Source organism: Triplophysa dalaica, chromosome 15, assembly GCF_015846415.1.
Source record: "Triplophysa dalaica isolate WHDGS20190420 chromosome 15, ASM1584641v1, whole genome shotgun sequence".
In the NCBI taxonomy this organism is placed as follows: domain Eukaryota; kingdom Metazoa; phylum Chordata; class Actinopteri; order Cypriniformes; family Nemacheilidae; genus Triplophysa; species Triplophysa dalaica.
The window spans coordinates 8,666,383-8,738,471 of record NC_079556.1 but is presented as its reverse complement, the minus strand read 5'-3'; the positions used below and the strand labels follow the sequence as shown (position 1 = coordinate 8,738,471).

The 72,089-nt window shown below is 37.9% G+C and overlaps 4 protein-coding genes across 4 annotated transcripts in view; 2 read left to right on the top strand and 2 right to left on the bottom strand.

The window, feature by feature from the left end:
* Positions 1 to 21,206: 21,206 nt before the first annotated feature.
* ctsl.1 (cathepsin L.1) lies at positions 21,207 to 27,229 on the bottom strand. Its single transcript, XM_056767418.1, has 9 exons — positions 27,103 to 27,229; positions 26,833 to 26,933; positions 24,906 to 25,048; positions 23,145 to 23,342; positions 22,801 to 22,992; positions 22,173 to 22,338; positions 21,935 to 22,040; positions 21,521 to 21,622; positions 21,207 to 21,438 (listed from the first exon to the last, which is right to left on the bottom strand). Exons 2-8 carry the CDS (start codon positions 26,930 to 26,932, stop codon positions 21,523 to 21,525), a joined length of 1,005 nt encoding a protein of 334 aa, XP_056623396.1. The 5' UTR covers position 26,933; positions 27,103 to 27,229; the 3' UTR covers positions 21,207 to 21,438; positions 21,521 to 21,522.
* Positions 27,230 to 29,624: 2,395 nt separating this feature from the next.
* vgll2b (vestigial-like family member 2b) lies at positions 29,625 to 35,427 on the bottom strand. Its single transcript, XM_056768311.1, has 4 exons — positions 35,287 to 35,427; positions 34,650 to 34,977; positions 31,879 to 32,298; positions 29,625 to 31,015 (listed from the first exon to the last, which is right to left on the bottom strand). Exons 1-4 carry the CDS (start codon positions 35,371 to 35,373, stop codon positions 30,972 to 30,974), a joined length of 879 nt encoding a protein of 292 aa, XP_056624289.1. The 5' UTR covers positions 35,374 to 35,427; the 3' UTR covers positions 29,625 to 30,971.
* A 7,744-nt stretch (positions 35,428 to 43,171) lies between these two features.
* On the top strand, positions 43,172 to 54,182 carry ythdf2 (YTH N6-methyladenosine RNA binding protein F2). Its single transcript, XM_056767588.1, has 6 exons — positions 43,172 to 43,343; positions 43,506 to 43,530; positions 44,306 to 44,385; positions 45,366 to 46,979; positions 51,773 to 51,835; positions 52,090 to 54,182. The coding sequence occupies exons 1-6, from the start codon at positions 43,317 to 43,319 to the stop codon at positions 52,111 to 52,113; spliced, it is 1,833 nt and encodes a 610-aa protein (XP_056623566.1). The 5' UTR covers positions 43,172 to 43,316; the 3' UTR covers positions 52,114 to 54,182.
* Positions 54,183 to 67,495: 13,313 nt separating this feature from the next.
* msrab (methionine sulfoxide reductase Ab) overlaps positions 67,496 to 72,089 on the top strand; it is a 25,607-nt gene continuing 21,013 nt past the window's right edge. Inside the window, exon 1 of the mRNA XM_056768837.1 lies at positions 67,496 to 67,694. Coding sequence (XP_056624815.1) covers positions 67,511 to 67,694 — 184 coding nt within the window. The 5' untranslated portion in view covers positions 67,496 to 67,510. The remainder of the gene's footprint in view (positions 67,695 to 72,089) is intronic.

Here is a 72,089-nt window from a genome sequence, read left to right as displayed (position 1 = left end):
TTGTATTGTACATTAAAAACAACCTGAGAAATTCTCTTCTGTGGTGTTTTTTATGTGCTAAGCATGTTTTATGGAGGCTATCAAAATGTAATCCGACCACGCATTTGGTTTACTTTCACTTTCTCCTCAACTTTTCTTTCCTTGTCCATAAATCTACACCATTTTAAAACGTCTCTTAATTTAATTTGAGTAATTAATTAGTTTAGAACTTATTTGTGTTTTTTAATTATTCGCTTATGAAAGGTGATTAGAAAGTTGAATTGGGCTAAAGTGTATCCGTTAAAACCATCTGATTTAAATGATCTTGTGAATCATTATATAATATTGTTAAGGGCAAATATACATATAAAACCCAAAAGTAAATAAACTGCTGAAAATAAGCTCAATATTGATGCTTTGTATTTAATTTTTTTTATTAAATGTAAGAATTAAATAGGTCATGAGATACAGAAGCATATCAAGATCCATCGCTGAGTACTTTCAGGATCTGGGCGTAACAGTAAGCCATCCGGGAATTTTTCTCCAACTCTTTTATGAATACTGAATATTCGGACATACTACTCTGTTCAAGTATTGTTTGCTCCTAATTACATAGTAGGTAAGTAAGCATACTCGGACAACATTAGTATACACATGTCCAACTCTCGTGAGAAATAGTCCACCACCGGGGTATTTCTAGCCTACTCTTTTATACTGACGATTCGCCAAGAACAGCCATTGTTTCTTGTCAGCGACGTGTTGTTTAATATCTCACAGCTCTCGATCACATCTCACGTTCATTTCTTTCGTTCACTATTTGGAACGAAGATCTTGCCTTCGCTTCATGTCTTATGGATTATATACATTATGTACATATTTTATATATACCATCTATTGTATGCCAAACAAGTTGATTAATACTTAGATATTAAAAATGTTATACTATATGCCTTAAAGTGTCCTTAGCTATAATACAGCAACCTTGAAAGGAACTGAAATTTTACTCTTGGTTGGATTTATTAAGCTGTTTTTCTTCTGAAGATGTCTTGGCCTTTAAACACACACATTTAAAGTGCAACCTTACCGTGTTTCTGCATTCCTTCAGGACACAAATGTAACCACCCTTGTGTGTAAACGCTTCAAGTTTCTGGTAGTTGTTGTGGTTTAATCTCCGATCAACACCCTCACGGGGGACAGGGCCATGGGCCTGATAAGAGAGTCTACACACCACCTGCTACTGCTGCTTTTCTGTCCCGGAATCCTCCAGCCCAACACCACTCCCAGCTATTAGAGAAAAAGAAAGAGAAAGAGAAAGAGAGAGAGAGAGAAAAATAGCAGTATATAATAATAAATAGCAACTTGTAAATTTGTTGACTCTGAGTTTCGTGCTTAATATGTTTTTAGTAATACTGTATGAAATGGTACAGAGGCTTAATGATATTTGCTCCCACAAAATAGGTGAAAGCATACATGAACAGGTGTAAATTATGGTTAAACACATCTGTTATGCCTCCCTGCCTAAATGTTCTCACATCGGTGTAGTGTGTTAACATTGTAGCAAAAAATTATGGTTTTGTGTTGTTTTGAAATCAAACATTCCGGTGTGATTATCTTTTTCATGGCCCAATAAAAGCCTCGGCCTCCCAATTCATCCTGTTTCCATCTGTTAGAATGGCAGCTAATATCTACAGCTCTGTGCTGAAGTAAAACTGAAGCTGAATAAATACCAATAAAACTGGTTTAGCCCCCCGATACACACACACATTCGCATAAACTCTAAATGGGCACCCTCAAGGCAAAGTACAAAAACAACAGCCAAGCCTGTGTTGTAATTAAAGCTCATTATCATAACTGCACTATTAGGATGTTTATTGGAGGGGATTTTGGGAGTTTGTTCAGAGTTTCTCTCCACTATCCGCCAAGTTTCTATCGTAAGTCAGTGGTGGTCACCTAACACTCTTTACACTGCCTAAACATTTAATTCAATACCATTCTATGTCATTTAAAATTTGCATCACTTTCTTCTGCGAAACACAAACATTGGTTCCCATTTCTCAAAATATCGTTTGTGTTCCGTGAAAAGTAATAGCGGTTTGGAATGACATGGGTGAGTAAATGATCCAAGAATTTTAATTTTTGGGTCAACCATCACTTTTAGAGTCGAAGCGTGAAGAGTTTGTATTGATCTTATCTCTGTTCTTTGATAACAGATTTTTACATATTTAATATAGCTTACATATTATTATATACATAAAAAGACCATTACAAATTTCTAGATGTATTGTGGCCATGGTGGCGAATTTCAACAATATCACACAAATGTCATGCGACCGCAATCTAAAAGACTGACAGCATGACTAGACACATGAAAACCGTGATAAAAATCGAGGTTATCACTTTTTATAAATTTTTGCTAAATACTTGTACAAATACAGTGATAACTGTTGCTTAAAAGTGAATATAAACTTGCTTTCTTTGCAGTATTTCTGGTCTCCCGTTTTCATTTTCTGCAAATAATTGCAAATTTTAAATTTCAAAAGATTGTTTTGGGCTTATTCACTTTCCATGGTAGTTTTTATTCCTATGGAAAGTCAATGGAAGCAAATTTTGAAGTGAATTACTCCTTAAAGCAGATGACTCAGTTCTCTCTTCATTAATCTCAGTGTCTAGAATAAACGACTTTGTGAATTTTCTTTGAGAATAACCAAAATATAAAAAAACACAAGGAAGAAGCATGAGCCTTTGATTTTTAAATTCTGTATGTGTTGTTAACAACGTCATTCAGATCTATGGAGTGAATTGAATGTGTACAAGGATTCGGAGTAGGGGTCATATGTGACCTCACCTGTAGCAGAGCCTGGATGAATAAAATTAACCTGAATAGTTTAGACAGACAGTGTATATATGTCTGTTCTCTGGGGCAGTGGTTGTGTGAATGTGTGGGTCTATGTGCTAAAGTTTATAGCGTGCTCCCACTGCACACATGAACATCACAGGTCACACTCACTGTGACAACAACATGTCACAATTCAGCTCTCTCTATCTCTCCCCTGAATAGCACCTTTGATTTTTATTCAAATATTAACTTGCTCATGTTCATTTTCAGCAGACTGTTCAGTAGTTCATTTCAATTTCAGTTAGTTTGTCTTTTTGTTGCAGTATTATTCAACGCTTGTGCTAGGTATTCCACGATGGCCAATCGATCGGACCAGGGAAATCATATTTCCCCCTCTCCACTTTCTTTTAGCAAATTAAATTTGCTCCTAACTGTCCCACTGCAGTTAATTAGCTGCCTGTGGTAGCAAATAGCAAATTTACATTTTTATAGTTTTTCAAGTTAATTAGCTTGCTCGCTCAGCCAGAAATTTCCTGTTTATGTGTCTTCTGTTGTGTACCGTCTGTTTCAAAACTATTCTGACATGACGATGTCTCTTGGTGACAAACCTGCGACAAACCCTCAATATTACCTAATTTTCTCAAAGTGATAACCTAAGTGATATATTAACATAAAACAACGCTTCATTAGAACATCGTTTAAAATAAATCACATTACTCAAACCCATTTCTTCATCCTCGATTTCTTTTCGTTCTTTATTTCGCTGCCGCCTGTGATTGATTGGCCAGGTGACTTGTTGTATTGAAGTCAGGTGGTTCTGTTGATTCTTTGCATAAGGATAACGGGGAAGAATCCAGAAGAATCCAAGAATCAGGTTAAAACAGAAGCTGGTGGTTTGCATACATCCACTCTATGAATCTTTTTATTGTCTGATATATTTCTTCTTTATAAAGATGAGTGACTACAAGTTTTGAATAATATGAGGATGAATAAAAGACAGAATTTTTAATTTGGGTAAACAATCTCTTTTAACAAATCACAAAATGACATGAGAACTGTCCCATACAGTGAATGTAAATGGGGGCCAATGTTGTTTAGTTACCAACGTTCTTCAAAATTTTATTTTTTTGAGTTTTGCAGAAAATTGCACAGATGTGATTCTGCAGTTTTTTATTTATCCTTTGTTGTATTATTATTTTAGAATAACAAAATAATAGTTATCCATGCACTGGGTCAACCTTGCATTTCTGATTGAGAGCGGATGCACAGACAGTCACATGAGTTTGGGGAATTTCGCTACACAACATCATGTCTGTTGCCGCTGCAAAGCTCAATGCATCTGTCTGTCAAACACGTCTCTCGTGCTCTCTCGTGGGCCTCGCTTTGGAGGAAAAGTGGGGGGGTCTGTATGTCTGCCTCAGACCTGCTGTTCCCCTCATCTCCCCTCTCTTAATTAGCACTATTCACAAGCCAGCTGTTTATAATTAAATTTATACGCAATGGTGAATAGCCAGATAAAGGGAGCAGATAGATCGATGTGTTCTAAATGAAATACTAAGGAACGGACAAATATTTCTACATTATTATTAATTAAGGAAGATAGGGGAGCCTTAGGTGAGCCTTACCTTGTTGTTGTTAAGCTTGGTTATATATATTTTCTGGATTCTTGGTGTCTTTGCGTCTCTCTCTTTCTTTCTCATTCTCTCTTTATGTTTTTGTATCATTGTCAAATCTCTGGAGAGCAGCTGGGCAGATTGAACAAGCTTATTTCTTGTTTTTGTCGCTGGCTTTCATTTTAAAAGTAGTGAGAGAGAGAGTAAATTTTTCTTTGTAGTGTTTTCGTAAGGTCCCATTCCTCCTGTACAGGGTAGTGATTCCTGAGTGGGTAAACAGTTGGGACATTTGCCATTTTAAATGCAGTGCAAGAAAAACAACTGTGAAAGGATTTTATTACTACACAAGAGATAATACATCTAATACAATCTAATTAAACAAGACAATAAAATAAGCAAATCAGTAAGTAAAAGAGGCTATTGGATTGAGGCCTTTGCAGAATCAAATGGGTCTCAAAAATAAAGAAACAAGGTACACTATCATGTTTTATTATGCAACAGAATTTTCCCTTTACCCAAGAAAACATATCTTTCACAATAAAACAGTTTTAGTAGCTGCTCTGACTGCATTAGTAAATTGCTTTGTTGCTGTGTCACTGATGACCATGGTTACACATATGTTTTGTAATACGGTTTACCATATCGTGGATTTTGGCAGAAGTATTCAGACTTCATAGTTGCTTTAAACCTTGAGTCTGACAAATCTGGACCCAGACATTTAATAAAAAAAGATGGAAGGCAGATGAGAATGAGGCAATGAGGATGAGAATGAGGCAGAATGAGGCAAAAGCAGTTCAACTGAAAGGAATTACCCCAGAGGAGCATTTATATTTAAAAGCAGAATACATTGTAAAGACACAGACAATGGCAAAATAATACATTTGTTGCCTTCTCGGATGAATTACCTCATTGTTTTCTGAATACTTAGTTGGTTTTGTTAATCTAAATGTAACGCTTTACAGGTTCCACACTCTTAAAAATAAAGGTTCTTAAAAGTTCTTCTCAGGGATGACATAGAAGAACCATTTTGGTTCCACAAAGAACCATTCAGTCAAAGGTTCTTTAAAGAACAACCTCTTTCTGGCCTTTTTATAATATGAAGAATCTTTTTTTGCCACAAAGAGCCTTTTATGAACCATTTAGGCATAAGGTTCGTCTATGGCATCAAAGAACCTTTTAAAGCACCTTTAATTTTAAGAGTGTACTTATTAACATTAGTTAAATACACTAAATCACTTTGTCAACTACAATTTAAATTCAAATTGTAAGTCAAAGAAAGTCAAATTCTCACAAAAGAATGTGAGAGAAGAATTTGTTGATTCTTTTGCGCACAAAGTATTCTGGTTGCTTCACAAAGATTTGATGGAACCATTATGATCACATGGACCATTTTACTGATGTGTTTTCTGGACCTTGACAGTGATAATTTCTATGATGTCTATGATGAGGCCTGGAAGCTTTTGGATATCATCAAAAATATCTTAATTTGTGTTCCGAAGACGCTGGGGGTCTTGAAACGTGTAGAACGTCATGTGGGTGAGAAAAAAATTACAAAATCTATTTTGGGTGAACTATCCCTTTAATACACTAAAATGGTTCTTTAGTACTTCTTAAGATAATCTAAGTATACTTATCTGTGCTATTTATTTAATTACCATTTAAAGTACCCTTGAACCCATTTCATACAAGTGTACTAAAGTGGCAATTAAGTACATTTTTAGTACAGAGATAGAATGTTAAAAGCATATTTAGGTTCTTATTCAAGGTGTCTCAAAATCTCAAATACGAGTACACATGTTCTTAAGATTATCCAAAGAAGTATCTTAAGAATCATTTAAAAGGAGTGCGAGAAAATAGAGCTCTTTATATAAGTGAACTTTTTTAACATAATAACACAAACTAATATTAAATGAAATAAATGAGGGAAAAAAGTAGTGTTTAATGTTAATTTTCATTTTAACATATATTAATACACTTTTGAATAAACTTTTTTCTTTCATTAACTTTAGTTAAGAACTGTCATAGTAAACAATGAACAAATATGTTTGTATTAAATAACGTTAACAAATACTATAAAAAATTATTGGTCTTATAAAAACAACAACTATGTGCACAAGTTGCCACTAGTAGTCCACTTTGGTCACTTGCTGTGGAAAATGGAACTGGAAATGCTTTCCACTAGTTGTTCATCATCAGGCACGTATTTCGGAAGGCCTTTTGTCCGTATCTTTGAGAGGCTGCGACTGTGATTGGTTGACACGATACGAGGCTCTTCTGTGTCGCTGTCCATGGTGCTGCAATGACAGGGCCCAGGGGCTCATCCTCGCTGAGAAGGAAATTAATCAAGTCTGCGTTATTTTAACACCCGATTCACCAAAAGAATTATGCAAATCAGGCGATGGCGCTAATAACAAAACATTCAGCGATAAACGCAATTTGCATGCCGCAATTCTCCATCTTCCAGTGTAGCTCAGAAGTATCACCTATTGACTGTTGTGATCTGTCACGAATTACTGCGACATTCCATATTCCACCACTGCTAACCAGCCACCTCAATTCACACTTTAAAAAAGGAAAAGTGCATCAGGTTTTCAACACTGTTTCATATTTTACGATCTGCTTTTTCAGATTACTGCCAAAACATGTAAACGAATATTTCTCTCAAATAAAATTACGTTTACCACCTGCTTTCCATGGGTGTTTATGGCGTAGCCTTAATAGAGCCAGTTTTGTGAAACTGGCGCAATCTATACTAAGCCTAATTTACATAGAAATGAGGTGTGTTTGTGCAAAAATTAAGATGACTTAATTGACATGCTCACAGTGCAGCGCTATTTTAGCGCGTTTAGCTCTTGATTAATCTGCATTGAAGATGGTAAGTGTATCAGAGGCAGCCTAATCATATCGCATCTGCACCGATAGCAACACATTTAATGGGATGAATACAACAAATCCTCTATCAATTTTCTTGTTCTACTGACTAAATAATAAAGCGCTAAATAATGCACAGTGCACTGTTTATGCACAGTTGAAAGAAGACTGCCAACAATTAGTGTTCAGTGTATGAGTCTTGTCCTTCTGCACAATAAACTGATCACCTGTGTTTGTTCTGATAGCATAAACATTTTCAAAAATGTGCAAAATAACAGGAAAATAACTGAAAGAATTAGTCATTTAAAGAATATCATTACAAACAAATGCACAATATCAAATGAGTTTGTCATTCTCATAAACAGGCTACTTAATTTCCGACTCCATGAGCAATATGAGGCAGGCAGATGGAAAAGCACACATAACTTTAAACTTTACAAACAATGCTGAATTTTATGAACTGTTTGCGTGTTGGCAGAATCAAGATATGGCAGCATAGAAACGTATTTAAAGCCATTTTACCTGTTTTTTATAGGTCATGAATATATGTGTTCCTTCAAATTATAATAATATACCAGATTACTGTAATTACCAAAATACGTTTTTTATTTTTAATTATACTGTTTACAGCCATATTTATACCAGTAATAAAATAATATGTCATATGATTTATCACCATAATTGATCCTCATTAGGGTAACACATGACATTAAAATATGCTTGCAATGAAGGTCAGTGAGGTGAGATTGTGTAGAAACAGGCTCCTCCCCTCCTCACACTATAGGTATTGACCAACCAATAACATTTTCAGAGAATAGGAAATTAAACTTTAGTAAAAATCCCATTTAAAAGGCTAATGTGCAAGACTTGGCGGACTTATTCTAGACTGTTGGAGTGTCAATACCCAGATTACTATCAAACTAAGGAATGCAACCTTGATTAGAGTGGCGCATGGCTCTAACCACTAACCCATGTGGGTTAAAATAAACTATATTATCTCAGATTCCATGTCTGTTAAGTTTAGTTGTTCGGGTGCCAGACAGGAATATGCCTGTCAAAATAAATACACCTAGCATAAACACACCACCCGTTAAATACAATAAACAATATAAGTTCACAGTCTGAAAATTCTAATTTCTTTGACGGTTTAATAAACAAGGAAAACGGGGTCAATCACATCCCTCAAAAACAGCAGTCAAAGAAAACACAATAACCAATCAAACCAACCAAAAAATATATATATATACTTGTTAAGACCGACATGAGTTTGGCAAACGTAGGTCTGAATTTTTAAACCCCACTTCTCATTTGCATCACAGTTTGTAGCAACTGGGTTTCGCATTTCCATATTAATAAATATTCCATACTAGTCCATAAGAAAAAAAAACGGAAATAAGCAGTTGATCATAGGCAGAGAGAAGAGAAGAAAAAAACCACAAACAAAAACGAGATTCATTTCAGTAATAGTAAACTTCACTGTAAATGATTTTTGTTGTTTTGACAGTATTGTTACTGTCTTCTCTGAACTTTCTTGCTGTCAAAGCTGTGTACAGTTTGTTACTGTAGATTTTGTTTTTGTAACAGTATATTACTGTATATATATCAATTATTTTCTACTGTTTAAGCTGTACAGTGTTGAACTGTCATTTTCCACTGCATTCTGGGGGGAATGGTAGGCCTACTGTAAATAGAAATAGAGCAATCTAAATTGACTGCACAAAACATTTTTATTTGAAAGATTTTTTTGCATGCTTTATTTGGTTTTAGAGCTCAGGTAATTTTCCTTTAAAATGAATTGCCTGCCACCTGAGTAAAGTGTACGTCTAAGAGTTTGGTGCTGTCATGTTTGTGTGGGACAATAGTTTTGCATCACTGACCCAATTATAGCAAATCGTAAGGGCTTTCTGAAGGTTAGTCTGAGGACCGCCGTGGACTCCAAGATAATCCTTTACTCTGCCGCTTCCCAATCTGGACTGCTGTAAAGTTGATACGTGAAGCTTCACTAACCCGAAGATGACAGCGCGCATGGATACTTCATGCTGACAGGGCAGGGACACAAGTCTACTCCAATCGAAGTGGTGGTGGTTGTATATCTTCTCTTCTTAGCTCAGTCACGCAAATAATCCTAGTACCCGAAGTTAATAATTCTTGGCATAGCGCCTTCCATGTTCAGTCACTACTATCAATACTTATTCGTTAGCTCGCTCTGCTTGCCTGCTGTGTCACGTGGTTAGGTTGTGTCGCTTTCAAAAACAGATATTTCTAAACAAAATACAAGATATTTTCAGTTATTTAACTAAGTCTTTTATAAAATATTTGTCTAGCAAGTCACAAGTCTTACAATTTGTGACTAAAAGGCAGAGTGGGTGATTTTTTTAAAATAACTATATATCGTCTGTGAAAGGTGTAGGACCAAAAAACTTTGCCCCAATCAAATTTGTGCTGATTTGTATTGCCCTCCTTTCCCTATATTTTGCCTCCAGATCATGCCGTGACGTAATCGTGACCTCGGCCATAAAGGGGTCTAAAAGAACCTTTAAGTAAATGGAATTGGTCTTTGGGGAACCAAAAATGATTTTTCTACGGGATCTCGCTGAAGAATCCTTTCAAGCATTTCAAAGTTAAAGATCAATAAGACAAGTAGAAAATCTGATCACAGACAGAATGACAAAAACAAAAAACAATTAGTCCATTTGAGTAGAACATATTGATCTGCACAGGTGAACTAAACCGCTGACCACCCACCGTTGAGTGTCTGCAAAACTAGATTGGCCCCCCCAGGCTATTGAAGCGTTTATGAATTCATTGGACTTCAGCCCATCTCCCAGCACAAACAGAGGCAGACCCATGAGCTGAGCTTATGGGCCCATTAACTCCTTGCAGTTCCATGTTTATCGTTATACTGGCAGCACAGAATGGTCCCCGCCGACAATACAGCAGCATAAATCCACTTTCAAAATCCTCTGCGATGTTTTACAGCTCATTCTCATACACCAAATATCTCTCAAATGGGTGTGCGGGAATAAGAAGGACCCTAGCGTTTGTAACTGGCATGTCTGATAAAAACAGCTTAATAATGCCTAGGTAGAACCTGTATCGAATCAAAACTTACACAGAGGAACAAGGCATCCATATTCGCCGCATTTAAGACCGTGTGCGAGTAACTGACAGTGTGTGTCTCTACACATCTTGGTCGTGATTTAATCTCTATAAGAACATGCCCTCAATCTCATATCAAACATTGACGCTCCCTTCTTTTGCATTTAAATTACACACTACGACAGCTCGAAATCCTCATTTCCTGTCAGTTATCACAACACGCAAACACACACATCACTGCGATGACACAGGTTGAGCTCTTCTGGAAGGTTGAAGTGCTAATGGGGGTGAGTTATTTGAGCCTGATGTGTGTGTAAGCGTGTGTGTGTGGGAGTCAGGAGGATTTATACATCCTCGCGTCTGGATTTTCATTTGGGAGAGAATAATGACACATCAGATATGGAAGTTAATCACAGCTTTTTTGTTTAAATCACCCCTGAGAATTAGACATTGCTCTACCCCCACCCCTCCCTGTTCGCTCTCGCTTTATCTCTTTCTCCTTCATCCCCAACCTTCTCCATTGTCATCTCTCGCACTTTTTTTGTGCGTAAATGCCTCATAAATCAGGTTCATATAAAGCAAGCATCACATCGTGGGCAGCTGTTGTCCCCCAGAAACTCATTAAAGAAAGAAGCAAAACACTTTTCCCTAATGAAAGCGAAGTGATGTCTAGGTCTTAACACACATTATTCTATGGGGTATTCTTGAGACGTAGCAAGGGAAAGAAAAGAGAGGTATGGAGGAGAGGAGACAGATATTGTAAGTGGTTTTATGATGTAATGTATGATATTATTCTATAATTCACTGGGGTACAAAAGCGTCAAGCTGGAAGCTGGTGATAAACGCATCAGATAATTCAGAGAAGAAATAATGTCTCTTTAGAATACTTTACCTTAAAAGGTTTAATTTAGAAGATTATAGACAACTTCGGAAGATATAAACATTGTTGTTTCTACAGTATCCCTAAACAGATAAACTGCTCTTCAGAGCATACATATCTCCTTCGGCAAAGAAGCGAAACTGTGACTACATGTTTGTTCTGTGTCAGTTGCTGTAGTGCTTCAAATGGGAAGGGGGAGGGAAATGAGCCATTGGTTGCAATTTACAACCGGACCACTAGATGACACTATATCACCACATTGCTCCCTTAATTATATATGACTATAGAAGATAGAAGATTCAAATGAAACCAGACGTTCCTTCGGATCAGTGTTTATATTGTGCAAAGTGGCCTATAACACATAATATCAGTAAGATAGCAACTTGGGTTGTTGTGATTTTATTTTGCTTGCTTTGACCAGTCAGACATTATAACTTTTGTTTGGTAGAAGATTTTTTTTACAGCTGTTATATCTGTTCTTTAAGGAACTATACATGATTACATGATAAGTTTTATACAAGATGAGAGCTAATTCAGCAGTTACAGGAATACATTTTAGGCTCTAACTCAAATGTGTTTCACACTAAAGGCAAGAAATCAACATCCCAATAAAAGCTCACAAATTGTGTAATGTCTTTACATCTCAATTTGCCACAAGGTGTATGTATGTTAATACATGGGCATATTCTTTCGTGTTTGTGTATAAATAAACTAGTCTCACTAATCAAATTGAAATGGTGGTTGCAATTTTTTTTCAGGGTCACTTTATGTGAAATGTTGAATGTCATACAGGAAGAGAGAGAGACAGACACAGAGAGCGAAAGTGCCACAGTAAACGCTTCTCCCATAAATGTGTTTAGACTTAAACGACGGCCTGTTGTATATCTATTTTGACACTTGTCAAATTCACACCTCTATGGACATGTTTAAATGTGTGTGTTTATAAGAGGGCTGAGTGGACATTTCTGACAGCACAAGCTGAACCTCTGTCGACCTTGCTAGAGATAAAGTAGCGGGCCGGTCAGTGTGTGAGCTGAAACATTTAAGCAAGCTGACAGGTTAATCAAATTCAGAATCCCAGCTCTCTCTCTCTTTCCCTGTATCTCACTTCATTAACCTAGAACAATCACATTCTATTACGGCAACATTCACATTTCAAACTAAAGGACTCAATGTTTTATCTCTGTCAATATTGGGTCCTTATTAGTAATGCATAAAATATCAAAGACCGTGTTGGCTAATGCAAATTTTTTGATAAGCCATCAATTTGATTAGATTGATATTGAAAGAACAAAATACCAGAATTTATTTTTTACACTATTTTTACAGGTTTCTAAAACGCTGAACAGGAATGCAGCTTTACAGTACAATGTCCTGTTCCATAAATTTGAACATTTTCCCAAATATTAAAAACAGACAAATCATCCAGATTTTTAATATTGACCATCATATATTTTATGTCATTATGACTTTCTTACTTAGTATGTTTGTCTTGTTTTCCAGTACAAATGTCTAAAAATTCTTAAATAATGATACATTTCCTTGATAAACAAAACAACTCAATAAAATAAGTCTTTGTTTTTAGAACAAAAGTATGAAATTTCATTCCATTTTTACTTTAAAGAAGCAAAAAAATCTGTCAATGGGGTGAGAAAAATAATCTTGAATTAAGGTTTACCTTTCTTTTGTCACTAAATTCAAGATTATTTTTCTTACCCCATTGGCAGATGATATTTTTGCTTGTTTTAAGTACAAATTCACTGAAATTTCATACTTTTGTACTAAAACAAAAAAAAATCTTGGATCGTTTTGTACACCAACAAAATGCAAATCTATCTATCTCTCACTTTTCTATCCTAGCACAAACCTTCAAATGCTTAGGCCTACCATGGAAATGATCAGGCTACCTGTTGTGCCGCAAATCACTACCATTTATCTAGCGTCGACATAGGAGCATTGTAACACATAACCCCCCCCCCGCGCTTCTGTCTGTTGACACATCGGTTTATGATCTCATTACACAGTCCATTAATTAGCAGTGAATTAGGAAGAGTGTGAGCAGCCAACAGTGAACACCTGTCCACAGAAACACTCACGGGTCTTCTCCACTCTATATCATGGCCCTTTTACTCGGCTCATGTAACTGTGCTCCTTACATTTAAGTATCTCTCTTTCTGATGCCATGCACGATAGGGTATCATGATGCCCTGCTCAATAAAAGGAGAAACTTTTTGCCAAGGCACCCAAGAGGACACCTAATCACACCGGCAACACAGCAACCAATCACTTAACTTCCGTGTCATTCATCACCATGGCGGTTAATTGACAGGATCTGCTGTAACTGGAAGAGCTGTGTCAGCATAGATAAACGCGGCACGGGCAGACGGATGAAAGGGGTTGTGTTAGTTTAGAAGTGTAGCAATGTGAAATACACCAAAGGGCTATATAGCTGTAAATAGCTTGAGAGAAAACTTTGTAAAGGTAAATGCAATCTTACAGAGGCATGAGACATAAAAGATGTAACGCGGAGATGCCATGACCAATTAAAAAAACAAATAATAGACACTACTTGTCATAATTTTGCACTTTACGGTATGTAAAAATCATTTTTGGGAGGTCGGATTCGTTTGTCTTTCATAGATGTACAAATCATGTTGAAAAACAGTCTTCAAACTACCTTCTTTTTCTCTTTTTTAATATCTAGCTTGTAAAAGTTGTATTTTACATGTATATAATAATCTATATTTATCTGTGTTTTTATTCTGTGTAATGTTATTTGTTTGCGCCATGGGTCTGAGAGAACCGTAATTTCAAACCTTCATTTATATCCACTGTACATGTCAGATTTGACAATAAAGCAGACTTTGACGTTGACACATTAGTAGTAACCAGATATTCTACATTTCTAATCCCATCTGACCATTACTTGAAACACAGCTGTGTTTAGTTATTATTAAAAATAATGATAAATCAAATTCCGTTACGCGAACGACAAGTGAAGACACGATTCAGTAGAATTGATTTATTTGTGTTTTTTTCTTTCCAAAGGGGTCACCTCTAACCTCATAAAAGAACCATGAAACACAACTACATTACTATAAACCAGCAATCGAATTTGGCAGTGTGGTCAGATTTTAAATTATTGCATCTAAAGGTCATTGAATCCAAGATGTGACTGTGATAGATTACTCCCAATGCCAAGTCAATAAGTGGTCGATAGCCATACCTGCTGGAACAAACCCGGTGGGCTTGTCTAAAAGTGAGACAGGCGGAGGAGTTGCTGAGACATCAGTTGCAGAGCCGGGGCAAGACCCTTTATTAGCAGCCGAAGGCCAGCGGGTCAAGTCCTGCCTGAGGGAGTTCAATGACACATGGCTGAAAAAAACAAAAAAGGATTTGGCGAATCTCTTTGTCTGTTTGAAGCGCAAAGGTCTGAATAAGAACAGCGCTGGGGGAAAAGACAGAAGGAAAAAGAGACAGGTCAGAGCAGGTTCACGGAGGAGAGAGAACAGTGTACTCAGATTGGTGAATTAGAAGCGGTTTATCTGGCTGCTGTTTTCACAGGGTCAGACACATGGGGAATACCAATGACTTGATTTTGAAGCATTTACAAACAATAATGGAGCATGACAACAAACAGACACAACTGCTTATGGGAACAGTTCACCAAACAGTCTGAATTCTGTCATTCTTTGACCTCATGTCATTACAAATGTTTATGTGTACAGAACACTTGGAATGTGATGCACGAGATGTAAGAACCGCCTTTATGATACATTAAGTGCGCTTACATTTATGTATTTGGCAGATGTTTTTATCCAAAGTGACTCAAGGCATACATTTTGTTACTATGTGTGCTTTTCTTACAAACAAAATGTATATAAATATGATCCAATAAGTGACCATAAGTTTTCAGAAAGTGTTAAGACAAAAATAAAAAAGTCAGTAAAAGCAGATTTAGAAAGACATCAGATAGGTAAAGAATATCTGATTTTATTCCTGCGTATATACTTCCTGGATGTAGGACTATCAATGGATCTGCCCCCGCAAACTTTCACACCCTCCTACACTCCTACACCCCATCAAGATCCCTGCGTTCAGCAATCCAGCTTGTATTGCCTTCCCATAAGGGCAGTGAATCGCATTCCTCATCATTCTCATTCTCAACTCCTTCCTGGTGGAACATTCTTCCTAACTCGGTCCGGTCAACCACATCTCTCACAACATTTAAAAACGACATAAAACCCAACTCTTCTGTGATTACTTGACAGACAAATAAAAAAAAATAAAAAAACACTAACCCTCTCTTTCTCTCAACAGGTAGTGGTCTAGCTTTTGATGAAACCAGTAACTTTGTATCGGCACCTATCGTATTATTGCTCCTGTATGACATATGGCTTAATGCACCCTAAACTCCCTAGTTAAAAATAAATATACAAAAATGTATTTGAAATACATATTTCATGCTAAGTATACTGCAAATCCATTAACATCTTATGTATAATGTAAATACACTGCGATTGTATTTGTAGTATAGTACATTGGTATACTTAAAGTCTGCTAAATGGGAACAACTAATTTTTTACTTTACATACTTTAATTGTGCAGAACTAGTGCTGAAGTCCAACTAAAGATAAATGCAAATATGCTTCAGGTACACTTTAAATTTCTTGCATTGAAAGATTAACTTAACATCCGTATCAAAGGTTATATTAGAACACATTTTTATTCAAACACAGGCTTAATATGAAGAAATGTGCATTGTGTTTAAATAGTTCTCCAAATAACTTGTAATTATAATTTTATATCAGTAAGTCATTTCAGTGAATATGTTAATACATTTAAACTATACTTAGCATGAAATAAATACATTTTAAATTAATTGTCTTTTACTAGGGATTCTGATCAGCCCTTTTTATCTACTAATAAGTAGCCTAAAGCGCTTGCTTTCGAACGCTTCCTCTCTAGATGTCCTCTCTTTGTGTTCGCAGTAGCTAATTTCATTTAAGTGTTTAAATGAAATGCTGTTCTGATGAGGATGGCGTGGCGAGACATGCACCGAAAAGGGATCAAAGTATATTAAGGAATCTCTCGCATCTAGGGAGGTTAATATTTTATTTTCAGCCTAATTTGCGCCTAATCAAAAGCCATCGGAAAGCCAGACGACGGCACGCAGTGACTGTGAGCTTGGACTAGACGTGTATCTCTCAAGAATCCGATGAAGTTTCATTGACCGTCTGTCGCCTGTGCGCAGGCTTCAAATGTCTGGTAATGGCGACGTGTGTGCGTGCGTGCGTGTTTGTTGAGTGATGTGTCGCTGTCCTCGGCCTGAACTTCAAAGCCTTGTCTTCTGTCAATTTGTGTCTACATTGTAATGTGAAAATGACTTACCTGTCATAGTGAACGTTGTTTGTTTATTCTCTTAACCCTCATTCTCTTAACTTTATTTAACAGCAGACTTAGCATCCCCCGGGGGTGTCAGTGGTGCGTCCCCATTTGAAGGCTGCATACGTCATCGAGGTTTATGATTTAATGTTTTATTTCAGACTGGCAACTTTTAAATTTCAAGTAAGAATGAAACTACAGTGATTATCTCTTTTGGGGAATAAATGTTTTTTTTTACTGAAATAAGACATCAAATTGAAGACATCAAATAAACATACATATCTCCTAATGGTTAGAGAGTCGGACTCGGGACCAGAAAGTTGCCGGTTCGATTCTCAGGGCCGGCGGGTAACGAATGAGGTGCCCTTGAGCAAGACACTTTACCCCAACTTGCTCCCAGGGCGCTGCAGAGAAAGCTTCCCACTGTATGGGGGTATGGGTGTGTATGTGTGTTCACGACTTGCTGTGCGTTTGTTCACAATTCTCTGGATGGGTTAAAGGTCCCGTGCAACGATGTGTCATGCATTCTGACTTCCCAACAATGTTAAACGTACTGTCTTCTCATCATCTTCAACTTGTAAAAAAATGGTTTGGGCGTATAACGTAACATTTCTGTGCTTGATACACTCCCCCAGCGATCGTACAGGTTTCGGATGTTTTTTTCGAACATATAAAACGGTTTTGTAACAACTTTTCTTAGTTGTTGGACAATTCTCCCGGAAAATCACGCGGCACACCCATGCGACAGCAAGGAGACCAAGAGAAGGAACTTGCGCTGACGTCACTTTACTTGTAAGCAGGAGAGAAAGAGAGCATACGTTCACGAAGTACAGGAGTGTGTTTGTTCCATGCATTTGGGTGATGAATGTTATATAAACTGTGAGTATAGCGCTGGATTTGGAGATCGTTTGAAACTGATATGGGGAGCCGTCCCAGCCCTAAAAGATGCCGGACATGAACCGCATGCGGTGAGTGAAACTGATGTATGTGTTTTGTTGACAATGAGTGGAAACGTGCTTTTGGTTCAGTGCTCTTGCTTCTAAAAATAGTCTCATAAATCGGCCAAATCATGTTTAACTAAAATAATGTCGACATGCTTGTGTAATGCCTAGGTACGGTAACGGTAAGGTGTGAAATAATTAGGAATATTAGACTGGAATAAGAACAATGGGAAGAGGCAGATCATCAATATGATGACACAAGCTTTGTGTGTGAGTGGCGGATAGTAGTTTACTGATCAAAACCCAGTGACATGATGTGGTAATCTGGATTAAATCGCACAGAGACAGCATTAAACAACACTGAGTGGAAGTATGTGTGTGTGTGTGTGTGTGTGTGTGTGTGTGTGTGTGTGTGTGTGTGTGTGTGTGTGTGCGTGCGCGCCTGCGTGTGTTTATGGGGCATTAGTTTTGATTGGATTGAGTCTGGGGATTTCTGTATTTAAACTGAGATTACCAATGCGATCCAGTTTTTGAGAGCTCTCTATTCACAGAGATGAAGAGAGAGAGAGGCCAACATCAAAGATTATATGCCCTGGTCTCTTATATGTGAGCTGAGGCCACAGATGAAACTCTTACGTTTTTACACGCAGGAGACAGCAGAAGTGTGAATATGTGCATCTGAGTCCGAACGCTTGTGTCGAGATGTGTCTAAAGAGTGCCCTCTACTGTCTTTTAATGGGATCTTTCGCACAAAAATAAGGCTTCGGTCATCATTTACTCACCATGTATTGTTTTCCTTTTTTTTTCTTTGTAAGACTAAAGTACATTTGCTTCTCATCGATTAGATAAAACAACTTAGGAAATAAGAAGTCTTTGGGAAAAGTTGTGGTGGAAATCCAGTAATTTGCACAGAGTTCAGTATGCGGCATTGGCCGGGTGTGTGTGGTTATACTCATTGATTTAATGTCAGTCGCGTCTCTACTGAAGGCCCATTACAGCAGACACAGTCAAATGCATACAAACACACTCAATAAGATTGCTTTTATTTTACTGTATGCTCTGCAGTGTTTTTGTTATGGGCTGAAAAAATTGAATTCTACAAACTATTTAGTGAAAAGATTTACATGATTGGTGCTAAGAAATGAAATGCGTACAATGTGTAATATGCTGGTCAGTGTTAATTCAGGTCTAAATGAATAAATACAATATCATTTACTGTAAAATTCTCCGTTTTACAACATTAGCTAGCCAAGCACAGAAATCTTGTTTCACCTTTATTGAGATCCTTATTGTTCTTATATCAGATAAACGCTACTCTGGTTGAGAAAACACAATTTAAGCTTATCATTAAGATTTGACTTGTCATTTTCATATTAATAGTTTTGCATTATCTACACTATTTCAAAAAAGCAGCTATACAATAGTTGAACATCTTTATAAATATTATAAATAACACTCCAGACATATGCATGCACACATGATGGTGTCTTTTGCATAATGATAGAATTCGTCCCACAGTCAGAAAAATGCAGCGAAAGATAAAAATGATTAAATGCTACATAACAGCTGAAAAAAATATATAGATGACAGCAGATGTATTAATGGCAGATTAGGGATGAGACGGTGAGAGCGGTTGTGCTTCAAATTTGGTTATTTGTGTTTAATTCTTTTAGAATAGAGTGTGTGTGGGAATGCAGATATAAGTTCAAAGTGATTTATAATAGAATAAAAAGAAAAATAAACGGAAATTGTTTTGTGTGCTTGTATCCTTATGTGTCTTTTACCTGTCTCATACACCTTTTAAGACTTCTAATGTGACTTTTTGTCCGTCCTATCATTGGTCTTCGTTACTGTTTTATGGTGGCTTTATATGTCTTTTCAAGTGTCCTGTTTTCCGGTTCTTTAACTTCCTTCTTAACTGTTTTCCTATGTGTCTTTGTATCTTTATGTATCTTTTTATATCTCATTTTATGTCTTCTTATGTCCAGAACACTGAATTGGATATGTACTGTTAAAGGCCACATTCTCAAACAGAAAGTTTCATTTTTAAATATAGCTCAAGCTTTAAGGCATGAGGGCAGAGCTTCACACGTGTGCCCAGTAATTACCAATGTGAATTGTCAAGCACTATGGCAGTCTGTGGGCACAGCAGGCAAAGGCCCCCTTATGCCTAACAGCTGGAGGAAAGCTGTGTGTGAGAGTGTTTGTCTGTTTGGAGGAAGGTATAATTAGGATTGCAGGCTATAATCAAGAGTCGTGCTGAGTGCCCCAGTTTTTCCCAGGTTATCCAATCTGATTTATTTACAGGGTGAAAGAGAGAGAACAGACCCTCACCGTCTTTCACTCAGCCAGGGAAGTCTGTTATTTCTGAACAAAGCTGTTTGCATTCTCCTTCATCTAAAAGGTAGTTGCTTGTAAACTATTTGAAATCTGTCATTTTTGGCACACAAAATGTTGAGCCTATAACTTAACTATCACATACTGCGTACACCCCTAAGAGATGAGGCCTATATGAGAGGAGAAGCGTGGATTGCCATGGACTATGAATTACCTTAAAGACAATCAGTTTGATTCATGCTAATGTGCAAGCTGATTGGCTGACGAATCTCAAGACCATGAACATTAGTCTTTGTTATCAGAGTTGCACTAAACTAGGTCATTTTCAATTTCTTCACACTGCAACTTTTTTTACTTTACAAGTGAATGGAATACATATTTTTAAACATCATTTTCATCAAAACATCGGATTGAAAATGAGAAGAGAACGTCATTAACCAACAGCTGTGCGATGATGAACATAGTGATGAGATTCTCAGGGAGAAAAAGAAGGAGCAATGCGGCACAACAAAGGATGAATGGAGTAAATTCAAGCTGTATAAATAGTGCTATTTTTTTTTATTTGTTTTTCACATAGAATCTTTGGGTCTTTCATCATTCAAAGATTCATTTTTAGCATTATAATGTCCTGCAGTATTCATCATCAACATGCTTCCATTCCAGTTTGTTTGTTATTAAGGACCTAATAAGTGATGTAATTTTAATTTAAAGGAATAAAGTGAATGTAATTTTCACGGCTATATCAAATGCGCTATGATAGCATGCAAAAAAAACTACCAGAAAGTAAATATAACTCCTGCTTGCTTGCTTCAAGACTCTTTACTAAATTTCACAGATTACGGAGCCTGGCTTTTTGGGGTGGAAACCTTTTTTAGAGGGTGAATGACCCTGCACTGGTCAATCTGGAAAGACAGAATTCCACTTTTTGATCCATCCACTCCATTACCTTATGAGGATCGAGGATAAAATGATATGTGATCTGTCATAATTAATCCTATTTTTGTAACTATTTTTTCATAGCGTTTCATGTTTTTTCATATCAAATTAATGTTAAATTTAACCAGACGGTCAAACAAAAGTCAATGAAAACAGATAACAAAAGACACATGGAAATAAATTAAAATCATCCATGAAAAGCGATGTGTGTGTAAAAACGGGTTTTGTCGCCATCTGGTGGCCAAAAGTGATAACCATGTTAAGCATGAGAAGAGCGCGTTCAACAGTGTGAAGAAGTCAAAATGAATGACATAGCATGATACGTCCGCTTAGTTTTCAAAGATTTTATTCAAAGATTTACAATAACATAGTGTTCTCCGTGTTTAGGATTTTAAGTAAAAAATTACTATTAAAGTTAGCTTTTGTTTAACAACATTAACAACATTAACAACATGAATTACAACGGCAATTATGAGGTATTTTTAAAGAAACATTCACAAGAATTATTCATATCTTTTCCTCCCATATCTTTTTGGCACACAGTGTCCTTCCTTCCATGGGCTGCAGCACAACATAAAACACATACATCAGTTTATCTGCTATGTAAACTTGTACCATAAAATCATATTTGTTGTGAACTCACATTTAGACCAGAGGGTAGCTGGCTGCCGTAGCAATGCCACATTGGTTACTCTTGTTCCTGGACATCATGATGTAGCCTTTCTGACCCCATCCAAGACCCCAGCTAAAATCACAGCAGCATTATTGTTTACCTGTTGTCGATGTGCAATATGCTATTGCGTTACAATAAACATGGAGTCTTTTATATTTATTTTTATATGTAATTGTATTGTTTATTTATATTTGATTGAACATTCTAAGGCTTAAATTTGGCTGTTGAGCACTTATTTGTGTAATATGTTCATTCACACTTTTCTCATGTGTTTAGTAATAAGTAAAATGGGTGGTAGATTAGCATTAAATTGAACCTTTTTGAAAATATTTTCAATCTTTTATGATTTCATTATCATAAGCATTACTCTTTTGTTGTATTTACCTGTTCTTGACCAGCCAATAGGTCTCTCCATCCTGAGTTCCATAACCAACAGCGAGGACACCATGATCCAATTCAGAGCTGCTGCATTCGGGCTCATCGTAGACACCTAGAAACATTAAACACTCTTTTTGTAATATTAACTGTAGTATTAATACAATTTTAGTATAGTTTAAGTTATTAGCCAGTTCATTGGAACGTTCAGAACAGTTTCATTCTGCATAGTGAAGTTTAATCCCACCTGATTCATAGAGCTGAAAGCTGCTGTGTCCAGCATCTATGGCTACAGATATAGGGCCGATCGTGGCAACAGCCTCTTGTAGTGCACTTTCATCCCCAGTATTGACATCTACATATCCTGTGCACCTGGCACCCACTGTATTTGGGTTGAAGCGGCACTGACCATCCTGTGTGGGGAAAAGGTGATGGGACAAGAATTTTATAAATGTTTGATAAAAACATCAGGTAATGCTTCAGAATCTGCTAAAATGTAACATTTAAATCAGCACACTCATTAAGGATGTGAATTATTCATCTGGGGGAAAAAATTATATTCCCAAAAAATATTTTAATTTTAATTATCCATTTTAAAATAAAATTTATATTCCATTTATTTAATTATACCCCCAACGTTTGCAACCCTGTCACATTTACTGAATAAAACATGTTAATTTCCAGCAGTTAAATCACATTTTATCATCTTATGTTTCACACGACTTGTGAATTTGCAGTTAACTAAAATTATCATTTCAAAGGTAGCCGAAATGGGTAACAGGGTTGCTTTAGATGCATGGGCTGGCAGTAGTTTGGAACCAAAAATAGATCTACACTTATTTTTAAACTTAAAAGTACCATATAATAAGACTTGCCTGGCCTTCATAAGGGTAGGATTCCTCTGTATCCAGACCTTTATTGGCTTCAATATATTGGAATGCCTGATCCATTAGTCCCCCACCACAGCCAAAGTTTCCAAAACTACCAGAACAGTCCACCAGCTGCTGCTCACTCAAGGAAACCAGTTTTCCTGTCTTCCTGAATGTCTGACCTTCCAGAGAACCAGTCTAAGAGATAAAAGAAAAGAAACATACAGATTCTGAACTGGAAAATACTTAACAATAAATCAGATTGCCATTAACATTATATTACTTGCAAAGATCTGATCTAAAGTCTTTACAACCAGTAAAATATGTAATATATTTGTGTTTTGTCGTACAGCACTGAAAGCCCAGCATGATCCACACTGCTTCTGGTCTTTAATATCAGTCACAAAGCCCTTATCCCTCCAGTCCACAGAATCAGGCACCACAGCGCCCCCTGCCAGCCTGAAGAATGTAGCACCATTACGGGCCTTAGTCCTGTTGAAAGAGCTCAGACATCCATGGAAAATAACACGTCTGTACTCCTGATTATCCTAAAAGAGACGAATGGAAAGAAGAAAGCAATGTTTAGCGCAAATCATGCTACATCCCATTATAAAAAACACATTATAAAGAATTTAACTGTTACCTTTTTACATATTTTTGATACAGTAATTTAACAAACTTTCACTGTTTTACCAACTGATTTTTCACTTATTTTTAAAATTTACAAGAAAACCTGGAAAGCAAAAACATCACCACAGATGCCAGAAAATTACATTTTTTACAGCAGGCCTATATTTTTGTAATATGGTCAAAAACATCAAATTACAGAAAAGACAGCAAATTTACAAGAAAAACAGATAAAACCATGTAATTTTTAGTGGTGGGCCGTTAACGGCGTTAACGGCGTTAACGCAGTGAGACTATTATCGCGCGTTAAAAAAAATGTCGCCGTTAATCTATTCTCAAAGTTGGGTTGGGAGATGGGTCTATACTACGCAAGCTATGATGACTTTCACCTTGATATTTTAGCGCGGATGTATACCAGCTTAACTGCACTGTACGGGGCGAGAACGAGATTTTTCAACTCGCGTGATTCGCGTCATTCGCGGAAGCAGAAGCCGCCTCATCATCTCATAACCAGGGCTTCATTCGCGCGATTCGCGCAGCAAGTAGGTCTATTGGCTCTTTGCATTAACACATAAATCACTCGCGCTTGACACGCCATTCGCGTTTGGTCTGAACACAACATAACGTTACTGTGAAATTACCGCATCAAACGTGACGTGCTAACATGGATGCAGCTATGAAGCCGCCGGGTTTGCTTCAGGGAATATTAATTTTTAAGAAGCTTCCCAATAGAAACATCGACAAGACTGAGGTTGTTTGCACCTTGTGCAATGCGGAATTGGTTTAAAAAAAACACTTTCTCTCAACAGGTAGTGGTCTAGCTTTAGTTGAAACCAGTAACTTTGTATTGAGATCTAATGTATTATGGCTCCTGTATGACATATCACTTGTTGCTCCCTCACTCTTTGTAAGTCGCTTTGGATAAAAGCGTCTGCTAAATGACTAAATGTAAATGTACTGTAGGAGCTCTTCCAGTCTCAAGTACCACCTAAACGCAAATCATCCCTTAGCTATTGCGGAAGTAAACACAAGTTCATCTTATTGAACATAATTTAATTTTCATCACCAATTATCATAGTAGAACAGCTTTCTCAAGCAGTTTGTGATGCATTTTGGAAACAGGAGATGAGCCACTGGTCTAATGCGCCACCTGGCTTGAGAAACCCGTTCTCAAAGACTTACTTTTAGTCATTATTTGGGTAGCACACATATTCTGAATGCCTTCGGCAGAATTCAAATGAGCCATTTTAATCTAGATTAATCTAGATTAATTTTGGAATTAATCTAGATTAATCTAGATTAAAAAAAATAATCTATGCCCACCACTAGTAATTTTACAGGAAAATTTGTATAGGCCTATTAGGGAATATTTTCGTTTTTTTACGAGCTTTACAGTGTTGTGTAAAACAGGAAAACCCAGAATATTGTTTTTTTTCTATTATTATTAAAAACATGTTTTGTGGCTATGTTTTGTAATTTCTTACCATATCAGCAAAGTAAGTCATGCCAAGTCTGTAGGATTTGATGCCCTGGTCTGCCAGCATGTTGTGGACTAAAACCAGTTTACGATTGGACAACCAGGTCAATTTACGCTGGGATTCCTCCACCACAGACCCGTAGCTCTTACCTGATGCACATACACATTCATAGAGATTTAAACAAACTTGATTTGATATTTTTTGTTTAAGTTAAACATTTTTAACATAAGACAATAAATAGATTAAATAAATAAATTTTACTGCCAAATATGCTTACACAAGGATATTTTCAAGGTAACAAAAGCACAAAAATGAATAAGAAAAAAACCCTAAATAATTAAAGTAAATCAAAATGTAAAATGACATCTAAAATATGTCAACATTTTCCATTGACAGACACTAATCTAATTCTGATTATATTCTTAACATTTATGGCAATTTAACCTGATTTCTATTAACACCCCTTAACTGGCGAAAATAAATAGATTAGATTAATAGATTAATAAATAAATAGTCAGTAATTCTCTCCTTTGAAAGAAGAGAATTAGCAGATAATTGCAGAAAAAAATTATCACAATTAAAAAAAGGCATTTTGTTATGTTTGTTTTAATAAAAAAAACTCTGAAATGTTTGTTTTTCTTTTATGAAAAAAATGGATCAGCCATGAAATTTCATAAATCGAAGTGGTTTTGAAGTCTTAGAGTCTTTTATCTGATCTAACACCAAAATCCACCAGGGGCAATAGCCTTCCATTGGTTTTAACACTATATCTGAAATTTTATCACAAATGCTTATTTCACTTATTTCTACATTTCCAATTAACAGACGGAATGAAAAAATACTAAAGCACAGGAACATGTAAACAAAACAAGAAATTTGTATGAAACTATATTTTTGATGCACACTTTGTGAATTGATTTATGAATCAATTATCATTTATGAATCTATTACTCTTCCTACGTAAATTATTCTATAAATCACTGATCAAATGTTTTTTCTAGAATCCTAAACCTTTCCAACGATAAAATATTTGTCATGATAAGTAAGAATTCAAATGCAAAGTAATGAAGTAAATGCAATCATTCTGCAGACAGTGCCTATTTTTTATACACGCTCTTGTCATTTATGATTCAACTACATTCAACCTACATACTTTATTTTATAAAACAATGATGAAATATGTATTCTAGCGTCTCAGGACTTTCCAGCGATATATAGTTCGTCATGATAAGATCAGAATTCACACAAAAATATGGAAGCAAATATGGGTGACCAGTATACGGGACGGGGACACTTGAAAGGAAATATTAGCGTGCTCTTTTAAAAAAAGAAACAATTACTCTTCTTACATACATTATTCTATAAAACTGTGATAAAATATGTTTTCTAGAGACTTAGACCGTTCCAAAGATATAAGAGTTAAAACTATAAGATAAGAATTCACATGCCAAATCTTAAATATACATACATGGGACAGCGCCAGTTAAGATTAAATCAAACCTCAGATTTGCTTGGACATGTGCAGTCTTTCCCATCTTTGTCACATTTATTTATTAAAAGTAACTTCACAACTTTTTGACACGCATCAGAACTGCAGTTATTCTTCTGTCTTAAACATTTTCACATTCCTCACAAAACCTGCTCAACTGCCTGTTTAACCGTAACCCTTGAAAAGTTGCTCCGTGTGGAAAGTTGAACTTTCTTTAGTCATTTCTTGTTACATAATGTTGGAATAGAAACATGAAGAAGTGACTAAGAGCTCAATGAATAACTGCACGAGATTCCGCAGAGCTCTTCAGCTTTTCTTCACAATGCATGAATGGCTACAACCTTTCTTCACAGCCTGTCAATCGTCTCATTTTGTCACTGAGGAGAAGCCAAGTTGCTTCTCCTCAACCATGTCATAAAAAGGGACACATTTCTGTTTTCTTACCATATTTCAATTTCCATGCATGAAACTCCATGTCCTCCAGAGACAGACTAGCAGCACTGGCTGCAACCAAAACGGCAGCGATAACAACTAACAACCTCATCCTGTACAGAAACAAACAGATACAGTGAGGTTGAGGTCAGATAAAGATACCATTGTTCTTTTTTTAGAAACCCCCACACATTTCTTCACACAACATTTATAGATATTAGACCAAAATGTAAAATAACTATAAACCTCAACATTAAATCTGCTCTCATGACTGTGACTTACTTGCGTCGGTATGCAGGTTCTCTCGAAGTATTACTGTAAAGTCACCTGGTGTGCGTGTGTTGAAGAAGGAAGTTTGCGTTTATATATGACTCTATAGTGTCCTGAGATCAGGTGCCTGTCACAAAACAATTAACAAAGGAGTGATGTTGAGTGCAGATTTGAGAGACAGGGGAAATTACGTAAAAATGTTCTGTGCAGCAGATTCAGCCCTATGGGGAAAATGCTGTGTTGGAAGGAAGTTTCCTGTAAATATGTACTGAACATTTTTTTTTTATCGTTCTGTGTAGTGTATTTGTTTTTAGTGTAAAAGGTAGCATCATGCCTTTAGAATCAGTTAATACAGGATCTAAGTTAGATTTTTTTTATTATGTATTCTGGTTGACTTATTAATACTTAATTTTTGTATATCCCTTATGTCCTTCTGAAACCTTCAAATTTATTTATTTTGTTTTTTGCCATAAATCATAAGTCACCTTTTATGTTTGTCACTGGGTTTTGCAAAAATCGAACCACTAAAACGTGCTTGTCAACTTTAACAACATTAAAAAAGTGTTTTTTCCATTTTCTCTAAAAAAACAAATTTGGACATGCGTGGGTGGCTGCTGTGCTGCCATGTGACACATTCTTAATGTATTTGCTCAAGTTTAGTTTAGTTAGTTGCATAACTGTTGCACAACACAGTGTCTGAATAAAGTCCTTCATAAGTGTAACATAGGAATGTTTAAAGTGAACAGTGTTCACACAATTTTACTTCTTATCCAGTAACAAGGGAAACAAAGTTAATTCATTCAAACTAACTCTGTCCTTCCCCTTTTAGTCATTCTCATATAGATGTCATGAGTAACCTCACATTATTCATAAGGATTGTTCTAGTTTCAGTCTTTTTTTAATTCACTGCCTGTAACATGATTAATTTAGCATTTAATTTCCTGTTCATTTAAACTGATGTGAGTGGGAGATGTAGAGTGCTCTCATACACACAGCTCTCGATTTCTTTGAAACCCTATTCCAAACCCCATACATCCTGTTTACACATAAAGGTTGTGCCCAATTAACATATCCTCTCTGTGTCTTGGCTCACTGTTTCTTTTGGTTATAATTTCCTATAATAGGCCTAATTTATATGAATTCTAGGCCCGAGACCATCTTCGCTGTTTGTGCACTGTCATGGTGGAGGTAAAAATCAAGTGACCTGACACAGCAGAAATGACAGACAAACTTTTTTAGTGACTAATGAGCGGTTTTGTATTGAGACAAACACAAGTGCAAACTTCATCTTGTTCCATCTAACGCTTTTTGAGGAAGAAATATATACCACATTGACAACATGACAGAAACTGCAGTGACAGAAAATGACGTGGTTAATTGTTTCTTTTTTATGGAACGTCACGTGTCTGGGCGCCCAGGCTTTATTACTTCAGTCAAGTGACCGACAGTATTTGTGTTTTAAAGTCATGGACAGATAGACAAAAGAGCAGACCAGCAAAATTCCACACAACATAAGCACGAACATACATGCCCACAAAAATAGTTTTACAAAAAAACGTTTGAGCAACTGTAAGCACATGACAGCATGACAGTCTAACCTGAAATAGCACGTGACCATGTGGTCTCCATAAAAACAAGGTTTCTTTTTTATTTAGTGAAATAGGGAGTGTTAAGTGAGTCAATGGGATATTACAGAGATTTTTGTTTCACCGAATGTTCACTTACTGTGACGTATTGCTATTGGATTTTGGGTGTTTTTTTTTGTGTTTTTGTTCTTAATACTATTTAGTTACTGTATTTTATTATGTAATAGACATGGAATCAATACAATACAATTAATGTTCACACAGAAATGAAAATTCTGTCATCATCTCACCCTCATGGCATTTTAAACCTGTATGACTTTCATTAATCCGAAGAACACAAAAGAAGATATTTAGAATAATGTTGTTAACTGGCACCTATTGACTTGCATCCGTTTGGTGTCTTTACAATAGAAGTGAGTGGGTGCTGCCGCTATTCGGTTACCAACTTTCTTTAAAACATTTTTAAATCTATGTGCATCACTTTGTATAATTCATGTATTTTTTTTAATCAAATAATACATTAAACCATATAGTCATACATTCTCCAGCCATTTCAAACGGCACTCTACTGCAGCACAAACAATACAATGTCACCACCAGAGGTCGTTTGTCTCGCAGTAGTGACACATCCGAAAAGAAAAACAAAAAGCCATCAAGATGATAACAAGAGACACATGAAAACTGTATAAAAATCAAGGTTATCACATTTTCCTAAATAGATGTATATTGTTTCTGTTGTATTGCTTAAAAGTGCATCTTGATTTCGTTGCAGCCTATTTGAGGTATGAAAAAACACATTTTCATTCTCTGCAAATAAATGCAAATAGAATCTTTTTATTTGAAATTTGGGAGAAATATTGTTAATAGTTCATAGACTGAAACAAATGTTTTTCCTAAACACATACATATAAATAGTAAATACAGAGAAAATTGAAACGGTCTCTGATTTTTTCTGTGGCTGGAAAGGTGTAACCCAATAATATTTTATTACAATCTAAATTATGTAAAATTACTTTCTCACAGGTACTCATCTGCCAAGTGCATTCTTTCACAAGACTTGAGGTCTGTACTCAAAGTATTCATGAATTACAACCATTTGAATAATCCATTTTCAAGTGTGTTTTCAATACATTTAATGACAGTTTAAAGGGTCATAATTTTTGTTTTACGTTAAAACGTGAATATAAATAGACCATGTCAACAGAGATGTTGTACGAGCCTGTAATGTTTTATAGGTTTGTCAGGCTATGAACCAACTATTCATGCCCCCCGTTTAAAATTTCATGACCAAACATGTGTGAGTTTGTCCCCTACAACATCAGCGATAAGCCCGAAACATCTTCCCTTCCAGTGGAGCATTAACACTCCGAACAGTACTACAGCACTGCCTCAATCCCGAGCAAACACACATGAATTCATGATAACACATAAGCAGAAAACGCATCTAACTCAGAAGTCATATTTAAATTCATGTTTAATATGGAAAAACAAACACTTTCTGACATTTTTGGAACTTAATGGAGCAAGTGTATTCATTATTAGCAGGCTTACAAAAATACACTGAAAATTACTTCTATGCAGCAAGATCTATGGAACACTGTCAGTTGTTTATTATTATTTCAGTCTTTTAATCTGATGTGGTTCATTAATTCTTTGACTTCTCTCAGATTTACTTTGGATGTTTTCACACAGCGGCACGTTTACAAAGAAAATGAAAAACTAATAGCACTGGCCGTAAGTGTATTTAAATTGAAACACATAAGTACTATGATATATATATAAATAAAAATACTGTACATAAACAGAATAAGATAAATCCAAAGACATTTTTTTAGCACATTGTAGCCATCCTTATTAATTTCATCATAAAGCTCCAAAAAAAAGAGAATATAAACAGAATATATATATTATAAAACAAGCATCTGATTTTGTTCAAAACAAAGCACCATCTTTCTCAAGTCCATGAATCATTTTGTATACTGCACTATGCAATATTTTCTACGCCCCAATGTCCAAACAGAGAATTGAAATGGATTTTTACACCCCAATAAATAAATTTACAAAACATCAGAAACACAGGCGGAAACAGATCAAAAAAGAGAGAAACCATGCCATCTAGAACCCTGCCACCCCCCGGTGTTCTTTCCCCATGTTCATATCTCCATGGTGCACACAAACAGTCCTGGAGCGCGTTCAGAGTGTGCACCGGTGTGCGTGGGGGCCAAAGAAACAACAGTTCGGCTACAATGGGCCAGACTGTAGGCTTTAATTGGATGGTCGATGAAGGGCTTCTCATTAAAACCAGTAGAGCTCCTTCCCTTTCTTGTGGTGCTGGAGACCTGTGGTGCAAAGCAGACACGAACACAATGGCTTAGAAACACGGACACATGCACACACACAATCTCCATGGTGGCTGCGAGCTCTTCTTATAATAAGCACCAACAACTGAAGCCAAACAATCCATTGCCTGCCATTAACCTAAGGGGTTTATGTACACGTTGTGTGGATGTTTTGCTTTTGGCATAATTCTTGGGTAAGCATTACTTTCTGGAAGATCCTGGAAACTTGATCATCAGGTTTTGACCGATTCCTGGTAACCTCTCGCTTACTTTGTCAAAGGACGTATACAATGTATGTATCTATACTGATGACAGGAATTCAAGTTGTTGAACCTGAATCAAGTTGAATTCAAGTCACACAAATATTTATGAGCATGTGACACATCTGAAAACCATCCATGAGAATACATACATATCACAAACTTATGGGCTGGACTGCTTTGCATTTCACCCTTTTCATTTTATGGATAAAACAATATATACATTCAACCTTAAGACCAATTCACATCAGAAGTGATAACTATAGAGATAACTTCTATGATAACTATATAAGGTTTCAATGTAGAAAAATATTGTTTACTGAATGTCTATTCTAAGCTCACATGCTTTAACTTTTTAATACATTAAATTCTGAATTGATTTTGATTGGCTGTCAATGTTTTATCATTATAAGCAAGTCCCACATTGTTCCTCTGTTTTAATTGTTAAGATGTGGACTCCGCATCTTCAATTTAAAATGATTTTTAAAAGTTTATCTTTTTATATAGTTATCGTTATAGTTCTTTACAGTTCATTTTTTAAATGATGCCAGATTTTTTTTTTACTTGATTGGTGCAGTACATACACCCAAGTTGCAATCTTACCTGGCTCCATGTTGAGGGCCAAGCTCTGTGCCACTTCCCCGGGTGGAAGCAGACCTGGCCACGAGGGGGTTGGCTCAAGCTTTCCCACATCATAATGCCCTGGTAAAGTTGGGAGATGAGGCGGCCGCACAGCGGGCATCAGCAGGGGGCCGTAGTGGGGATCCAGCCCGGGAGGGGAGTACAGTTCGTGAAAGGGCCGCGGGGGACCGTAGGGCTGGCTCTGAGAATAACTCCAGGACTCTGACGGGTGTGGGTGAGCGTGAGAGTGAGGCAGACCAGGGTGCAGGGCCTGGGCGTACGGGTCCATGGCATAGGTGGGGGTACCTGTGGGATCACAGTGGTGTCGGTTAAGGGGCGAGGGGTAGCTACTGTCCCAGAACGATGGAGGGAAGCTGCGTCGGCTGCTCGAGGATGAAGCTTCTGAAGGAAAAATGGAAAAACTTTGATATACGGTATACAGGAACACAGTTATATATTTTTTTATGTGTTTTCATAACACAAATGAGGAAATATTTGTAACATTTATAATGTTACAGTTACGTTCTATGGCTATTTTTAAAGTAAAAAAGGGAGAGTCTCTTAATTGTATTCCAACCAAACTACCAGTTCAAAAAAGAACCTAAACAAAAAAAGGCTGATAGTGCACATCAATAGGTTTCACTGGGTCTTTTTTATGTATTAAAGTAACAGTACATCCTGATAGACTTTTCATGATTTCTCAATGTCACCTTATTTGTTTGTTATATTATATTTTAATATTTTCTTTGAAAAACCTTTAAAAACTTTTATTAGAGGTTAAACTGAGACAACTTTTCTCTGGGTCGCATTTGTCCACATATGGCATTTGCACCTTGGACTCTCAGGTCAGACTTGTCACATGATTTCACATGATTTCCAGCCCCACGCCCTCAGATCTCTTTCAGATTAAATCATATGGTGTTGCATTTGCTTCTAAAGAGCTTACCACACATCACAGAAATACACACAGCCACATGAGTGAGACGGAAGGTGGAAAGAGAGAGAGAGAGAGAGAGAGAGAGGGAGAGAGAGAGAGAGAGAAAATGCAATAAGAAAGCTCATGAAAGGGATGAAAAATGTAAATATATCAACAGAATTTTATGTTTCACAAAGACATTTATACAAAGCAACTTAAAGGGTAAGATCACCTAAAAATTTAAATAATTTTGTGTGTACAGCTGACCAATGGTACAGTAGCCTACAGGTCTGTAACCTTTTGGTAAATGATGGCAGAATTTTAAATTTTATAAGCTCGATCGTTTTAATTTTGGGTAATTAATTTAGACTGGGACCTCTCAATGTCAATAAGTATCCTATAAGTATATATAAAAAAGCACACTTGATTAATTTACTTTTAAATGTCTTTTCTGAGAATCAAACCTGATCTTTAGCTCCAGGAAAGCATATGTTTGTGTTAAAAGGGAAATAAGCTTAGATACAGTAAAGTATCCTCCTGACTGTCCCAAAGGCCTATATAAGGTAGAAGTTAAAACCCAGAGAGAAGCACTTCTCCTAATGTCATGTCCACCCAGTTTACCTCCTCCACCACCTCCGCAGACCTGTAGACCACCGTCTCCGCTCGTGCCCCCACCTGTTGTTTTCTCTATCCCTCCCGGTCCCCTTAACCCCTCGTAGAATGTCATGGGGGAGGTGAATGTTTTTAGCCGTTACTTTTATATTTAGAATTCTTCTGAAAACAGACACCGGTGATGTAGTTGTGATCAGAGGAAGGGCGGGCGAGCTCCTCATAAATCTGACGCTCGGTATTGTGAGCTGACCGAACGCAATACGAGCTCGAGCCACTGCGCTTACCACCGCGTATAAACATAGTATCTGTTGGGAGGCAGGCAGCATCTGTGGGTTTAGATGAAGATGTCACCGAGAGGGGGGGTCTGCATTGAGCGCTTGTTAGGAATAAAGCTTCACACATGTATAAGGAGCCTATGCAAGCACCGTTTTGCATGGCACACACTTGTGCTTGATAAAATTCAATTGCGTTCCAGTAGCTCGACTGGTAGCCCACTACACACGTACTGATCAAATGTACATGTTGAGAGGACTGAAAGTCACTTTGAATATGTTTTATGTCAGATGCATTCATGTAAATTATGTTTGCACTCTCTGTTTCTTCTGTAACTCCGGGGGAACAAAAATAGACACGAAAATGAAGCAATTGCTGACACTAAATAAGGAGATAGAGCTATACAATTGTGTTGATAGTGTTGCTCAGATAATTCAGTCCTAGAAAATGTGTGACTTTTGATTTGACACAATTGTGTATTTCCAAATGTGAATTTAGCTTGTGACATTGTCTTAATCTCCTTTAAAACTCATTTTTTACAGGTTACCGGTGTCATTTTCTGAAAAGAATATAAAAGATCTTGACGTAAGACAGTCTCCAATTGTTCTCTATTTAATCTGATTTATCTCTTAAAGCAAACCACTGAAATATCAAAGACACCTAATTTATGATTTTTCTTTTCACTCATTTCAATTGACTACGCCAATCCCTTCGCATTACTTCAACTCATCAAAATAACTTCAATTTATAATTTACATCAACTCAACCTCTTGATACATTCTTAAATGTTGAACTGTTGAATTTTAGCCAGCTTGATGGAACCTGAAAACTTAAGTCAGCAATTTTTTTTACAGTCTGCATATGGCTTAACCTTTCTTTGCAAGACAGACCAGATCAGACCAATGGAGAATACTATGTTGTCGACACAACCATCTCTTTAGTGAGGTCTCACCTGTGCTGGAATCACTGTGCCTCTTCTTGCCTTCTGCCTCCATGTAAGTGCTTAGAGCTCTAGAGAAATGTTCATCCACCACGCTGCTAATGTCCCCTTGGTAGTAGGTGAAGAGGACACAGCGTGAGCTCAGGTATTCTGCCTCTCTGACCTGTTTGTCCTTTGTAACCTCCTCTACCTGTCCGGCCGAGGGGTAAGATGATGGGGACGGACCTGCTGAGCTAGAGCTCCCAGCAGAAACCGTCAAAGCCTCTGGGCAGCACGGGGCTCCCACAGTGTCCATCAGATCCCTACAGCGAGATGTGGGACTTCGCAGACCAATGGGTGCCTAAGAATAAGAAGTTGCTTAAACCTATTGCAACACGCTTTACTGTTGTTTGTGTGCATGTGTGTGTGCGTGCGTGCGTGTGGGTTGTGTGTCTGAGTGTGCAAGTATGAAGTCAAATATTATAGGGTATCATACGTTGTACACAAAGCACACCATTTTTTGCACATTTCCAACGTACCCAGTTAAAAGGTGCATCCGTTTCCTAATGCAGTTCACTTATGCAAAAACATGCTTAAGAATAAAAACTTCTTAAATTACAAATTTATATTATTTCCAATCCCAATACAGGGCATTGTATAACCTGCTTACCGGTAAAGCGCTGATGAACGCAGAAGCTTTGGGCGCGTACGGTGCGTAATGACCATAAGCCGGGTACATAACATCCAAACAACTCATGATATTCCGCTCGCTCGCCTTGGGTCGCAAACAACGAAACTGACGTGCTCTGTTCTACGTGCAAAAAAAATAACAGAAACGAATTCAGAGAAAGTCAAACAGAACAGTACAACATCTCGGCAGCGGTCCGTCGAGCACGCAGACAGATCGGTGGTCCACGGTGATGCACACCTAGTGCGCGCTGACAGCTGCGCTGGCGGGACTGTGCTTTGGTTTATACCAGAGAATGTGCCCAAGATTGATCTTCGCATGTCGACCACTCCCACCCCAGAGCAAGACCCCCGACCACCCTCTAAAATTCAACTGTATGATCCACACAATACAGTAGCAAGTCGTTGCGTAAAGGACAGGCCTTCTTAAACATGATTGATGCTCAGAGCTAATAAACCACACATGTAAATACTTAAAAATCCCCTTTTTTGGCACAAGTGTAGTTTTAAAACTAATAGGTTTGAATGCACTTTTACAAAACTGAACCGGTAGAAAAAGTAGAAAACCTTTCAAATTAATTTGTAGATTAATTGCATACCAACTGCTTGACTAATTAGCATCCTGCTGTGCTGAAGAGCTTGAACAGTATTTGGCTGATTCTCAACATGACACGTGGGTTTCTAAGGTTTATAGTGGACCCCCTATCCATACCACCATTTGAGCAAAGGGATTCCTCTCAAATCTAGCGCACATTATCACCTTCCCTTATACAAACACACAGACGGTCAAACACACACCTCTGAACACGTATAGTCACTTTTCAATTACATTTAAATTCCTTTCCAAATCCAAGTTGCAAATGTAGGCTACTATTTAGGAAGCGGAACTTCAAGATATTTCGATCCAAACTGTGTCAGATATTCTCTCAGAAATTACAATGTGAACACTGGACTTCAAGTGCCAGGAGTTTTTGACAGACATTCTAGAACGTTAAGAGAATCGTGTGGAATATTTGCAGAATTTCCTCCAGCGGTGTTAAACAGATAGGAATGTCTCTGAAGTGTTTGCTCAGGGAAGAGAGAGGAGATGTCTGCCAGAACTGTATGTCAGCTTCAACCAACCAATAAATTCTCTGTCATATAATTGGTTTGCTCTGGTGCCCTCATATGTAAGGTGTCCTAAATACAGTATCAGCAAAATAACAACTACTATCAGTGGATATTTAGTGTTACTTGCCAAACTAAAAAATCACAAACTGTTGCACATGGAAGTCTTACAGCAGTTAAAATATAGGCCTTTCTTGTACAATTCTAGAGTTACATAGGAATGAGTACACGACACTTGAAAGAAAGTTGGATGAAGCTCTTTACTCCTGTCATGCTGTAAAAAAAGGTTTAAATTTTCCCGCTCCAGGTCAAGAGGTCTGAGAACATTAGCTTCTCATTTTACAGATATTTAAAAGACAAGTTCTCTGTATGTGTTCTGGGGTCTTTGCTGTTGCTCATCGACAGACAACTTTGGCTTGTGAGGAGCTTTCCTCCCATTGGTGTGTTTTTTTAGGGTATCATGAAATGATGCAATGCCACAGGGAGCTGAGAGTTTCAGCGTGACGGACAGCTGCTCCTGACGACACGCAGCACGGAGTTTAAAACAGACTGCTCTATGACCACATGTTGGAGCAACCAATAATATTAATGACCATGACCGATTGCTCCCTTGCTCTCTTTCACTGTGCCAATGTCTCTCTCTCTCGCTTTCCTTTCTGCTCTATCTTCAAAATCTTCCCAGCAACACATATCACTCTCTCCTTCCTTTTTGGAACAGTAAGCCATTTGTCATTACTAAGAAAACAGGTTGTATGACTATATGCGTGTGATGTTTACCCTGTCGGTATCACAATCTCCGAGTCGCAGTGTATGACCCCTGATATAGAGCTTTTAGTGACCAAACTAGGAAACAGAGAAGGACATACTGCCCCTCCTTCCTTTTTCTCTTTCTGTCTCTCTCTCTTTGCTTTGCCCTCCTTTTCTCCTTATTCCTGGTTCATTAACTGTCTGTGTCTTTCAAAGTATGTGTGTGTGTTTGTGAATGAGCAGTAAATAAACGCTGATTACATCACTGTTTGGTTTTGAGCCTTCTTGCTAGACAAAATTTCTCAGGCAAGCTAAACAAACAATTCAGTCAGGGGATCATATGGATTATGATATATGTTAAACATTTATTGGGACTTTAAAAATAAGTGAAAAATAAAGATTGATATATTTTCTGTATTTTATTAGCATAATTAAAAAGTAATACAGAACTAAAAACTTGAACAAAACATGTAGGAAAGTTTAGCTTAATAAAAATTTACCAAAAACGTCTCACCATGTTATTTCTACGATGCACCTTAAGAGCGTAACTCGCTTTCCATAGAAATGAATTGAAAGCGACACTATTTAACTGTGACAAATATAATAAATTACATCTAAATTCAGTCTCCACTATATTGGTTTAAAAAGCATCTTGGTTACCGATGTAACCTCAGTTCCCTGATCGAGGGAACGAGACGTTGTGTCGAATGAAATTGGCGAATTAAATGTGCATGCCGGACTCCGCCCCCAGATATCCGGGTAGAAAACAGCGTACTGCATTCATTCACCTTTTGGCTGAGGAGCCTGAGAGCCTCTCTCGACTGCTGCAGCGGGCAGCACGGGTTGTGGCATGAAGGACACAACGTCTCGTTCCTTCCATCAGGATCTGAGGCTACATCCGCAACCAAGACGTTTCATTTCTGTCGGTCTCTTGACGTTGTGTCAAACCGACAGATGGGGTTCCTTAAGAAAATGCCACGCCGCTGTGCTGTGTCACAATCTAAAGCGAACCGATGGTGACTGGCCTGGCGTGTCAGACGTGAGCGCTACTGCAAGGTGAGTTTACCGAAAGGTGGAGGTCCACCTAGGGAAGGTCATGGGTTACCAAGGTGGAAACCGATCATGAGGATACTAGGTCCAGTTAGAACCATACGGTAGATAACTCAGCTGGTACCCAGCCAAAAGAAGCAGAGCTGCTCTGCCCAGCCCGCCCGCAGGAGGTGCTTAGGGATGAATGGAATGCCTGTTCTTCACCCAGTGGGGAAAAAAGGGATGCGAGAATAGCACCCTGACCCACCTAGGAGGGGAGAATTTGCCTTTGCAGAAAGAGAATCACCGGGCACGAATTCTAGGCAATTTGTGGACACGGAGAATGCTTGTAGGTCCCATACCCTCTAGATGAAGGCGAGCGCCATCAGGAGAGCCATCTTCATTGTGAGATGAGAAAGAGCGGCATATCTAAGGGGCTCGAAAGGGGGCCTCTGGAGGACCAGATGTGGATGAGGCGGATTCAGCCTTCTTGCGCCCTTTAGGAACCTAATGACCAGATTATGCTGTCCTAGAGATTTACCAGTAACTGGGTTGTGATGAGCAGCAATAGCGGCTACATACACTTTCAGTGTTGAAGCGGAGAGATTACTTCCGAGTCACTGTTGTAAAAAGGGCAGCACATTCCCGATCGAGCAACTCCCCGCGATTTGTGACTGACGAGAGGAAGCGCGTCAGCTGTCTGGTTCAGGTCGCCTGGGATATGTGTGGCTTCCAGAGAGCTGATCACCTGTTGAATCCAAGGGAGGAGGCGTCAGGCGAGTCATGTTAACTGGCGTGAGCCACCCTGGTGGTTAATATACACTATGGCAGTTGTGCTGTCCGACCGGAAAGTACGTATCCTTCATGTTGATTGCCATGAAACCATCCTGATATCTGCATTTGGTTGATGAATGTTATATAAACGGTGGATATATCGCTGGATTTGGAGATGGACACCTGGGAGCCGCCATCACCGCTCCACGGATAACGGACCGAAGCTGAGGTTCAACTATGAAGGAACTCCGGGTAATAGAACCATACTGTAGCCCATAGTCCAAGCCCATCGTTATGGTCCTGAAGCTGGACGGCACTCTCCGCTTCTGTAATGATTTCCGGCTTGCGGGCTACTAATGGTGTTATATCCCTAACTTCTCTTCCCTAGCCAGTCCCCTGACCGACCTGACCAAAAAGGGGCAGCCCGAGAAGACGAAGTGGACCCCACAGACGGAAAATATGTTCCTGACATTGAAGCACGCCCTGTATTCCTTTCCCGTTATGCACACACCCGACTTTGGCCGTCCCTTCATCCTCCAGAATGATGCTTCCGACACTGGCCTGGGTGCAGTGCTCTCCCGGACCAAGGGGGCTCACACCGGCCGAGTCCCGATACGCCAAGGTGGAAAAGGAGGCCCTAGCCATAAAGTGGGCAGTACTGGAGCTCCTCTACTATAAACTGCGACGGAGCTTCTCCCTGGACACTGAACATGCCCCTCTACAGTGGATGTCCAAAAAAACGACAGAAACCCTCGGCCAAAGTGACCAGGTGGTTTCAGGTAGTATATCGGGTCTGATATATCTCAGACTTGGTTGATCTTTCCATTGCTATCTTGTCACAATTGTGAAACTATTACAACTGGATTCATCTAAGTCCTGTGGGGTTCAGCATGACTAAAGGTCATTCCATCCTTCTCAAAATCCAAGAATCAGTGAGATCAATGAGCGGATGTATGAAACCCTAATAAACACAACAAGATTAGAGGAGAGTTGATAAATTATTGCCCTTAACCCAACTTCCCATAAAGCTTTTAATAACTTTGATATGCTCAACTGTGCCCTCTCTCCAGGTTTCATCCACATCATGTCTGCACAAACAGAGGTACTTTCTCCTTGGACTTGTGTATTAAAAGCTAACCCAATCAGTATGGATAGTACGTGAACAAGCAGCATTACTGAAGTAACTGACGGGTGCTACATTCCCCCTTTGGCAGCCTTAAGTGTCCCAGCGATGTAGACAAGCAGCTGATGTCATCCTCAGTGTGTGTGTGTGTGTGGGCATGTGGCCTTGTTTTTATATCTCGGTGGGATATAATTCACACCAACATATGGGGACTTGTGTCACCGTGGGGACCAAAATTCAGGTCACCATGGGAAAAAAAGCTAATTAATTGTACAGTACAATATTTTTTAAAAATCTAAAAATGCTTAAAGCTTTCTATGATCTTAAGGTTAAGGAGTTGGGTAAGGGGATCAAATATACCATTTGTATACCGAGTATAAAAAAACATTAGGCCTATGGACGGTCCCCACGGATATAAAAAAACAGACATGTGTGTGTGCGTATAAAGGGGTAGCAGAATTTTTCCCCCCTTCTTTTGAACATTCCTGTGCCACAGGCACAGGAGGGCACTATAACCTCCCAAAAAAGAAAGAAAGAAACTAGATGCAGTTAGAAAGCTGCTCTGTCACATGCCTAAATAGCAATAATTTACACTGCAGTCAGTTGGCGTTGGTGCCTCTGAACGCTAGGAACGCAAATAAGTCCATACTGAATGCAATGATCATACCAGCGCGTCGTATTAAAGGACAGTTCCCCAATGCTTTCTCACCTTCATACTTCCTTGTGGTTTTAATTTCTTTGCTGTCCAGTATATTAACAAAAGTTCAGCTTTTTCAATTATTATCCTTTTTTAAAAACCTATAACACACAAACTTTTCCCTGTTCTACTTCATTTAAAATAAAAGTCAAATTGTGAAAAAGGTTTAGCTACATAAATCAACGCAACCAACAACAAAAATGTTAAGTACACACAAAAATCAAGAAGGTTTATTGGTTATAATTACTTACTCTATTAGTGGTTCTCTCTAGACTATGGACCAAGAACAACCCTACAAGATCAGTCAAAGAGCTTTAAAAACAAATAATGAATAAGGGTATTTAGAGCACAGGTCTTACGTCTGCTAATAACGAGTTGTTTTTACAAAGTCTGTATTGAAGAATCCAGTAAAAGGTGATTATTTACATGTTTTGCCTATAAAATCCATTACAATGAAGTTGAATTGAAAAACAGAGACTAAGTGTAACCATTTAGCAGCCTTTACCCAGCATTCTTCAGTCTTCAGTTCACATTCAAAATGACTAACTCCTGAGTCAAGATGTATTTAGAAGGCAATCTGTGCGTGTGTATTTTTACGTTTCGTCTACGTCCGCATTGCATTGCCTTTGTATTGGCTAATAAGCGCCGGCTCATTCTGTGGTTCATGTTACTTGTAATGGCGACACCTAGTGGTAAAGATATGGATGTACAGTCGTACGCTAATTAGAACGCCACGTTACACAATTTAAACGCATAATTTTAATAGAAGCATAATCAAAATTTCTATCAATCCCCTTGGAAACACTCTCGAATTGTTACTTTTCTCTTCCTTTACAGAAAGCACAGGGTACGGAGGATAAGTATTTTATTCAGTTTAATTTTGTAATTTCAGCTTTCATTTATATTTTTTGTCCAAAATTAAGTTTACTTTTCGTTAGTTTCCACGCGACACCTGTTGTATAATTGTATCTTTCATGTGTTTGTATTTTCTTTTGTCGGTTTTATATTAAATTACAGAAAGTTGTTCTTGCTACATTGCCTTTCCGAAATTACTTTGTTAAATTGACATTTTAACAGGTTTACCCGATCACATTTTCAGATTTTACTGCTTAAACTTGGTGGGTTATAATTTGTTATATTTTTTCCCAATTAGTTGTAATTTTACAATTATTCATATACAATTGCTTTAGTTTTAGTATTTTTAGATTTGACACGCCTGTCAACATGAAGTTCATTTTTCTAAATGTGACCCAGGATCTTAAAAAAGATATTGAAGACGTTTTCATCAGCTGAAAGCTGAAGAAATAGGCTTTCTATTGATATATGGTTTGTTGGGATAGGACACTATAGGACAACAACTATTTACAAAAATGGAATCTGAGGATGCCAAAAATCTTAATATCGAGAAAATCGCCTTTGAAGTTGTTAATCTGAGGCACTGCAGGCCATCCACTCACAAAAATAAAGTTTTTATACATTTACAGTAGGAAATGTATACAATTTCTTCACGGAACAGGATCTTTTTACCATTTACCCTACCATTGCAGATCCACAGAAGAGCTGCATTAATCATAAAAGACCCCACCGACCCCCAACACTGTTCACACTCCTACCCTCAGGACAGAGGTACAGGAGCTTAAATTGTAGGATTTCCAGATTAATTAACTCATTCCTTCTTAAACAGGTAGTTGAGCTAGCTAGTGGACCAGCTGTTTCCTCTCACTTAAACTTTTTTTATGTTATTACTACTATTGTATATTTTCAAATATAACTCATGTAGCCTCATCTCACTTGCACATTTGTTTCTATTACTGCTGCTATTGTTATCCTGTAGTTGCACTCAATTTGCACATGATACTGCAACTATTGTTTTTTGCACACAAGTTAAAAGTGTACATTTGCATATATAAATCTCATATACAAAGTCTATGTTTAGTTCTTATTGTTTCGTACATTATACGTATGTATGTTTGTGTGTATAGTTTGTGTATGTGTGTTTATAGCCTTGCACTGTCTGGCATTCACTGTGGACAGCAAAGTAAGTTTTTCATTGCTTAGGGATATTAGTTTCCACACTAGGCATAAGACAATAAACACTTTGAATCCTTGAATCCTTAACTTAATATCCTAATGCTTTTTGGAAAAAAAGTTAAATCGTACATTTTTACCTAGACCATCTATTTTTGCCGATTACTAAAAGTGTTCCCGTGCTACTTAACACTGGTTTTGTTGTCCAGTGTCACAAATGTGAAATTACAAATACTAACCATTTCCCCCCAGTATAGTTCACAAACGGGCATCCTGCTTACCCTCCCAGTCGCAATGTGGCGCTGTTCCGCCACGGATAAACGTGCAGCGGCGCCTCGGCCATGTTGAAGTGTGGAGGAACTGCAGCCCGCCATTGTGTGTCTGATCTGCAGCTGTAGCGAGATAGAGAGAGTCGCGGGCGCAAACACTCTTAAAAACACACATTTTCCGTTCGCTTTAACCCGCAAACAAACGCGCAGTCTAACACACAGGCTCCGGGGAGAGAGAAATGTCAGCCAGCAGCCTTCTGGAGCAGGTAAAGAGAGGCATTTTTTGAACATTGAGCCGAAGTGGCGTCGAGGCGGTTTTTTTTCTCTCGCAGCGCGAGTTCAGGCCTTAGCTTTATATAAACCTTCACTTATTCTCCCTCTTTCCTCTCCACACTCACTCCTTCATGAATCACCTGGACCCAATCCAGAGACCGAAAGGCCAAGCAAATAAAGGTAAGTGAGGCGCTTCTGTGATGTTTGTCAGCTGTAATGGGTCTCGTGCTGCGCTGTTGCTGTTAGCGGGCCGTTTGTTCATATTCACTTCGTTATTGAACTAGGCGTTGAAATATGCTTTAAAACAACCCCAAGGCATATACGAAAACGAGGGTGTCTGCGCGGAGACAATTGGGCTTGTATTGCTCACTTGCGGATCTAGAAAAAGCTTGTGTTTAGAGCCCACGTTGGTTAGCCGATTAGCACTCCGAGGCCGAGCGTGCACCTATAAGCGTGACACAAGATCAGACACCTGACCGCCCACTTACATAGCATACTTTTGTGCTGTTCTTGGGGTGTTTACGTCAGGTGTAGCAATATGTTAGATATACGCGCCCTTTAACGGAGTATCGCCATCATTGACTAAGATACAGGAGTTAAACACGCTGCTTGGAGGAACCTGTTGAGGGAATTTCCAGCATCGTAACTTACTCTACGGAACAGAACCCATCACCCTATAAAGTAACACGATACAGTAATGCATGTTACCACGCGGATTATTTTTTATGAGAAAATGTTTTCTTTTTTGCATATTTTTATTTCTGAAGATTTTGGTTGAATCTGCAAAGCTTCTTATCTCTGATTTGTACGATTTAAACAGCAGCAGCAAACGTTTAGTTGTTTCTCTGGAAATAAATTATAGTTAATACAAGTAGTTAATGACGTTTGTCACATCTGTATCATTACACTAGAAGTTTTGTGAGTGTGTTCCCTAACTGTTCTTTATTTTTTCCAGTGCAAAACGGTGCAGTCACTCAAAAAGATACTTTGAACGATGATGAGTTCGAGCCTTACCTGAATGCTCAGCCCAGACAGGTAGGTCTTGTTTCAGCACTGAACAAAAGATGGAACCCATAGAGAGAAAGAAGGGCAATTAATTTTGCTGCCTATCCTCTGTGGATTCATTATGGTCCTTAATTGCATCTTGGTCTATGAGCATTGTTGTCATATTAAGGTGTCACTATGGTTTTCTGTGCTAAAGAGTTGAGTTAAAAGGTGTGTAGACTTGGGTTAAACGTCATACGTGCTGACAGATTGTCAGTAATGTAGGGTATGTTTCTGGAATATTACGTAAAAAATTCAGCACTATTATTCACCAGGAAGTGATAAAAAGTAAATAATTTTAAATAAGGTAAACAAACATACTTTCTTATAAAGATTCTATTGAAAAATCCTAACTTTCTAACCCTGAAATGTATGATTATAATGGCTGTTTTGTCAATGAATGTTTCTCCTACTGAGAAAATAGGACACGGATGAATAAAGGGGCTAGTTTTCACCCTGTCAAAGGAATGTTGGGATCTTTTGTATGGAATCTATGCCACTGCTGCCCTCACAAAGCTGATTGCTAGTTTTGAAATCATGAAGAGACTAGTAGTTGTGTACATTGGGGTGAACCAGTCTACAAACAATCCCAAGTGTCTGTGAAGCCCAGTTCTAAACATCTGAGATTGTTGTTTATTTATTTTAGTACTGAAATTCTTTTAGTGCGCCATGTCATTAAAGCAAATTTTCAGAGAGGTGTTCTCTGCTCCGCTAGAAATATTAACGCTCATCTATGTAGTCTCATTTTGATGTGCTGTCAAGCTAGTGGTAATAATTGGATAAGTGGGAATATTTGGATGGTTAAATTATTTATCGGCAAGGCAGATCATTGATAGGGTAGAAAATTAGTTTGACCTTGTTACCTGTTTTACTTCACTTGTTTATATAATGTTAATAGTTAACTTTTTGATGATACTTGTTTGCATTAACACATTTTACAGCTGACTCATTTATTGTTTTTGTTTTTGCAGAGCAATGCCTATACGGCCATGTCCGACTCCTACATGCCCAGCTACTACAGCCCCTCTATAGGCTTTACCTATTCGCTGAATGAAGCAGCATGGTCTACTGGCGGTGACCCCCCCATGCCTTACCTGGCCTCCTATGGACAGCTTAGCAATGGGGAGCATCACTTCCTCCCAGATGCCATGTTTGGCCAGTCAGGAGCACTGGGAAACAACCCTTTCTTGGGACAGCATGGCTTCAACTTTTTTCCAAGTGGGATTGACTTGGCCTGGGGAAACAGCAGCTCTCAGGGACAGTCCACACAGAACTCAGGTTACAGCAGCAGTTATGCCTACGCTCCAAGCACGTTAGGAGGTGCTATGATTGATGGACAGTCTCCCTTTGCAGCCAACGAGCCACTCAACAAGGCCGTAGGGATGAATAGCTTGGATCAAGGCATGGCGGGGCTTAAGATCGGGGCTGCGGACATGGCACCCAAAGTCATCGGTTCTGGACTTCCCGGAGGGCCACTGAGTCAAGTGTCTCCAGCTCCCACTATGCCTCCGGCCTCCATGGCTCCCCCAAAAACTGCATCTTGGGCGGACATTGCCAGCAAGCCTGCCAAACCACAGCCTAAGCTGAAAACCAAGGGAGGACTTGGCGGGACAAATTTGCCACCTCCTCCAATCAAACATAATATGGATATTGGAACGTGGGATAACAAGGGGACAGTGCCTAAACCAGCAACCCCACATCAGGCTTCCATGCCGGTCAACGGTCAGCCACCCAATCAGTCGTCCCCTCAACCGGGTGCAACTGCAGGAGGGGTACAGCAGCTACCCCTTAGCAATGGACAGCTGGTTCCTCCTGCTGGTCATCTTGGGCAACATCCTCTCCCCCTTGGTGGGCAGCAAGGAGCTGTCCCACCTCCCTTGTCGCAAGGCCCCCCTCAACCTTCTCAACCAACCCGCTGGGTTCCCCCGCGTAACCGTACCAACGGCTTCGCCGATGCGGTGGGTGGAACTGGCCAATCCCCTCCTAATTCAGGAATGGGTGGTGTTGCTGTTCCAGCAGAGCCCCACCCGGTTCTGGAGAAGTTGCGTATGGTGAACAACTACAATCCCAAGGACTTTGACTGGAACCCTAAACACGGTCGCGTCTTCATCATCAAGAGCTACTCAGAGGATGACATCCATCGCTCCATTAAGTACAATATCTGGTGCAGCACGGAACATGGCAATAAGCGTCTGGACGCTGCATACCGTTCACTGGCCAACAAAGGGCCACTCTATCTGCTCTTCAGTGTAAATGGCAGTGGGCACTTCTGTGGCGTAGCTGAGATGCGCTCACCCGTGGACTACAACACCTGTGCAGGTGTGTGGTCGCAGGACAAATGGAAGGGTCGGTTTGATGTGCGCTGGATCTTTGTGAAGGACGTTCCAAACAGCCAACTGAGGCACATTCGTCTGGAAAACAACGAAAACAAACCGGTCACCAACTCCCGTGACACGCAGGAAGTTCCGTTGGATAAGGCACGTCAGGTGCTGAAGATCATTGCAAGTTACAAGCACACCACCTCCATTTTTGATGACTTCTCGCACTACGAGAAACGTCAGGAAGAGGAGGATTGTGTGAAAAAGGTAACCTGATTTTTTTAAGGAACCAAATCTGCTTTTTTTCCCCAAGTAAAATAAATAATTCCCCCAATCATGAAAATTCTGTATTCATTTACCCACCACCGAGCTGTTCCAAATCTGTTTAAAATGTATTTCGTTCTGATGGAAACCATTAACTACTAAAGTAGGATCAATTTCAGTGTCATTTTTGTTCTGTTAAACACAAAATATATTTTGAAGAATTAAGGAAAGCAAACAATTCTCAGGCACTTTTGACTACCACTGTAATTATTCCTACTTTGGTAGTCAATGGTGGCCAAGAATTGTTTGGTTACAAGAATTCTTCCAAATATCTTTGATGGATTTGGAAAAACTCAAGGGTGAGTAAATGATGACAGAAGTTTAATTTCTGGATGAACAGTACCTTTAAGTTCTTTAGAAACACTTAACAATAAAGTTGTATAAATTAACAATGAATGTGTAAGCTATTGTGTAGGGATGCGCCAAAACGAAAATTCTGGGCCGAAACAGATTATTAAAAATTCAGGATGCACCAGGCTGAAAACCGATACTGAAAATTAGTTTTAAGAACTTTGAAATAGTTTTTATTGCATTCTATTAATAACAAACAGTAAAAACACAAAAATTAAGGATAACATGTATCAAAACAATACAACAAATATAAGTTGTCGTTCTAGAATTATTACACCTATATGCAAACCGTAGTCAAGTTATTGTCAAACTTAAACTCGTATTTACTCGTAAGAAGTTTATATATGGTGCACAATCGTTTTAATAAAAATAACATACAGAACACAGAGGAGAAGTGAATTTCTCTTTATGTAAACAGGCTTAACATAAGTTTCAGTGATATCATCACCTGCTGGATGACGGTCCACGAGTTACATCATCAGTTACTGATAGTTCGTTCTACTGAGCATTCACGTCTGTGAAGAGTCTTTTGCGTTTAAAGTTCGGTTTTAAAACGGCCATTAGTCAAACAGAGCTTGCGTGTCATTTTTTTTTTTGCTGGTTTTGATATTTTATTGTTTTATGTATTAGTATTGTCAAAAAGATTGATATTTCGATGCGTATCGATACTGAAAAGTCTTAAACTGTTCCAATACGCATGTCCCACGTATCGATAACAGCTGCACGTTCCCGCTCCATCTCTTTTTCTGACATTGAGTTGACACACACTGCGTGAACGCAGTGACAACAGAGCCCCACCTCCTCTCACAGACTTGACTCATTTGGAGCAGTTAAAAAGTGTTAATGTTAGAAAAGATGGCCAGAGCAGAGTCTCTGTAACACATCTGGCGCTTAGTGCTTGTTCGTTTACGTTTCCCATGTTCACCATAGCGCTCTATGTATGTGCACTGATCAATAATATCATCCACTCTTTTCTTTCAACCTGGTTAAACGTGGTTTATGTTAGAAATATAGCCAGTACACAGACTCCGCAGCAGTTCTTGCATTTAAAGTTTGCATTTCTTATCAATGATTCTATATGAATGAAAGCCAAATAAACTTTTTTGTAATCATATGTATATGTAGGCTAATAACATTAATGAGCAATGAATGAGTAATACATTTGTTCAAGTATTTAAGTCTTAAATCTCTTTATTAATCTCTCAACTAATTTTGTAAACTCTGGTCCATTAATACTGACAAAAACAACTTTGATTTTAAATATTAAATGTATCAGTAAAATTTTAATTAGATTAACAATAAATAATAATATAAATAAAGACCTCTTGTCTAGTCTTGTTCAAAAAATGTAGAGCCTTATTTTTATGACAGTTTTTTCCGTGGTATTGAAAATTGGTTAAATACCTAAAAAAATCTATATTCGATGCAAAGTTAGAAATTCTAGTATCATGACAACACTAATATGTATTAGTTTTGGACTTTACAGCTCGCTTACATGATCGTCCTTTGATAACAGCTAGTGTGAGAGTGAACGCAAGCACTGAAGGGAAGCGCGGGCAATAGATATTTTGACTTATTTCGGCCAGTTTTTTTCTTTCACCCAAAACTGTTTATGCCATTTTTGCTCAAATTTTTGGCAACCGAAATTTTGGTGCATCCCTACTACTGTGAATTAACTAATACTTCTACAGCATTCATTTATCCTAGTTCATGTTAATTTGAGCAATTACTAATACCTTTTAAAATGTTGTAGTTAACATTTGTGCACCATGAATTAACATTAAAATAATTAATGCGTCGATGTTGCAAAGCTATTCCTTATTGATACTTTAGGTTAGTTAATGCATTGTCTAATGTTAACAAATACAATTTTAATTGTAAAATCTTACCGGTTCTTTCTGTGAAACAATCCAAATGTAGTCTTGAAGGGATAGTTCACCCAAAAATGAAACTTCTGTCATCGTTCACTCACTCCTAGATTGTTCCAAATCTGTGTAAATTTGCTGAAAACACAGGAAGAAATTTGGGAGAATATCAGATCTCATCCACTATTTACTGCCATAGTAGGGAAAATAAATACCATGGGAGTCTGTGGGGGATGAGATTTTACAATCTTCAAGATATCTTCCTGTGTTTTCAGCAAGACAAAGAATGTACACAGATTTGGAACTAAATGATTACACAATTAAATTTTTTGGGTGAGCTATCATTTACAAGTGGAAAAGATTCATCTTAATCATCTTATTTAGTTTTATTCTTTTTAAATTGAACACATCTCTCCCCATGAACATAACTGTAGAATATGGCATGGTATTAAAATAAAAACCTGATGATTCCTTTCACTATTCCTGTCACATATTTTGTTCTGTACCTTTGTGCTTCTGATTATTTGGGTTTGTCTGATACCAAATGAATTAATGTTGTGCAAGGTCAGGATGCTATGGCCAAAATTTATATTGAACTATATTTTTTCTTTTAGGTCAATACGGTATAGTTCTGATAACCATATAAACAATATTACGAAAGGCTTAATGTTAGATGTAAGTTGAGAGAGCTGATATGAACAATTGTTTTGATCAGCATTTTATTCTAGATGCCAGCAGTCTGCAAAGCTACATATAAGAAATAAAATATTTTGTATAGTCCTGTGCCCTTACCTTGTGTTATTATAAAATATTAGAATCATGTTACTTTTTACTTTTATATGTTATGTTTAATAAAAAAGATAACTTCATAGCATAATCCCATAACTTCAAAATGTGGTTTAAAGCTTGGTCGTTTCTTCAAAGCTCTGGGGGTCAGGCCTCTCATTACTTTTATTGAAAGCATGCTCTTGACATATTTATATTAATTATTCATCTTCATTTATTAACGTCCACTGAATTTCATGTATGACTATATTTTCAGGGGGTTTTTTCTTGTTAAAACTATATACATGATTTGCCATGCTCTCCTGCAATATGATATCAAGAACTATTTAAATTAGTTCCAGTGTCAAATATACAGATGCTTCAGTTTCTTAGCTACAAAAAACTGCAAAATTTGCCATTCTGTCCTCAAAATTGACATTCAGAACTTTTTGTACTTGTTTGTTTATTTTCCGACAAATCTTGTATTTAAAACGAAATGAGATTATCCGCTATAACTTGTGGATCATGGCTGTCGCACACCATGAACACAACAGCATTTAATCCTTAGTATTAACACAGAATATAAGTGTTTCGTGCAGTTAGGTACATGCTGCACAGATCTTGTTGTTTGTAATGATACAGGTAATAGAAATGCAGTTGTGTGGTTTGTTAAAGCAGCTGATTGTCTCTTGTTTGACTAGAGTGCTAGTTTTTCAAATGACAAAAAACACAGTTCAAAAATTTGGGGTTAAACCCACCTTTAAAACTCCCACAGGTGTGCTGGTGGCTTGTCTGTTTTGTTCAGAACTACAAAAGAACATCTGTGTTTTGTTTTTGTTGGTTCTTTTTTCAGCCACATCAATTCTCAAGTAACCTGACAAACATTTCAGATCTGACAAAACATCTGCATACTGCTGTTTTTGTGTGTGGGTGACTTTTACAAAACAGTGACAGAACACATGGTGGACTTTTTTTCTCAAATGCCACAAAAAAGTAGATGATAATAACTTGAATTATTGGGCTCTCTTTTATTTTCCGCCTTTGTTTTGTAAAGTATCGTGTTTTTATTTTGTGAGAAGAGTCCTTTATATTATCTTGACAAAGTATTTATCAAATTGAAAGTTGCATGTTGAATTGACAAGTGTTTTCTGTTTATTTTCAGTGCTGTTGTAGCTTAAGCTTTTTTTTTGGAGGTTTCATAGAACAAGTAAATGATGGGAATTGAGGTCCAGAAAATACTCTTTCTGTGTGGGCTGACTTTCTTGTGGGCCTATGTTTTTAACATAAGGGGAAAGTTTTAGGCAAATAGGTTGTAATGGCTTTATACTGTAGTTTTACTGATGTCCCAATAATGGAACTTAAGATGTTACTGACATTTTATTTCCCTTGGTTACGACTTCGTTTCGTCCTTTTTTGCTTTTTACAACAAATCCAGTGATGAATTTCTTAACTTGCTTCATATTGGCTTAAATAACTGTTAGTTTTATTGTGGTCAATAAAAAACTACTTGCAATTTCATTTCAAATTTAAGAATGTAATGCATTTTTACTTGGTCAGGTTGTACTGTACAAGTTGAACAGTTGTTCACGCTCAACTTAAAGTTTTGGACTTAAGTAGTCATTTGCTTGATACAGATGTTTCACAGCTGTATAATGTATTTTTTTCAGTAGTGTATGATCCTACTTTATGTACCTTGTTTTGATATTTGATCGTAGTTGAAGTGAACTTGACAACCATGTTTGTGTTTCTGGGCAGGTGGAGGTTCAAGGGAGTGATCCATACTCCAGTAACTCCAGTCGGAGCCACTACAGAATGCAGGTGATTCATCTTGTAGATTCACCTGTTCCTCATGTAGATTCTTCCTATGATCCTTTATCTGTCAATTGTGTTTGTAAATTAGTCTGTTGCTTTATTTAAAGTAACCATAAAAAATAAAATATTCTATATATATATATATATAACATACATTTTAATTTTGCCACCTGAAAAAGTTATGAAGTGGAAAAATCATGTAATCGTAAAATGATCTTGCCAGTGTGCATTGCTAATTATATATATTTTGTTTTTTCCAGGATCGCCAAGGACGTGTGAAGTAACGAGCACTGCTTTGGGCAAAAGACTGACAGGCCCTGTGCTATCTCCCCAATAATACAACCAGATATTTTCAGAAATTTCTTAGGAGAAAGATTTAACCAAGGATTCAAAACGAGGAAAAAACTAAATGAAGACTCTTTGATTTTCTGTTGACCTAAAAGACTTACTTCGAACTTGTAGTAAAAGAAAATGACATGATTATACATAGGACTACAACTTAATAATTCTATAGGATTCTAATAGTGAACCCAGTACTTCCTTTTTCGGTCCCATTTTTGTTCCACTGCCTCTTATTTTTCTCCCCATTTTCTGTTTTCTTTTTTTAAAGAGAAACATCTGATTTTACAGTCCAAGCACAAGGCTTTTGCTTCTCTCTTACTGGAATATTTGAGTTTTTTTTTTAATGTTGATTTCTAGTGCCTGGATCTTGTATAGGCATTTCCCCATTACTCTGTTAATCCCTCCCCATCTGTATTGGATCTAAACTATCCAATCAGAACACAAAGTGGGCGTTGCCTTTTCAGTGGATGTTCCATTGTTGGTAATTGGCGAGTAGTCAGTATAAAGCATTGTTACCTTCTGAAAAAAGTTTATCTACAGCCCTCTGCCATGATTATATATTGGAAAAAAAGTTGTTATTCAAAAAAATCAAATGATTGTGCAGGATTGTCCTGAGTTGCATTTCTGTTCCAGTTTTGTTTTTGTGTTGGTAGTAGAGGGTGTTTGACGGGGGAAGGTAAACAGAGAAGCAGATTTGTTGAGTTTAGGCTTTGGTCATTGGATCAGTTTTATAGTGTACAAAAGGGGCCGTGTTTGACAGTTGTCAGCTTATTTTCCATTTTCTCCTTTTTCAAGTTAAAGAAAAATTGTTGCTATGGGCTGCTCTTCTCCTGTCATCTTTTCTTTCTTGTCTTTCTCTTCCGTTTCTTAAGTCTTTATTGAGATGGGCCTTGCACCCTCTCCTTTCATAATCAGTTCATTAAAAATAAATGTGGTATATTCGGCAGAACTTGTGTGTTGCATTTTCCCCTTGTTTGAGTAAATATTATCCCATGCACTAACCTGTGTCCTAAACTGCCTGGTCCCCCCATCCACCCAACACCCACACTTCTGTTCCACACTAGCTGTCTGCACACTTTGCCCTTTACCCTCTTCTACCATCTTCATGTCAGTGCATTAAACGACTCCTGCAAAAACTGCTGGCATTTAGCAGTGTCAGAATAAAGATGCTGCACAAAGTTTAAAGTCTGTTTGCTTTTTAAAGGATTGTATTAAAATGACCAGAAACGTGTGTTACATGGGATTATTTGTGAAAGTTTACCCAAAATGTTGAATTCTGTTGTCATTTAATCACCCTCTTCTCATTTCAAACCTTTTTGACTTCTTCTGTAGAACACATTTTGAAGAATGTTGGTAACCCAACAGCGGCGGTACCCACTCACTTCTATTGTATGGAAAAAACCAACACAAGTCGACATTCAGTTACCGACATTCTTCAAAATATATTTTGTACTGCAAAATAAATTGATCTACACATGTTTGAAATGGCAAGAGGGTGAGTTTTAGATGGCAGAATTTTTGTTTTCGGGTAAACTATCACTTCAATTTGCATTATACTCATATCGTGGCAGAACATTTTGAAGATTTGTGTTTTGACAGGTATGCAAGGTTTTGTATCTTTAAATAGACTTTGATTGTGACACATTTGTTGTAAGAATGCATGTTTCAAGGTAATTTACTGTATCATCGATGGCATAAGTGTTTTTTCCCCCAGAGTTTGTTTACAACGAGGTAACATCATAGGAAATAGAAAGCATCAGTTTGATTTTAAAGTGCTAAATAGGTTACTGTATAACCATGGCTTTCTCACTATCCTGGTTGCTATACTTCTACTACAAAAAAACGAATGATTGGTGATTGTTGTCAAAATCATTGTTAAATAATGACTGCTTATGTGTAACTAACGCGTAACTGATGACATGTTCAATCTGCGATATTTACTACCTGCTTCCGGTTTCTAAAACGGTCTTCGGGTGGCGCTGTTTCCACTAATAAATTAAACGCCATCGCACGGTTTTATTTGTTTGTAAAAGGGATTTTATGAAAGCCCCTGCCTTCATAATTCTTACTGAAAATGAGTGAAGTATACTTTACATCTAAGATGCGTGTCAGTGTATCACAATGGGTCTGTGTTTTCGCCCCTTCGTCATGATTAAATAAAATGGCGGCAAATGTGGAATTGAAACTGGTTGTCCAACAGAGGGTGTTAGATGTTCACTTTTCGTGAACCTTTTCAGCGCCTGAAGTTGTGTGAAGCAGCTATTAAGAGTCAGACTTGCATTTATATGTCGTGATTTAATTTTAATAATATACTTCAATATTTCCCCTAAATCTAATATGTTACTGTTTAAAACGCATTTCCCAGTTTCCTTTATAGAGGCTGTAAAGAAAGAGTCACAATTTTTCTGTTTTAAAATGTATTTATGTTTGTCTTCACCTTGCAATCACAAGTCAAAATATTTTCAACATATTCAGCAAAATACAATTTTTTTTGACACGAGTCATTGAAGAATACAGTATTTCTAAATTCAATCACCATGCTTTCCAAAATTGTAAAAGCGGGGGTCACAAATTCAATCAGTTGTTTAGCTAATGTATGTATTATTTAAAGACTTGTCTCTCAAACAATAACAAAAAAAATGGAACGATATGTAAAGCGTTGCTATGGATGTCCGATCACATTATCAATCAAACCTTTTAATTTATAGCTGTAAGAAGATTAAATTATTTCACTGAAATCAGTTTTTGCCCGGATGCTCGAGATATTTTGCTATAATGTGTAGCCTACCTGTCAATATGCATAAGTGTGAGAAATAGTTTTGAAATACTGTTTGTTATTTCTGTGTGCATGAGTGTTTCACATATGGAGAGGGGATAAGATACAGCACATGGTTCGGCCTCATGTCTGTCTATATCCAGCCGCCTGAGGGGCCCTTCTTTGACCTCGGCCTCCTCTTCCCCAGGGACCCCTGAACCTCTGGGGATCCCTAGAGAGCATAAAGGTGGGGAGGGGCGGCGGCGGCACGTGTCTCAAAAATGGTGATGCAGTGTGTTTAAGATGCTGTCTGTCTGCTGTTTCTGGAAAATATATAACCGTCTACAATACGGAGGCATTCAAACCTTAAGGAAATCGTGGGAGTGTTAATTGAGTAAAATGAAATGTGTACACTTTTAGATTTTTTTACTGTGCATGAAATGTATATTTTTATGACGCGTTCCTATGGAAAATTAGGCTTACATTTCCAAATACATGACTGTAAATGCAGGCCACAGCAAGTCTGGTTTTCAGGCTTTTATCTTATACGTGTGGCCACTCGAAATACAGACTGCGCCTGAATAACAAAGAGATGCAGGCCTGAACTCAATCAGTCTCGGATTGAAGAGCAATAACTGTTGTGAATTTCCGATTTATTGTTTCTTCTGGTAACACAGACGGTATTTTCGACTTTTATCCCAATGTCGTTGTCGTTCGCATTGTGCCCGCGTTGAGGGACGAGGATCGCGCGCTTCGTTTATCAGTTCGTTGACAGTCGCGCAGCCGAGTGCGTTCAGCGCATTATCAACAGCGCGCGCGTGTATTTTACCATTAGTAACGCCTGACCGTGTCTACAAAGAAAGCCATTTAGCATTTACATAATAAAATCATTTTTCTACTACACCGAGGGACCGATTTGTTTCAGACGAATATGAAAAAGGTTCCTCTAAATGTCCTTTCAATTGCTTAAAATAGGTTTAGCACAATTTCACAATAAAAATGATAAATAACTGGGGTTTCTAATTTAAAAAGAACAATCTGATAAATAATCATCAAGAGTAGTAACGATTTTAATTTGAGCAAAATCTTTTACTGAAAATAAACACACTTTGCTTCTGAAAATTATTAATTTGTGTATAAGCATTTATACAAAATAACAAGGAAATTATTCAAATCTTTGTTACTTTTTTCAATCAGTTTGGTCTTATTTTCCTCATTTTCTTTTAAGCATTGATGGCTTCTGACCTTTTGTAGGCCAATTTGGTAAACCTTACACTTACTTTTCACAAAGTCTAATCCTTAAATAAATATTTTTAGACAAAAGCTTAAACAATAGGCTATATGTTTTACCTTTTGCATTAAAATTATGACAATAAATTAAGGCATAGGTTATTTCAATTTAGTAGACTACATTCAAGTCACCCAATTTTATTATTTATCTGATTAAAATATTCATATTTTATGACGTTTGACATACACAACTTATTCGCTAGGTTAGTTGTATATATCTAATGCAGTGTAACACCAATTCTCAATTTATAATTAAAATAATATTAAAATTGTCTTATTTTTAAACGTTTCCATTTAAACTATTAATATGATCGGTCCATTCAAATATTAGGCTATGTTTTGAAAACGTTGTAGGCTAGTTGACAGTCTAATCATTCGTTATAGAAAAATAATTGTTTTCAAGTATTGTGGAGTGTGAAAAAATGAGCTAAATACTTCTCGCGTTTGTTGTTACAGTAAGGAAAATATACATCTATATTTTAACATCCTGTGTACATTTATTGAAGTGTAAATGCGACACCAGCAATGTATCGTTCAGCCGAAATAACTGTCAGGGTGATTAATATGTGCTTTTATTGTCCTCACAGTGTCGCGTGTTCCGTCAAAACATATCCACCCTGAGGGGCAGAACCTTGTCCCAGACCCCGTTTGCCTTTCTTTTGTTGGGGAAATCATAATTAGTCATAAATAAATACGTAAACTTTGACCCTCTTAACATCTGCGGCACGCGCCCAGTGTGATTTATTGCTGACAGTCTGAAAGGGAAATTATTTGAATGGGTTTGTGTTGGGCCTCATGTGTTTGGTGCTTGTACGTTTAAAATGTTTAATCCACTGCAGTCTATACAGCAATACTCTCAATTCATTGCGTCAAACGTTTAGACAGTGTTGTAATTTTTTTATTATACAGATTTTTGTATATTTTAAAGTCTAATCTAACTAGTGTTTATGCTCGCGATTTCAATCTAGCATTTGTAGTGATTTCGATCTGTGTTATCAAATGTAGGTCATAATGCAACCAAGCGTTACCACATATAATCTTACAGATTTGGCTGCATTAAATATCTTATAGATGGTGCTTTAGGTTGCCAAGTAGGCCTCTTGGTTTATATGCGATTGGTCTCAATGCATACACACACATACACACAAACGGTTGTTTCTCTGACAGGTATTTAAGGGATTAGCTGGCCCATATTAAGGACATGAAAGTGTAATGGTGCTTTTTGTGCACAATATCCAGGATGAAACCACAGCAGTAGCAGTGACTTTACTGAACGTGATTCTGTCCTGTAGACGGTTTTAATAAGGATTAGTCTCTATTTCTCTTCAGCTCAGGTGAGTGCTGCTGATGGCTTCTCTCTTGGCATTCACCGCGTGCCTTAATTGTATTGAAATTAAATCAAGGTCCACTGTGAACACAAAGAGCACAAACCCAAGTTTTCAAATCTCTCACCGTGTTTTCCTGATCCACTTTTTCTTTTCCTACAACACTCTTTTCGTTCCTCTTTATCCATGCAGCAGGGTTTGCACTGACTTTAACACCTTTAGCTTCTCTTCCAGTTTTCTGCCTGTGTTCCATATGCAGTTTGCACATCCTGTACTTGTCCTTACAAAACCATGCTTCTGTACCATTTTCTCACCTGTCCTTCTGCAGCTGCTGTGGGTTTTGTTGTGTGAGTACAGTCTATACAAGAGTTCCTAATGTCACACAATCGCACACACATACACACGTGTAGACCTACAACACACCATGGCAAAATTTTCTTCGGCTGTTTTCCATCGAGTCTCTGCACACTTCCAATATGAACGTGCGCGAATGCCATTTCAAATGGTGTAAATCCTGTCGTCGAGTGGCCTAAATGCATGGCAAGAACAAAACATAAATGACAATGTGAGACCAGACCAGTGTTTTTCTTCAGTGCTCATATTTAACACTTACACATACAAAATAGCATTTCAACTCGTCCCACTGAAATACATTTACAGCCTTCGCCGGTGAAATCGACAATGCTGACTACACTCTGTAGCGAATTACACGACCTGAGACATTACATGATGGGCAGAGAAAGAGAGAGAGATAAAGAGGATCTACCTTTTGTTGTACCATTCTGCAAGAAGCCCTGGCACCTGCCTTGTGTTTCTTTCCAGTAGACCTTGTCTCTCGACCAAACAAAGACGACCAGCAAAGCTGTTTGCGTGAGATGTGTGAAGATGCAAAGCTATGCACTGCTCTCCCATCTCGCTCATTCAGCAGCACATCCACCGCCATTATGAGATGCCTGCCAGCATCGCAATGTAAAGCTAGTGCTTCCCTATGACAGTCTGTTCTCTCTCTCTCTCTCTCTCTCTCTCTCCCTCACTCTCTCTCTCCTTATTTTCCTCTCCCCCACCTCTTTCTCTCTCTGTATATATTTTTTATTTCTCATCCTCTCTCACAGCATACATGCACCTATACCGCAAGTAAAATCAAGTACGGGTTAAAATCACATCACAAAAGATGAAACCGATGATGACATTCAAAACAAATGCATACATTACAGATAACAAAAACGTACATGTAAAAAAATTAAAATGTCATTATATTCCAACACATTTGTTACAAGCCACAAAAATTACCCAAAGCACCATCTATTTCTTCAAAACTGATGAGCTCAAAATTCTGGCTTTTGCATTCTTGCTCTACTGGAGAAAACACTCCCGTAGACAAGCATATATCCGGGTAAGGTTCCATCCGTTCTTGGTATTCTCCAACTGAGGATGAACAGGGGTCTCGCCGAAGCTTTCAACCCAAGATGGAGCTCCTTTCCTAGGGCTGGAGAGCAGGGTTGCAGAGTGATGTTCTGGGGGTGGGGTAGAGGGGGCTGGGGAGAGGTAGGCAGGTAGGAAGGTTTCACGCATGCAGAAGGAAAGAAGAGGGGAAATCAGGTTCTGGGATGCTGCAGTCGTTTTGAAAACAACCAAAAAGACGAGTATTTCCCGTACCATAAACTATATCAGCCTGCAAAAATCCACCAGACAGTGCACGCCCCTTTAAAAATATAGAATTGAAAAATAAATGCTGGAAATGCGAATATACATATATAAACACAGAGGCATATATGTATATATATCCAGAGGAAGAGGGGACGAGCAGGTATGTAAGGGATGAGTTCACACACACAGGCACACACACACTGCGCTGCGCACACGCTCGGGCTACAATTTATGCTCTCCGTTTGACACCACCCCCTCCTCCCTGGGCACGCACACGCGCGCACACACACACGTGCGTGTAACGTCCCAGCTGATCATGGTAGAGAGATTAGATTGTGGGGACAGCTGGCAGGGATTACACACACAGGGGGTTGACTGAGCAGGGGTGGGGAGACCCTCTCTGACCAGAAGACATGTATACATACATTCCCATTTACATACAATACCCATATAGACATTAAAACAAGATCCAATTGCATCTGCTATAACCTTGTGCTTACCTAAAGTAGAAAGATATCACATAAATAGATGCAGATAGTCTATATTTAGAAATAAACTGCATGCACAAACACAGTGCACAGTGTTAGCGGTGATTGTAAATATATGGTAATACATACTGAGATCTAAAGGGTGGTGGGGGATGCCAGTTGACCTTTGACCCTGAAACACTCCATCTTTCCAGGGTGATCAGCTGATTGCAGAAGGGGGAACAAGGGGAAGCTACCCAATATGCTCCCCTGACACGCGCACACGTACGCAATATATCATGCGTGATATAACACGAGCCGCTTCTTCAGTAACATGCAAAATCAATGGGACAAAGCAGGTCTGAAGAGGCTTAAAATTCAAAATAAATGTAAAAATATAAACATTCAAGTTCTCCTTTTTTATAATTGATATAATTGAAATAAAATATTTTTGATAACCAATGTGTGAATTTTGGATGCAGTTCAAAGCATGAAACCCCACTGAACCAGCACTACAGAGATCAATACTGTTTAGTCTTGGATTTTGAACAGTGTTTGAACTATATTCGACATTTAAATCAATTTTATGCTTCAGCACAGAACCGCCTTTTTTCCTTGAAAAATATAACCTCAAAATGTTATACAGACAATAAAATAATCGTTTTTTTAATAGCAATTCTTTTTTAAATGTAGACGTCCCCATTATCACACATGGAAATAATTGTTTGATCTAAAAATATGTATTATATACCATCATTAAGCAATTTTAGGAAATATTATAAATTAAATCATAAAAGGGATATTGATTGCACATAAACATTTACAACCTTTTAAGAAGTGTTTGTATATATGGTTGCACAATGCAAATGTGTAAGCATGTGCAATATATTTTTGATAGTAAATGTATATTCCTATTTATGATTCTTTAAAAATATTTGTAAACTATTTCATTTTATGTGTGTTTATTCCCCCCGGAAATGAAACTAGCATGAATTGTATGTAAATGAAAGAGATTAGGGCCACTCTATGTGTGTGTGCATGTCAGCGCTAGCCTGCATTCCTCCTTGCCGTAGTGTCCTCTGAGCACACTTTAATCTGTAATCTGACAGATTAGCAAATAGGAGCGTTTGAGCTGGATTATCGCCTCATTACAAATGACGAGGACCTGCTCCGGCTGTGTGTGTCTGTGTGTATTTGACATATTGTGTGTTCTTGGAATTTTTGTGTGTGTGCAGGCACTTTAGTGTTGCGAGAGCTTAATTTAAATATTTATCCATGCAAGTGTGGGCGTTTCTTTAAAAGTGGCTCCACATTGCAGTAAATTTAGATGTTTCATTTTTTAAACGTACGACTTGTTTCTACGAAGACAACGGCTGGAGTCTTCCTCTGCTTTTGGAGATTACAATTCAACGTGTTTGGTAGTAAAAAAATCACAGAACTTTTTTGTTTGCATAGCACTGATATATAACCTTTATTAAGAGATTTACATATTTTATTTGAAAAATCATAAATTCTACTGTATGTCAGCATCAGATTATAAATTCCTTGATAAACAAAGCAGCCAGATGTTGTGTTGAAGCGGTCGGTCTTTGCACTACATAATTTTAAAGAGGTCACATAACAGATGGGTCGCTTGAACAGATTCCTCACTGATGAGCTGAAACAGGACATTTACGAGATTACAAAGACTAAAGCTAAATGAGTTTAAAACCTAAACCTGCAGAATTTAAGAGGGAAATATATTAAACTAATGCTACGCACAGGATGTGTGTTGGAAAATGAGGGCACTGCGTATCAGCGCTTGTATGTTTCTTTGCTTTTATGTGCTTGTGCTTTAAAGGTATATGGGCATTATGCTGAGTTGGCCATCATACGTACATTTTAGTGTGTATGTGTGTGTGCGCTCGCCTATGGGCTATACCCAAATGTGTGCATGCACTTATGCGTGCGTGTTTTTGTAAACCGGCAGCATGCGCTATTGTGTTCACGCCTCACAAACATGCATATATGCACATGAATATAATGTCTGTTAAATTAATATGTTTGTTTCTATTTAGGACAATCCTCAGCCAACTCAAAAGGACAATTAACAAACAAAAATGAAAGATGTTTTTAAATTAGCATATAACCCAGCATAATACCACAACACCTAGCAAGGTTGCATAGATTTCACCTTATAAATCGTATAAATGATCACAAATGCAGGATAGTCAGCAGTACATTTGTCGTGTTTTGTCTAGATGTGTTTAGTAAACAGCACAGTGGATGTATTGCTTTTCATGCCTGTAATGCTGTGCAGAACATGGCACAGCTGAAAGCATGAGCGTTGAAGGGATCGATGCCTCTCTCTCCCCCTGGGTCACTGGTGTCCTCCAGTGCCCTTAATATTAGTTGCAATTTCATTAGCTGTGACCACATTGCTCTGATAGAGAGGCCGGCTGAGTTTTTAACGTTTGCTGAATAAGTGAAAGAGCAGAATTTATGTCTTTTTTCTTTAGCTTGGTTCTCTGTGCATTTCTGGAAGCCCTTCATGTTTGGAATACTGCATTCGCCATGGCCTCCATTGTCTTGTGGTGCGTCTTAAAAATTATGCTCCAGGACCCTACAACATGTCTAATTCCTAAAAGGATGGGATCTTCTCTTTCTGTTCTACTGGCTCCCTCCCTCTTTTCTCTATACGGCCCAATAGTCAGCCCAGCAACAGCACGCAGAAGCTCCCAAAAGCATCCCCCCTCTTGCCGCCTCTGCATCCAGTGACCCAGTTTCCACCCCCTCTCTAAAACAAATCACTCCGTGACCCACTTCTCCGTTTCACACCACTTTAGCGTGCGCAAAATTATGCATGTGTCTTTACTCTGAGGTGCAGAGGCATTTCATCTGTGCGTGTGTTTGGTTATAGAAAAATACTGCTGGCAGTATAAAATCCTTCACATTAATAATAAACGCACAGGGCGCAGAAGCCGAGCACATTCTGCTTCCTGTAATAATGTCTGGCTTCTGCAGAAAGCTCTGCTCGTTTTCGGAAACATCGGTATGTGCGACCATGTAAAGAATATTTCTCAAGGTCAGCGTTTTCCCGCAATCGACCACAAACATGAGGTCTACAATCGTAATTATTTAAGCTCCTGCGTTTGGTTACGTTGTTGGCTAAGTGCGTGATTTGTAATTAAAGAAGCCTACACAGTTAACGGCTGAATTCTTTTCTGATTAATGTACGCGATAATGCCCGTGCTGCTGATAACAGGAACATGGCAGAAAGATTGTCAGAGGAGGCAACAGGAAAGCAAATCAATTTTGCGGCCTATTTAACCAGAGAAACGAAATGGTCATTTTTAATCATCAGCTTTGCTCGGTGAGTAAGGCCACAGATATAAACACACTCAATTTTTAGTTACAGTATTAACAGGTAAAACATCAGTCAATTTTTATTAAGGCGGACTTATGAAGGTGCCATTATGAGCATTGTGTCTTAAAAAGTGGTCACATGTTATTAGACTCTTGAGTGGAGTTGAGAGCATCGAGCTCAAGTTTATATTAAATTAGTAGTGGGTCAGCCTTATAAACTTGAGCTCAAAGGTGCATCATTTAGAAAAAAAGGGGGGAGGAAATGTGAATCACAAATTTTTGCAGTGGCATAAGTGTGCATGCAGTTAGTGAAAGACAGTGATTCAGACAGCAATTAATTTACCTGTTAACTTCCCCCAACCCCCTCCCTCCATCTCTCTGCTGGCTTCTTTAAGTAGTCATGTCAAAATGTCAATTTATCTGCCAACTAATACAGAATTTGGGAAACAACACATGTTGGGTTTCTTCTATATTCTTGGTTGTGTGTATAGTGTCAGGTCGAAAGCCAAAAAATAATAAAATATTTGTTTTTTGCATTACAAAGTTAACACATCAATTAGAGTGAAACATTTAAATAAATGATTAGTATTGTATTCTTATTTTGTACCACTGTTTGGAATTAGGATTCTAAGTATGTAATGTCAACATTTTGAATCTGAATGGATTCCAGAAGTTTAAGCAAATCCTAGTTCATGGTATTACATTTCTTCTTTATATTTATATATTTTTATTAAATCCTTAAAATTGCGGACAGTTCAGAAATGAAAAGGGGCAAAAGCGAAACACTTTAGCAAGGCCAGTATTCCATCCTTGTTGCCACCTGGCCTCCAGCCACAGATTTCCCAAGAGCGGGGAGGGAAGGAGGGGTAGTGGCACGTGTCCAGATTAAACGTAATCTCGGCACAGGATGCCAAACCAGGCTTCAGGTGAGAAAGCAGCTCCAATAAAATGAAAGGGGGAAGGGGATTGGGGGAGACACATGGATGAGAGACAAGAAACGGTGTTAAAATGTGTGGATTTGCCCAAAAATATTATAATGCCCACTGGGATCCATAATTGTTATTGAACGGGACTGAAGACTGTACCTGTGTTTTCTCTGAGCGGAACACTCTTAAAAACAAAGGTGCTTCAAAAGGTTCTTTGATGTCATAGAAGAACCTTTTTTGTCTAAATGGTTCCATAAAGAACCTTAAACATCTGAAAAACATTCTGTTTCACACAAGGCTCTTTGTGGCAAAAAATGTTCTTCAGATTAGGAAAAGGTAAGGAAGAGATTCTTTAAAGAACCTTTGACTTTTGCCTTTCTTCACGTGCTCTCGGAAATTTGATAATTAATACTTCAACCCGGAAGTAATGTCTTTATTAAGTTAAATTAAAAGTATTTATTAACATTAAATCATTAAAACATTAGAAGTATCTGCTTACATTAAAAGAACACCGATCCATAAATTGAAGCGGAATTTCTGAGAGCATGTGAAGGCAGCATAAATGGTTCTTTATGGAACCAAAACCGATTCTTCCATGGCATCGCACATGTGAAGAACCCTTATGTAAAATTTTTATAAGAGTGTAAGGCAGGCAGTAACTCCCCAAAAGATTTGGCTGAGAAAATACTATAGGTTAATAAACAATTAAAAAAAGAAAATATATATTCAAACATACAAATGGTTTTAAATTACAAAAATAATGATCAGTTTATGACAAAAACAGTACACATTAAATTGACCTTTAACAGGAATTTACACTGATCTGAAAAAACCTGACATTAGCAAGGAGACAAATTTGTATCCATTTCCATTCTCAATTATTTAAAGTGTGCAAAGGAACCACAAGGAAGATAAAAAGCAAGAGAGACTCAGAGAGAGCGAGAGAGGCTGAGTGCAAAGACCCATTTCTGTATAGTCTGTGCGGGATTATGGGTAACTGTAATCTGACCATCCCATGTGGTAAAAACAGTATGGATGGTGAGAGAGGGTGATGTTTGCTAACCAGTTAACAAGTTCACCAGCTAATTGTGAAGTGGGATTGGGTTGACATAGCTCTGAATTGGACATGGTTGTTGTTCTGTGACCTTTACAGTGACTGACGTGATACATCTCTGATGGAGTGCATAAGTAGAGCGAGGGAAGAGAAAGCAAAAAAGGTTTTCTTTAGCTGAGACGCAGAAGCTTGATTTATTATTTTAATTAAGCATCTCACTCGAGTGAGACCAGCAAAGCCACAATTATGCTAAAACACCAAACAGTCGAATGCCTCTTTTCTTTCTCATGTTAATCAGGAAAATGTATGCGTGCGCTCACGTTCTGGAGGCAGTCGAAGCTTTTCAACACTCTCAACTATGGCATAGATGCCTTCGTGATCGTGAAACGAATCAATTTGTAAAACTAACCCATCAAACCATCCGCCAAAAAGGAGCAGGCCAATCCCATCTGAAATGGCCTTAATTAATCCCTGATTAACACATCCTGTGAAGCTATTTATCTCCCACACTCTCTTTTTATCTCTTCGAACATCTACCTTTCTTCTACAATCTCTCCCTCTTTCGCTCTCAACCTAGCCTACCGTAATCTGTCATTAACAAATTCCATATTTTCAGCCCTCTTGGCATTGCTGCTTATTCAAGCTCGTATGATCTGAACATCCAGCTGGTACGAGAAGCATCTGCCAAGAGCGTAAATGTAAACGATCAGTCGTTAATGGCCCTCTGACGGAAAGGAGAAGAACGCATAAAGCTGCAAATCTATCCCCCGCTCCTTATGAGAGAGATCAGCTCGTTTTCGGTCCAATGCAAAACACAACCTTCCACCTAACAACATTTTGTGTTGCCATTTAAAGAAATACCAGTTCAGCATTCCGCCACCCACTCGAAGTTCACAGACCTATGAGAATTGTGAAACACCCAATCATAGAGAGAGAAACAGATTTCCTGGTTGAATTCTCACAATACATTACAGCATGAAAAATGTTGTAAAAAGGGTCTCAAAATATAGCCTACATTTTTTTTAAACAAAAACACAGACTCCTGTCTACTTACGTGCACTTACAGCAAAGCATATTTCCTTGCTATCAGATAAAGTAAACAGTATTGTTAACTCCATTGAAAAATAATGATATCCCATCTTTTTGACAAGTCTTCAGATAGCCTATAGATAAACGCCATATACGGTATTGTTAAGACAACATGAACAGTGGCTAATTACATATAAACAGACATTTACGAACATTTACATTTTTTTTTTTAAATATTTTTTTACTGTTATGTAATGTTTTAAAAAAATTAACAAATTTGTGTTTTAGAAAATGTGGAAATAGTCATGATTTAATATCTCGCTTTTCTATTTCAACATCAGCATATCCATTCCACAGAATCCGCGAGCAAGTCATTTGCTTCCCGGCACTGCTGTATCACTTGCCTGCATCCATTTAGTAATTATGTCTTATTTGCAATGCAATATCAAAGACATTGATGCTGCCCCACTACCTCTACAGGTGAAACCATACTCAAGAGGCCATAATTTTAATGTGCCATCTCTTTTTGTTTGACCATGTATTTAACATTTCATAAATGCTTCCAAAAGCCTGAACATGGCTGAAAATAAGAAATAAAAGTATGTAACAGAGGTTGAGCACCTTCACTCAAAACAAACTCAAATAAAAATGCACATGTGACCGCTTTTTATATATTAATATACAAAATGTATATGAAGCACAGCATCTGAAGGAGTGGTACACACTTTACACCATGCAACGTATTTGTACTGCCTTTTAATTGTGGTGTGTTAGATCAAATGTGGGATATTTTAGCCCCATAAAATAAACCATTCTGTTACTTCTTTAACCTCGTAAAACCTAATTTACCTGTATGACTCTTTAATCTGTGAAACACAAAAGAAGATATTTTGAGAAATGTATAATGTTTTTTGTCCCCGTCTGGTTTACCGTCCTTCAAAATATCTTCTCTGTATTCTGCAGAGCATGGAACGTCATACAGGTTTTGAATGATATAAGGACGAATGAATAATGATGAGAAAATTATTTTTAAGGCGAACAATCCCTTTAACGGAGGCAGCGTTCTTTTTTATGACAGGGTTTAGAGATGGTGCTTTTATTTTGACACTAGTCACTAAATAAAAATAAAAACTGCACTGGACGGCATTAATGCAAGTATTTACATGCACAGAAATCGCAATAATCAAGATGAATGGATTCCAGATGCTAATTGTAATGTATGCAGCTCCGCGCCGTCTACGAAAGCACACAGATGCTCAGTTTTGCAAAGCCGGCAGACGAAGTGACGAGGACCAAGGAGCTCATTTGCATGCGGAACAGCTATCTTAATGTGGATATTTATTTTAATTTAATTTCTTACCCGCGCATACTGCACAGGAGGCTTTTGTGGCAAAGTCACATTAACCTCTGGCTAGTTAATATTCAGACGGCGAAGTCCCCCAACAGTTAATGAATATTCATGAGGTAGGCGAGGCCGCCCCTTCGCTCCTCCTTTAGCTCGATGGCGTCCGTTCTCGAGCGGGCATGTTTGTTTAGAAACACACGAGTGCACGCGCCCTTCGTCGTCATCTTACTGCACCTCGTTCTGTGTCTGACACTCGCTCATCTCAATATGGCAAGCAGGAGCGTTTTGCCCACCAAAGCGCAATCTCTGAAAGGCAGGGAGGAGAAAATGGTCGTGGCAGGTAAATCTGGTCTCTCCTGGTCTGCCACGCAGCGGGTTGGGACACTCGTGCATTATGTTGCCATAACGTGCTTTCGGAAGTTCGATAATTCCCACTTCAACTTTTAGTAGCAAGTATTAAGTTACAATAAAACATTAATGTAACTAATGATTTAGTAGCATTGAAACATTACACGTATCTGATAACATTAAAAGAGCTTTGTTCCGTAAAAAGTATTTACGGGGTTGACGTGGGAATTATCGAATTTCAGAGAGCACGTGAAGTCCGCATAATGTATGAGCAGCACTAGCACATCCGGAACATCATCAGGTTCCAAGTAGATTTTCAAAGGTTCCACTGGGTTCCAAGTTGGCTCTCACTAAATCCTTGGTGTTTTGGTGTTATGAAACCCTTACCCCAACCTAACCTTAACTAGCTAAACAACCAATGGTTTTTAAACTTGCCATAACGCATGGTTGCGTAATGACGTCAGACTGGAAACACCAAGGATTTGTGAGAGAGCCTTCCAACTTTTACAATGACACCTTCAGCATTCCAAATGAAATGAATGACCACAAAAAAGGTTTTTGTTTATTTTATCTATAGATTTTTTGTCCTGATATTTCTGAGATGATGATTGACATTGACCACCATAATAGGAAAAATCTGTCTTTTTTTGTTGTTTTAAACACAAAATTAGATATTTTGAAGAATTTAGGAAAGCAAACCGTTCTAGGGCACTTTTGACTACCATTATGATTTCTCCTACTATAGTCAATGATGTTCCAGGCCAGAAATGTCATTTGCTAACATGTTTCCAAATACCTTCCTTTGTGTTCAACCGATAAAAAAATGTTTACAGGTTTGGAACAACTTGGGGCGTTTGTCTTTTTAAATGAAATCTAGGCACAGTTGTTCCCTGGGCTTTATTTATATAGCAGTGTTATTTACTGTAAATAAATAATGTACTTAAGTATATCATCTCCAATAGGCATCATTTAGGTGATTTTGTGCCATTAGATAGAACCATGGCAGTTTTGCTGGCCTGGTGCATCATGGGGGATCTGGTGCCCTAGCAGTGGCCAGGGGCCCATCTGTGCATTATGCGCTTGAAAGCTCCGCCCCGTCACGCATTCCCGGCCCTTCTGTTGAAGCAGCTCGCTGTCACGGCATGGCGGAAGCTTCCGGGCCTCTGCATCTATGGGGGGTGGAACAAGATTTTGGGGAGGATGATCAAACCATACCTGCTGGTGCCATCCTGGCATAATTCAGCCCTGAACAGCCTGAGAAAATGTGATGATGTCATTTCCACAATCACGCCCCTTACCATGCATAAATGTCTTTATTAGCAGGGCAATTGAAAGTGACATATAGGCCTGGTTTCATAGATGAGGCTTAGCCTAAGCCATGACTTTGCCTTCGTTAATTATACTATTTAAGTCACTTTTATTAAAATGCCATTGAAAAAACATCACTGATGTTATTTTCTGTGAAGACATCTTAAAATTCAATTTAGTCCTTGAGTAGTCTTAAAGGGGTCATATAACCGGGCTAAAACAAATATTATCGTTTGTTTTAGATGCAATGTGTACGTATACACAATTTGAGGTTAAAAACGCTGTGTTTTCCAAATACCGTGCATGTTTGTATCTCTTCTTTCCCCGCTTCTCTGAAACGCGCAGATTTTTTACAAAACGTATCGCTTTGAAAAGCGTGGTGAGCTATAATTGGCCAGTTAACCATTGTGCAGTGTTTGGTCGAATACTGCAAGCGTGTGACGGAAATGTAACGCCTCTTATCAAATTTTGAATATCAGGTTCCAAAGCAATTATACTGACAGGTTAGCCCACCTAACTTGCGTCTACATTTGATTTAGAATCAAAAGAGCTTTATTGGCAAGAGTGCTTGCACAGACAAGGAAATTTTCTTCGGTGTTGGAAGCTGCTAGTACAGACATTAAACACAATGACAATACAATATAATAAGATTTACAGTCTAATTTGGGAGGTCTTCGTCAAATCATACCATGAACTGACGTAGATTTGTGGGGGTGTGGTTACACGAGAAATTTCAAACTGGTCTGGGTGAGCATTCGCTTTTAGATAGAATGCATCTTTTGTTCCGAAGCAATTTTTGCAATTGTACTTAAAGAGAGCCTAAAAAGACACAGAAAAGCACGTATTTGCGCCATATGATCCCTTTAAGGCTTGTCTGTGAAAGCCGGGCATAATGTTTACAGGAGGATTCATATGTAGTAAGAGTATTTTATTTCATCTTCATGTGCACTGCATTTTGTAAAAATCTTCACTTTTTTAGGGAGTCTACTCAACAATGTAGCTGGGAAAATACCCAGAAGTTTGGTAGATTTTCACAATTTTAATTGCTGCATGTAACCATACTGACAGCCACGAATGTACGATTGTAATTCATGTTTTTGTTGTTAAAGGAATAGTTCACCCAAAAATGAAAACGATCATCATTTGCTCACCCTCTTGTTATTTCAATCTGTATGACTTTCTTTCTTTCGACCCATTGATTTTGTGTCCAGACTATAGAAGTTAAATCCAGGGTTGTTTGGTTACCAGCATTCTTCAAAACATCTTCTTTTTTTTCTGCAGAAAGTAATTTAGGTTTGAAGTTTGTAAATGATGACAGAATTTTCTGCTTTGGGTGAACCCAATTTGTAGTGCTAGTGAGTTTTCCTGGTGTTGTTTCTGTCTCACCTTACAGACTGTACTAATATTGGTTTTGTTGGCATTTAAAGAGCAATTTCATTTGACCTTGGGGAAGAAACAAGTTGACTTATTTGCTAGTGGTTTTCAATCACCCCCCTCCCCTACCACAGTAGTATTTACCAGATGCTTTTTATCCAAACCAACATAGAATATGTAAATAGGAGATACAGTTCACCCTGAACAGCTTGTAGTTAAGAGCTTTCCTCAAGGGCACAATGGGTGACAATGATTACAACTGTAATCAAAGTAGCTCCCAAGTTCTTGAGCTTTCCCTGCCTGAAATTAAAATTCTGAATTCCCTATAGGTCAACAGCTTCCTCTCTTTGTTGAAGACAGATTTGAACCTTGGTGCACAACTAGTAGTAAATTTCATGAAATTGATTGATTGGATGTTGGATATCCAGTCGACCATTGGAACCCGCCCTTGATAAACACCAACTCTTAAACCAATAATTACAAAGTTCATGTCATATTTGTGTGTATATCCCTTCTATTATTGTGTCTTGTCGCTTTTATCTGTGTCATATGCATCAGAATGCTGGAGGTGTTCAACAGATTATGTGCACTATCTAGCAAACTGTAGCTATGAGGGGGGCCAGTCCTCACCATAGCAACCGGAAATGGTTGCTTGGATACAGGTTTGAAATGAAAGTGGTATGTATGAATGCATCAGCAGTCGCCTCCAGGGGACATACGGGCACTTGAACTTGTAGGTGACTCCAGTGTCTCAAGCTGATTTAAGTTGACCCAGCACGAGCTGCTGTTCCAATTGTCCAATAGACGTGTTGTTGAATGTACGATGTTTAACAAGGATGTGAAGGCCTGGTGGCTGAGATTGCTTAGTTTTTCCTTTAGATCATGTTTTATCTCAAAAGGCAGGCCTATATTTTAAGGTTTGTTTAGACAGTCATCCTTGTGGCTGGAAATGTACGTGTATTTTGATTTAAAAGTTTTTCTAACAATCAGATTTTAATTCAATCAGAAATTGTGAAATAATTGGCTTTTGTTTGGAAACCACAACAATGTGATATATAAATAAGTGGGTGTGGCTTATTTAGTATTTAGTACATGTATTTCATATCATGTCATACACAAAATAGAAAAACTATATGTAATGAAGAAACAGAGAGAAATAAAACAAACAAAACAGGTGGACCCATAAACCAAATCCTGAGGAGGAGGAGCTTATAATTAAAAGAGGTGTGACTTCTGTGTTGTGAACATGTTTTGGGTTTCAAAAAGTTTTGTCATCGTTAACCCATCGTGACTTTCTTTTTTCCGCAGAACACAAGAGAAGATATTTTGAAGAAAGTTGGAAACTGAACAGCGCCAGCACCCATTCACTTCTATTGTATTGACACAATACCACTGCAAGTGAATGGGTGCTGGTTACCATCATTCTTCAAAATATCATCTTTTGTGTTCTGCAGAAAATCATTGAAATGTAATCAGTAAATGATGACAGAATTTTCACTTTTGTCTTTTTAATCATGACAAAGAAGCACCCTGAAGATTTAGCAGCTTTAATGATTAGCAGAATTGTCAATCTTTTAGTGGCCTAAATCTTGCGTTTCCTTAAAAAAAATTGAACCGTTTGTCCTTGTATGTCTTTATAGCTAGCCATGTTTGAGCAATTGCAACAGGCTTTATAGGATGCCACAGCGTTTAGGCAAAGTAAACT

Excerpts from the sequence above, each read along its gene's own strand:
- ctsl.1 (XM_056767418.1), bottom strand. The coding sequence starts at position 26,932 with ATGAGGTTGTTAGTTGTTATCGCTGCCGTTTTGGTTGCAGCCAGTGCT. Across the intron at positions 23,343-24,905 it reads TGACTTACTTTGCTGATATG|GATAATCAGGAGTACAGACG; the intron begins GTAAGAAATTAC and ends CGTCTCTTTTAG. Across the intron at positions 21,623-21,934 it reads TATTGGCTGGTCAAGAACAG|CTGGGGTCTTGGATGGGGTC; the intron begins GTAAATACAACA and ends CTGTGATTTTAG.
- vgll2b (XM_056768311.1), bottom strand. The coding sequence starts at position 35,373 with ATGAGTTGTTTGGATGTTATGTACCCGGCTTATGGTCATTACGCACCG. Across the intron at positions 34,978-35,286 it reads CGTTCATCAGCGCTTTACCG|GCACCCATTGGTCTGCGAAG; the intron begins GTAAGCAGGTTA and ends TCTTATTCTTAG. Across the intron at positions 31,016-31,878 it reads GGCCCTCAACATGGAGCCAG|GTCTCCAGCACCACAAGAAA; the intron begins GTAAGATTGCAA and ends TTTGCACCACAG.
- ythdf2 (XM_056767588.1), top strand. The coding sequence starts at position 43,317 with ATGTCAGCCAGCAGCCTTCTGGAGCAG. Across the intron at positions 46,980-51,772 it reads AGGAGGATTGTGTGAAAAAG|GTGGAGGTTCAAGGGAGTGA; the intron begins GTAACCTGATTT and ends GTTTCTGGGCAG. Across the intron at positions 51,836-52,089 it reads GGAGCCACTACAGAATGCAG|GATCGCCAAGGACGTGTGAA; the intron begins GTGATTCATCTT and ends TGTTTTTTCCAG.